Raw genomic sequence first — 61,250 nt, 5'->3', positions numbered from 1 at the left:
AAGCTGTAATTTCAGGCTACATGGAACTAAATGGAATTTTCTACATGAGGCTTTTTATCTACCACTTTACCCAGGCTTCTGCTTCTGAATTCTTTGTGGAATTAAGATCAGATCCTTTACACATGCTTTTTTCTGAGTGTTTTCTTTCTCTGCCTTTCTGTACGTTTCATTACACAGCCACTAGGTGGTGCTGTGGCATAGCAAAATTGCGCAACTATGCTAGGGTTTCATTCCATTATTTCCAGATAATACCAGACTTTCCTCGATAAAAACACCTGCGGAAATAGTTACAAAGAACAGGAGAGGCCCTGGAGGAGGAAGATGTCATGTAAAGCAACCGCAAACTACCATGAGTGAGGAATCACAAGTGCACAACAAATGCCTTGTGGAGAAGGGCTCTAAGAGCCAGTTCATGTTGCTTTTCTAGAGTTTTCCAGGATGTGATTACATAATCCTGCCATATTAAATCTTCCAAAATACTACTTTTCACATTAATGAAGATAAAATCAATCATAATAAGATTACAGATGCATCTGCCTCCGAAATGTTTGTGTGAAACAGCTCTTAATGTATCAATATCTAAAGCAGTTCATTGATCCTAGAATGTCCTTTATTTACACAAACAAGATCCAACAGAGGTACACCCACCAGAATGGAGGTTTTAAATACAAAAACACTGCCAGAAGGACAGCCCTTAAAAACAGTTCATCAGAGTACATTTATCATACCATTACAGTAAAGTGACATGAAGTCCTTCTGATTATTGTGGAAGCCCCAGAGATGGAGGCCTCCACAATAATCAGCACAACTAATTCCCCTCCATTGGAACCAATAGAATGGAGATTAAAACAAACAAACCGTGCAGGATGGGTAAAGAAAGATCACCCCCTTACACCTTCTGCCCTGGTCAGCACAACCTGGCAGCGCTTTGGAGGTCGTAGACAATCTGCCACATCAGTAACTGTCCCAAAGTCACCCAGTGAGCATCATGGCTAAGTGGGGACTAGAACCTGGATCTCCCAAGTCCCAGTCCAACACTCTTAACCACTACATCACACTGGCATGGATGTTCCTCCAGCCTGGCTCCTCCTCGTGCCATTTGGGTAACATCAGAAGGTCTCTCTCACATGTGGAGGACTCCATGAGGTTTCACTCCATCAGTGTTGCCTCCATCTCTGGGAGCATGAAGGAACAGCATCAAGGACTTTGTCTTCCCACATGGTCCAAGGTTTCTGATATTACCCAAATGATGTGGGAACAAGATGCACTGACTTGGATTCCTGCATTGAGCAGGGGTTTGGACTCGATGGCCTTGTAGGCCCCTTCCAACCCTACTATTCTATGATTCTATACCACAGCTCCTGTGCTGCAAAAGAAATGTCAGAAGCAGCGCTAAGAGCAGTGGGGCCAGAATTAGTTTGGCAGGGACAAGAAGTTGGGCAGTACTTGTCCGAGTACAATGGGTGGTGATGGGGAACAGGACTTTCTTTGTGGTGGCACAAAAACCATGGACTCCCCTCTTACAGATGGTCTCCTAGTGGCCTTAAGATGGCAGGCCAGGGTGAGTATGCTGGTGCATCCTCTCTGGGAGCTCATTGTATAGTTTCAGGCAATAACAGAAAAGGTCTTGCACCTTCTTGCAATTGATTGAACCTCCTTAAGGCAGCAAGTCTACACATACTTACCTAGGAGTAAGTCCTCTGAACTTAATGGAACTTCTGATATTATTTACTTGTTTATTTATGTATTTAAAGCATTTTTTACCCCGCTCTTTAGCTGAAAAGTCTCCCAGACTGGCTTACCTAAGATCAACAACAAACAAGACAGTCCCTGCCTAGAGGCTTACAATCTAAAAACATGACACAAAAAGAAAGGGGGAGGAGGCGGGAGAGGAAAACAAGCATACAGGCACTAATTCTTAAAGTTACATGGTAGTTCTTATAATGACCAGCTGGAATAGAAACAGTTAAGGGAGAGGAGAAGCCAAATGGTGCTGGTCTCTCAGCAGAACCGGAGTGGCCCTGCTTCCCTTGACACTGTGCTGGAAGTGTAGGAACTTTGAACAAGTCGCTGCCCATAGATTGTAACATCAGAGGATGATGAAGGGCTTCTTCATATGGGTAGAGGTGATGTCTGACAAGTAATTGCTTAATTATGGCACTACACTGCTATTATTTTAATTTTAATGGCATTTTGAAAGGCTTTATGCAGCGGCCGGGGGGGGGGGGGGATCTTCCTACACATTTTCTTCTACTGAATATGCAAGATTCAGTGAGGTGAGGTGGCAGAGGAACTCCTGATGTTTTGTCATCACCTTGTGGCTAGAAGGAGAAGTGAATAAAATAACCATTATCTTTTCCTCCCTTTGGCACTGCAGTATGCACTTGCCTTTGGGCCGTGTTTTACATTTTTTTTGCAAACTCTACCATCATTGCTGCAGTTGTCTGTTTTCACTTGAACAGATCTTCATTTTTGTTAGACCAATCTTTCCATTTTGTGGCAAGTACAAAATGGGAACCTACTACCACTTTCCCCCCTGCTTTCCCCCTTCATCATCCACTCAGCCGTTTCTTCAGAACCTGCTCCAGAAGATGGAGAGGTTGGGCATTTGCACCATCTAACAACAACACTGTTTTCTCATTTTGCATCAGAGCACCCAAGAAGGTCAGTGGTAGTGTGTGAGAAATCTGTGTTTACACACCCTCTTTCCTGTCCAAGGCCCCAACACCAAATCCTGGAGCCAGCATAGTTTTTGTTTTCAGTTTCAATTACAGAACATTTCCAGTAAACCATGGAAAGAACATTTAAAAGCAATTACCTTCAGAGTTTGGCATTTGACAGCTTATTTAATGCAGAAAGAATGCACACTAACTTTTTGGAGAGGAACCCATGGGCTCATCAACCTGTGCTGAAGTAATTTCATTACTGCCCCCTGCAGCCCTATCCACATTTAGTCAAGGGCCAGACGGCTCAGTGCAAGTTTTGATTTTTCTTCGTCTTTGAACATGCCATATCACAAACTGCTTTTTATAGTTTTAGTTTGCCATGTGGCATGAAGGTCTGCTCTTCAGCAAACACAAGCCCAGTGCTGTCTATTTGCACAGTTCTTTGCATCCCAGCCATTTGTTTACATGTTCCCTTGTAAAGAAAATAAAAATCATTTTCAAAAGATGCACATCAGAGATCCAGAACTGTAGTATTGCATTTCTTTTGGGACTTGTGCATGTAATGTGCAGCCAGGCCCAAGTGCATTTACTCTGTAGCTGTGAAGCCCTTCCTGCTTGGTGGTGTCAGCTTTATCAGATCTTGACCATTTCCGAGAGGATCAGGTTGTATGCAAAAATACATCTCTGGCCTCCAGAACAATGTTCAGAGACAGAGTGGTAACCACCTATGCAGTAGTGTAGTGGCAAATTCAGAAGTGCAGGGTCCCTTTGTGACAGTCACAGCCACGCCCCCTCACAGCCACGCCCCTTCTAAGATTATACAACCTTGTAAGATATACAGCCTTCAGCTAGAATCCTGCAGCTAAGAGTAAGGCAGGGGTATTTCAATTGGATGTCTGAGAAAAAATGCAGGGGTGTTAAAATCTTTTTCGCTCGCTCGCTCAAACACCAACATTTTAGGTTTTCAAAAAATGGAAAGCTTCACCCTCTCAACTCAGCCCTCATGGACAGATCCCTTCTCATTTAAGCAGCCCCCTTGCAAACTCCCTTAGTGCCCCAACATTACCCTAAGCTCCTTCATTATATATTTTCCCCTCCCCCTCCAACAGAAACGCCCACACACCCAGCTGGATTGAACCACACACACACACACACACACACACACACACACACAGTGGTGTAGTGGAAATGCAGGAGCTCACTGTGACAGTCTCCAAGGGCAGTCCAAAAATTTCAGGCAGCTGTGTCAATCCATATTAACAAACCAGTTCTAGGAGCTTTCATTTCTACCAGGAGCACGTCTTTGGTAAAGCGAATAGGTCTTAATTGCCCATTCCAGACTAAGTCATCCCAAATACGTTGCATTCCAACATGGAACAAAATATTGTTGTTTGGAAAATTCATTCCCCCCACAGCTACAGGGAGGATCACAGCCGAGCTCAGAGGGAACAAAGAATTCTGAGGGGGGTGGAAGATGACATCAGAGTCCCTGCTAATGAAAAAGTGCTGGGGCTGTGTCCCTACGAGCCCTTCTTCCACTACACCACTGCACCTATGTGAACTCCACATGGAAGGCCAAACTAGATGTGACATTTGCCATGTAGTTTGTCCTTGCAGCATTGAATTTTCTTTAACAAATAGCTGTTGGGGGGTGGGGGGACTGAGTTGGACTGAGATCATGGCAAGGGGGATGGGGTCTTTAAGTGTTTTCTCCCACTGCAATCTGAATGGGAATCCCCCCCCACCTGTCTACTGTTTTCAACAGGAGTCCTATTGTTACCAATGGGAGCGTATCTCCTACTGTGAGTAGCAGGCATGAGTGTGCATGTCTGTGTAGGAGATTCCCACTGGGACTGTGATGGGGGCAAAGGTTTAAGCATCACCCCTCCATGACATGGTCCTGATCAAGTTCCCACACCAGGCTGGCTCTTTATTTTTTTAGCAAGTCAACTATGCAAGGGCAACCTACCTGACAAAAATCATGTCACGTTTGGTCCTTAGAGAAGCCAGCTTCTGTACCAGAAAAAGCTGAACTCTGCAACCACTATAAATGAATCATATTGTGCAAATATGCATTTCGTTACGTATTTGTACAGTTTCTGCTTCTGCCAGCCATGGGGAAGAGCAAGAAATTCTGCACCCCAAAAAACCTTGAATTCTGCAAACAGCATAAATGATGCACGTGAAGCATAGGTGTATACATTTTTGTATTTGCATAATTTTTTCTGCTTCTGCTAATCATGGGAAAGGGTAAGACATTATGTGGGGCGTACAAGCTCCAAGCCCTGGTTACTGGAAATCCCGCTAAGCCAATCTTTGCTTTTAAATATATCTTTTCACCCATAATGGGTAGAACTGTTATTCTGGGGAGTGGGAATAGAGGTGAGATTCAGCACCCTACACCAAATTCTGTGATTCTCCTCTGCGGTGCCAATTCCAGGTTTTTGATCTTCAATGTGGCCCCTCGCTCAGTGAGTCCACCTTCTCAACGCCATTGTCACCAGCTGCGCTTGCTCCTCATCCTCTTTCTCATCATTGGTACCACTTGTGTGCTTGACAGGCAGAGAGCCAGTGAGCAGGTAGGCTGTGGCATCTACTGCTCCTCCTTCTCTACACTGACGTTGCCTGGGCCAGAGCAAGAGGCAGGTGGCAATACTGAAGAGGAGGAGCAAGTCCAGGGGGCTTCTGTCAGTGGGCCCCTGCTGGGATATGGGTCCTTAGCAGGTGCCCAACCATGCCTACTCTTGACGCCAGCCCTGCTCTTGTGCTAATCTGTACAATGTGCATCCTTTGGGTAAGAAATGGCCCAGAAATGGCTCAGATTAATGCAGCCAGGCTCCCATTAGGACAAATTGCTGGCTGGAGAGGGCAGTTGGTAAATGTGCTAGTTTCTTCCCCATGGAATGTGAAAACTGAAAGTCAATTGAGCAGAGGGTGGTTCTGCCGGAAGTAAATGTATGCTGTTGTGTGTTAGATGCTATGGTAACACCTTTGGCTGTGACACCTCAGTGAGTTTTTTTCCCTAGGGTTATGTAGATATACAGTCTACTAGGCAAAAAATCTATTGCTGCCAGGATTTTATTTTTAACTTCAACACCAGAGAAGTCTGGATTAAAGTAAGGATTTTTGTATAACGATATAGTTATTTTGATGATCTAAATGGCTACACATAGCCTTGCTGAGAAGATGACACAGATAGACAGAGAAACGTGACATCTGCATCTTCTGGTATCTGACACAGCACTGCTTGGTTGTTCAGGCTGAACATGGGAACAGGTGCCTCGATCTGTGTAAGTGGAATGTAACTAGCTCACTGTTTCTAATTTGTGACCTATCCATATCTTGAAAAGCAAAAGAAACTGTTCTTTTATCTCTGAAGATTAAAGCAAGGAGCAGCTGCCACAACTAGAAAGACCCTCCTGAATATTTTACAAAGACTTAGGGTGCAATCCTATGCATGTTTCGACAGAAAGCAGTCCTACAACTTCCAGCATGCTGGCTGGAGAATGCTGGGAGTTGTAGGGCATTTTTCTGTCAAAACATGTGTAGGAGTGCTCCCTTAAGAGCTGTTTTTAACAATGCACTTGTTGCTATCTATTCCGTCAGTGTTCTTGTCTCAGGTTTTTCCTGCCAAAATTTTCTATTTAACAACCTGATTGCGAGCATGTTTACTCAGAAGTAAGTCCCATTGATTTGAGTGTGATTTCCCCCTCAAATAACTATTAAACTATAGTGATTGACATTCACTTTGATATTCACTGTACTACAGTGAAGTTTGCATTTTTTCCCCCTCTCACCCCACCACTTCAAACGGGATGTGGGAGTTGAGCTGGTGCTTGAGATTCAAATGTAACATTATGCTGGTGTTCATAATTAAAATGTAACATTGGCCCTGTACGCATGATCACTGTGGCTGTTGTTGGTTTATTTGAGGGTTGTTTCCTCCTCAAACAAGCCATGCCGCCCAGGTATGGACAACACGAAAAGCCCGCCTGGGCAGGTAATTAGGCAAATGTTGCTTGGCTTGTCCTGGGAGATGCTGCAATTTAAACAAGCCACCATGGCTTGTTTAAACCACTTGTTTAAGCCACAGTTATTATGCAAACCAGGCAATTATGTCATAACTGGATGCACCAAGTTTCATTGTCATTTTTTCAAGGCCCAAGAGAAATATTGCATTGCAGTGTATTACATCTTTCCTGGTTCCCTTGAAAATGGGTGTGTGGTCATGTTTGACCGTGAAACATAGGATTGTATCCTGAACATGCATACCAACTTTTATGCTGCTATCTCAGCCTTCAGGACAGATAACAATGGGTTGGTTCCAAATGTTCCATTCCACACACAAAACAAGTTCTCTTTACAGAAGGATCCACTCCAGAATTGAATGTTTGGGTCCAACGCAATATATCTTGCATTCTCCTTTTCCCCTTGAAAACAGGTATGTGGGCTTGTACCTAAAAATCCCCTTCATGGATCACTGCCTTGTTGTGGCGAAGGGGCTTGGGAAACTCAGTGAAGCCATAAGCTATGCCGTGCAGGGCCACCCAAGATGGACAGGTCATGGCAGAGAGTTCTGACAAAATGTGTCCACTGGAGAAGGAAATGGCAACCCACTCCAGTATTCTTGCCAAGAAAACCCCATGGAACGTATCACGAGGCTAAAAGAGAAGACGCTGGAAGATGAGCCCCTCAGGTCAGAAGGTGTCCAATATACTACTGGGGAAGAGCAGAGGGGATTTCCAAGTAGCGCCAGAAAGAGTGAAGCAGCTGGGCCAAAGCCGAAAGGACACTCAGCTGTGGATGTGTCTGGTGGTGAAAAGAAAATCCGATGCTGTAAAGAACAATATTGGTTAGGAACCTGGAATGTAAGATCAATGAATCAAGGTAAGCTGGAGGTGGTCAAACATGAGATGGCAAGATTGAACATCGACATCTTGGGAATCAGCGAACTAAAATAGACAGGCATGGGCGAATTTAATTCAGGTGACCATCATATCTACTACTGTGGGCAAGAATCCCTTAGAAGAAATGGAGTAGCACTCATAGTCAACAAAAGGGTGGGAAAAGCAGTACTGGGGTACAATCTCAAAAATGATAGAATGATCTCAGTACGAATCCAAGGCAAACCATTCAACATCACAGTAATTCAAGTCTATGCCCCAACCACTGAGGCCGAAGAAGCTGAGGTTGATCGGTTCTATGAAGACCTACAACACCTTCTAGAACTAACACCAAAAAAAGATGTTCTCTTCATCATAGGGGATTGGAATGCTAAAGTAGGAAGTCAAGAAATCACCGGGATAACAGGCAGGCATGGCCTTGGTATACAAAATGAAGCAGGACAAAAGCTAATACAGTTTTGCCAAGAGAACACGCTGATCATAGCAAACACTCTTTTCCAACAGTACAAGAGATGACTCTACACATGGACATCACCAGATGGTCAATATCGAAATCAGATTGATTATATACTTTGCAGCCAAAGATGGAGAAGCTCTATACAGTCAGTAAAAACAAGACCTGGAGCTGACTGTGGCTCAGATCATGAGCTGCTTCTTGCAAAATTTCGGCTTAAATTGAAGAACATAGGGAAAACCACTAAACCATTCAGGTATGACCTAAATCATATCCCTTATGAATATACAGTGGAGGTGAGGAATAGATTTCAGGTATTAGACCTGATAGACAGAGTGCCTGAGGAACTATGGACACAGGTCCGTAACATTGTTCAGGAGGCAGCAACTCAATCCATCCCAAAGAAAAAGAAATGCAAGAAAGCAAAGTGGCTGTCTGATGAGGCTTTACAAGTAGCTGAGGAAAGAAGGGACGCGAAAAGCAAGGGAGAAAGGAGAAGATATATCCAACTGAATGCAGAGTTCCAGAGAATAGCAAGGAGAGACAAGAAGGTCTTCTTAAATGAACCATGCAAAGAAATTGAAGAAAACAACAGAATGGGAAAGACTAGAGATCTCTTCAAGAAAACTGGAGATCTCAAGGGAACGTTTTGTGCAAAGACGGGCATGATAAAGGACAAAGAAGGCAAGGACCTAACAGAAGCGGATGAGATTAAGAAGAGGTGGCAAGAATACACAGAAGAACTATACAGGAAAGATCTGAATGTCCCTGATAGCCATGATAGTGCGGTCACTGAACTTGAGCCGGACATTCTAGAAAGTGAAGTCAAGTGGGCCTTAGGAAGCATTAGTAACAACAAAGCTAGCGGAGATGACAGTATTCCAGATGAGCTATTTAAAATCCTAAAAGACGATGCTGTTAAAGTGCTGCATTCAATATGCCAACAAATTTGGAACACTCAACAATGGCCGCAAGACTGGAAAAGGTCAGTTTACATTCCAATTCCAAAGAAGGGCAATGCCAAAGAGTGTTCAGACTACCGTACAATTGCGCTCATTTCACATGCCAGCAAGGTGATGCTCAAAATCCTACAAGCTAGGCTTCAGCAGTATGCGAACCGAGAACTACCGGAAGTACAAGCTGGGTTTCGAAGAGGCAGAGGAACTAGAGATCAAATCGCCAACGTTCGCTGGATCATGGAGAAAGCAAGAGAATTCCAGAAAAACGTCTATTTCTGCTTCATTGACTACGCTAAAGCCTTTGATTGTGTGGATCACAACAAACTGTGGCAAATTCTTAAAGTGATGGGAGTACCAGACCACCTTACCTGTCTCCTGAGAAACCTGTACGAGGGTCAAGAAGCAACAGTAAGAACCAGACATGAAACAACTGAGTGGTTCAGAATTGGGAAAGGAGTATGACAAGGCTGCATATTGTCACCCTGCTTATTTAACTTATATGCAGAGTACATCATGAGAAACGCCGGGTTGGATGAATCACAGGTCGGAATTAAGATTGCCGGGAGAATTATCAACAAGTTCCGATATGCAGACGATACCACCCTAATGGCAGAAAGCAAAGAGGATCTAAAGAGCCTCTTGTTGAGGGTGAAAGAGGAGAGTGCAAAAGCTGCTTTGAAACTCAACACTAAAAAAACTAAGATCATGGCATCTGGCCCCATCACTTCCTGGCATATAGAAGGGGAAGAAATGGAAGCAGTGACAGATTTTACTTTCTTGGGCTCCAAGATCACTGCAGACGGTGACTGTAGCCATGAAATTAAAAGACGCTTGCTCCTTGGGAGGAAAGCTATGGCAAACCTAGACAGCATAGTAAGAAGCAGAGACAACACCTTGCCGATAAAGATTCGTATAATCAAAGCTATGGTTTTCCCAGTAGCAATGTATGGCTGTGAGAGCTAGACTATAAGGAAGGCTGAGCACCGAAGAATTGATGCTTTCGAACTGTGGTGCTGGAGAAGACTCTTACGAGTCCCCTGGACTGCAAGGAGGTCAAATCAGTCAGTCCTAAAGGAAATCAACCCTGACTGCTCATTGGAAGGACAGATCCTGAAGCTGAAGCTCAAATATTTTGGCCACCTAATGCGAAGAGAAAACTCCCTGGAAAAGACCCTGCTGCTGGGAAAGATTGAAGGCAAAAGGAGAAGGGGATGGCAGAGGATGAGATGGCTAGATAGCATCACCGATGCAATGAATATGAACTTGAGCACACTCCGGGAGACAGCGGAGGACAGGAAGGCCTGGCGTGCTATGGTCCATGGGGTCACGAAGAGTCGGACGCGACTGAATGACTGAACAACAACAAGGGCTTCTTCACATGGACCTTTTATCATGCTGTTGAGACGGCTCTCTCACAGAAGTTTGTGGGCTCTTTACATGATGCTGTGAACCTCCAGGGAGTCTCTTGCACTAAGTGCCCTTTGTTCCATGTTTAAACAGATAGCAGATAATTGGCTATCAAATTACCCTGTTGTGTTCTGCTTGAGTTCCCTCTGTGAAAAGAGGAAAAGCAGCAAGAAGAGGAATGAGATCAATGAAAGATAATGGAAGACTCAGATACAGGGAGAAGGAGGGGGAAGGGGGTGGGGGGAAAGGAAGTGGGTGAAAAAGGGAGTAGTTGTGATCCTGCATTTATAATGGAAGCAGAAAGCCCCGTTTTAAATGCAGGATTTTAGGCTGGTGTAGAGATGCTCTAAGTCACAATGAATCCAGTGGGATTTATTCTCAAGTAAATGTACCCAAGATTGCAGCTTTAAACTTGTCCATATTAGGAATGGCGGAGAATTCTGCCATGGATTTCAGTGAGGCCGAATGCACTGGCATTCGGCCCCCCGAAATCCATGGCGGAACGGCCTGCCCCTCCGCCCCCCGTGGATTCCCCCCGGGACGAAGCTTACCTGGGGCAGATGTTTTGGATGGCGGCAGGTCCGGCGGCAGGTCCGGCAGCGGGTCCGGTGGCGGCTGGTCTTTCGACCGGCTGCTGCAGCTGCCATTTGCATCTGGGTCTTTGCCGTGATAGGCTACATAAGTATTTACATAGCCTATCACGGCAAGCCAAGCAAAAACAACAACAACGGCGTATGCAAATGGCGGCGGCTACGGCGGCCGCCATTTGCGTTTCCTGTTTTTTGCTGTTTTAGTTTACGTAAATATTTATGTAGGCTATTATGGCAAAAAAAAGGGGAACACAAATAGCATAGTGGGCGCTATTTGCGTTCCTTTTTTCCCTGCCGTTTTAGCCTATGTAAATATTTACGTAAGCTATTACGGCGGGAAAAAAAAGAACGCAAATAGCGCCCACTACGCTATTTGCGTTCCCCTTTTTTTCCCGCCGTAATAGCCTACGTAAATATTTACATAAGCTAAAATGGCGAAAAATAGGGAATGCAAATGGCGGCCGCCGTAGCTGCCACCATTTGTGTACGCGGGTTTTTTTTTTCCCAGCCGTGATAGGCTACGTAAATACTTATGTAGCCTATCACGGCTGCCTGGCTGGATGCAAATGGCAGCTGTTATGGTGGCCGCCATTTGCGTCCGTAGCAGCCCGTCCGTGGCCGGAACTCCAGCTGCAGACGGGCCTGGCTGGCTGCGGAGCGGAGCTGGCCAGGCAGGATTCCAGGGGGGAGGACCGGATCGCCTCCCCCCCATCAAGGATACCAGGGGAAGGGACAGAGCACCTCCCCCCCAACCGTGAATCAATTCTGCGAAAAGGTAAGTGACTTTCATACATCCCTAGGGTAGAAATTATTTCTGTGCATATTTTTGTCATGGCAACAGAAGTAAATAACCCAGTATATAGCATATTTTAAATCAGTTATGTTTCTGCAAATGTGTAAGAATTAAGTTTTAAAAAAACTACAAAATGCAAATGATACTAGAGGCTTTTGACCTGAAAGATGATATAATAAAAAGATCCTTTTAACATAGCAACATTATAAATACTAGCTAATAATTGCATGACAATTAAATTCAGTGTGAGGTCTGGCATCAATTCATATTTGATATTTAGATTGTAGAGAGCTTCGGCTATCGGGTGGTATAGAAGTGAATGAATGAATGAATGAATGAATAAATAAATAAATAAATTGCGCTTCAGCCTTTTCTATGCCATAGTTGTTCACTTTCAAGTAACCTGTGTGATGCTTTTATATTGAACCCCTATTTCAGGGGTCCCCAACCCCCGGGCCACAGACTGGTACCGGCCCGTGGCCTGTCAGCAACCGGGCCGCAGGTGTGTGCGAAACCCCCTCACCTTGGGTCCGCGCGGGGGGGGGAGGTGATCTGTCCCTCACCCCCCTGGAATCCTCGCCAGCCCCAGCCAGCTCTGCTCCACAGCGAGTCCGCAGTGCTGCCAGCCAGCTCTGGTTGCTGGCGGACGTCCGGCTGCTGGGACGCAAATGGCATCTGCTATGCGGATGCCATTTGCGTCCCTGTTCTACAAGTAATAGGCTACATAAATCTTTATGTAGCCGATTACTGCAAAGAATAGGGATGGAAATGGTGTCTGCGTAGCGGACGCCATTTGCGTCCCAGCGGCCAGAAGTCCGCCAGCGGGACCCCCCCCCCCGGTCCATGGAAAAATTGGACCAGTCCCTGGCGCCAAAAAGGTTAGGGACCACTGCCCTATGTTATTAGCCTACTCATGGTTACTGACAGACTTACGAATAAGTATGACCTATTTTAGAGAGAAAAAAAAGTCAAAAGGGCAATTTCACTTTCCAAAATGTGAGATCCAACCAGCTCCACAGCAAACAACCCCTCCTTTTATTCAGAAGTTACTGTCTGTGCTAGGAATAGTAGAACCCACACCAAAATGATGACCTCATAAGGAATGGAAAGTTTGACTATATTACATTTATTATTTATAAAATGGTAGAAAAAATTAAAATGCTACAATGGTTCAGCTGTTTTAGGGCACAATCCTATGCATGTTTAGACAGAGAGAAGGCCTACAACTCCCAGCATTCCCCAGCCAGCAAGGCTGGCTACGGAATGCTGGGAGTTGTAGGCCTTCTCTCTGTCTAAACATGCATAGGACTGCACCCTTAAAAATCTTACAAGAGTTGTGGCATCATCCAAACTGTCAGTCTTACAAGGAGCTGTGGTGCACTGAGGAGGTAGCACAGTTTCCTCAGTGTTCCTTATGTGGTAATTATTATGCCTCAGAGATGGTGGGGTGGTGGCGTTGGGGCTGCCACCCCCTGAACACCCCAGCAGCTGCTCATAAGACTGGCAGTTTGGATGATGCCACAATTTTGATAAGATGTTTAAATAGCCAAACTTTTAATGAGGTAATTATCTTGGCATGGGCTTTTGGACTGTATGATAGGCAGATGTAACCAGCTGAATATTCCATTCTGGATTGCTTTGGGGGAGGCTGGAATAAAAACCAGGTCTGGATGTGGAATCTGGACAGACTTGGACTTCACTTCAGGCTCTGATTCAGGCTCTGAATGTTGGTTGTTGTTGAGCCATGGATTGTTCGTTGAACCGTCGGTTAGCATATTGTCTGAACTCAGGACACTTTCCACAGGGTGGCTGGTTAACCATGCAGTGTGGCTTATTTTTCTTGAACAAGCCACCTTGAGAACCCATGGCTTGTTGTTATGTTGTTCAGGGTGTTTAACAAGCCACACTGCATGGCTAACAAGCCACCCTGTGGAACATGCTAACGCACAGTTTAACAAACAACCCATGGTTCAGAACAACCCACACTCAACCACTGATGTGTGAACAACCCAATTCAGAGGTCTCTAATACAGCACAGGATCAACAACCTATTCCATGCTACACTGGAGGCCTCAGAACCCACAATTAAGCCCTAACTCAGCTCACATGGAGCAGAGCAGGAACCCACAGAAATTCACTTTCAGTAAACGTTGATCGCAGTCTGTCCACCTCAACCTGAATCTAAGAATCTGGCCTGAAATCATTGGGTTGGATTCAACACCATCCCTAATCAGAGCAATGCCTTTTAGCATTGCACATATGCAAGGAAACAATGAGGCATGTTCTCCACAACAGCGCAAGCAGGTCAATGCTGTGCAATACACAATGGGGAAAGAGCCTAAATAGGGTCATTGCAGAATCGTCAGAGCAACACTACTACTTCCAGTAGATCTTGTTCTGTGGAACCAAGGTTTGGCTACTTTCAGGCTTTAATCACACTTGTAATCCCATGTTTAAAATGTCTTGTCAGACACATTTTTATATGGAAGAGACGTAAAATACATGATTCTCCTCCCTCCTTCTGTCTAAAGTGGTGCATCCCAGCAGAGTGGCACCATCCCATTCTTGTGGTGATGTAGCATGGCTCTTGATGCTGCTGCTGGAGATCCAGAGAACCGTGCATGAGTTCCATGTGCCCCATGAGGCTCTGAGCATGTTCATTTAGACAAGCAGCCCCTTGGGTTGCTTGAAACACAAGGGAGTCTTAAGACTAATTTGTGATGGGGCATTCTGTGAGTGGGGTGGCGGTGGTGGTGCTCGCTATTCAGTGAAAGACAAAACTGGTCTTACATAAGCACTTCAGTGCGTCCACGGCTGCAATTCTATACAGTGTATGCAGCGACCACTCTTCCCACTGCCGGCAGAGTCTCCACTGCCCACATTGCCGCTGTAATCTCCCCCGTGGCATGCTTGGGAATCCCAGCTGTAATCTCTGATCTGTTATCTACTGCACCTCTGCTATACCCCTGCTAAACACACTTACATGGAAGAAAGTTCCACTGAACCCAATGGGACTAACTATTTATTTATTTACAATATTTATATACCACTCCACATCAAAAGATTTTGGAGCGGTGAACAACAAAGATAAATGAATAACACACCATATTAAAACAATTAAAAGATTTTAAAAGAAACAGATTCTGAACTTAATAAACCATGGCTGGTCACTCAAGGAATGCCTCTCGAAATAACAATGTCTTCAGGAGGTGCAACACAATTTTGGCACCTGCCTGACCTCCAAAGGCAGGGAGTTCCACAGGAAGGGGCCCACCTGTCAGGAGTGGCCTGGCGGCCTCTTTCAGTAGACTTCAATAGCCAACTCAATAGCACTCTTTCAGATGCTAATCACCAGCGACTAAGCAAGGAACAGCAGAGTGGCCTTTGCGCCGAGTAGGCAGTTGATCCCTGTTTGAAGGAGAGTCACTTGAAGACCCTGAACTTATGGGCTAGGGAGAGATCCTCCCTCTTTTCCTTGGGTCCATGGGAGGCAGCCATTGCTTGCGTACCCAGACGGGCACTACGCCTCCTTTCCGCACCCTCCATCGCTCATCGCTCTTTGCATCTGCATTGAGCGTCCAGCAAGCCCCACTCCTGCACTTGCTCACTGCCAGGGTCACTATCTATCTCAGGAATGCTGGCAGGAGGAATCTCTGCCAGCTGCTGTGCCTGTGAGGGATGAGCTGGCTCCTCTCCCACGGATTGCTGATCCTCCTCAGAATCAGAACTGCTCTGGGGTTCTATCGGCTCAGTTTCCACACTGACACCACCACACTGAAGGCACTTTTCCTGGTGGACTCCAGCCAGGCCATGGGTCCATGTGGAACCACCAGGGACATGCCCTCTGATGACCTCAGTGACCGAGCAGGTTGGTAAAGAAGAAGGCGCTCTCTCAGGTATCCTGGCCCCAAGTTGTTTAGGGCTTTGTACACTAGTAGTAATACCTTAAACCTGGCCCGGTAGCGAATAGGCAGCCAGTGCAGTTCCCTCAGCAAAGGAGTTACACACTGAAAAGGGGCAGCTCCCGACAACAGCCGAGCTGCAGCATTCTGCACTAGCTCCAGCTTCTGGACCAACCTTAAGGGCAGCCCCACATAGAGAGCACTGCAGTAATCCAGTCTTGAGGTAAATACGTATAGGATTGCACTATAAAGCACCTCTTAGGATCTCAGCCACTGTTGTAAATATTTAGACTTCAGGGATGAAGAAAACAGCATCACCAGCAGCAGCTTAAGAGTTTAAGGTCCAATGTGGCCTTCCCCAACCTGGAGCCCTCTTTATGTTTTGGGCTTCAACTCCCAGCGTTCCTGATCATTGGCCATGCTGACTGGGGCTGAAGCAAGTTGAGGGCACCAGGCTGGTGAAGCCTGGTCTAATGCATCTCATTTTAAGTGTATGATTGATTACCTATATCTGTGGTACGGTCTTTAACCCTTTCTGTTATCCTCAACAGCAACCTCTGATGTGTATCATGGTGAAATTGTTACGCCTCATGAACTTTGTGCAAACCAAGCCAGAGGTCAAACCATTCAGTACAACAGATAAAATCTTAGCCTGACTGTCTGCATTTCAACACAGTGGTGGTATGCAGCAACAAATAATAACCAATAAATCCAAAAGCCTTTAAAAAGAAGGCAATGTTCCTTCATGCAAATTGAAATCTGGCTGGAGCTTTTAAAAGGCACAGATGGGAGCAATGGAAACCTTTGGTTTTGCTCAACTAGCAGAACCAAATTTTCATTGCCAATCTCTGAGTTTTTTGTAGTCTTCTCCTCCCAGTATTGTGTATTAATATTGCATGCTATGGTTGCTGGGTTTTTTTACACCCCCCCCCCAATGTTTTTCATGGCTCATGAGAGCCACAACACTGTTGTTAAGCATTTTCATTTACTGCTCTTCAGACAATTGCTTTTGCATCAGTGTGGCAAGGATGCCCCGAGGAAGTATTAAGCAACATTCTTTCTGTTTGCTTGCAGCAATCGTTATCTTCCATAAAAATTAAGCATTTTAGAAATAAAGTTGGACCAGAGCACCAGAGAATCTTTGGCATTCCCCTTGACTACTGTACCCAAGACGCAACACATCCTCATGTTCCTTCGGTTGTCAAACACATGGTGGAATATTTAGAAGAGTTTGGTAAGGTCACAGCCTTTAACTACATTTTGTAGATACAAGAATAGTTTTATTCCTTTCAAACCAAAATGCTGAACTCTGGATCAATGTGCTGGATGTCTGTGGGTTCTTGATCTGGTCAGGAAACAGCATCACCATGTGGATGTAAGAAGAGCTCTGCTGGATCAAACCAAGGTCCAGCATTCTGTTCACACAGTGGGCAACCAGCTGCCTGTGAGAAACCCACATGTAGGTCATAAGTGCAGTTTGCACAAGGGTTCCCCAGCAAATCTTGGACACAGGTATACTGGGGATGCCGGTGTACACCAGTGGTGATTTAAGGTGGCCTGTGGCTGTCTCCCGCACAGCATGGAGCTGATGACAACATTGATCCTGTGCTATGCTTGAGGCCTCTGATGGCACATGTGAGCATTCACAGTCTGGCCGAACAAGATCTGGGTTTATCTGGTGCAGTGCCTGTGATGTCATCAACCCTGTGCATGCCCAGAGGCAGTTGAAAGCCAACTCTGTCCAGATTACAGATCCAGCCCTGATTTGGGGGCAGACCAGAATCCATGTGCTCTAGCATCCATTCAAACAATCCAGAATGGAATTCAGGTGGGAGGGTTTTCTTTTTTCTTTTGGTCCAGTCTTCCTCCTGATGCAGGGAGTCATTTTTGGCTGGTTGGATCTTTCCCTTCCATGTTGAGGGTGTGCAATTGCCATTCTGACTACTTACACCAGGGTTGCACAACCTTTACAGCCCCAGGGGCCGAATCCAGTGTTGGCAGGAGCTCAGGGGCTGCACATATGTGCATACATGTGTGGGCATGTGTAAATGCAAACACACATACACAATACATAGGGGTGTGGGAGGCTTTAACCTCATTCCCATCCCTGCGATCCTGCACAAGATTGCTGGGGGGGGGCAGGCTTGGGTTTCTGAAGGAGGTGGAAGCTAAAGCCTCCTCCCTCCCTGCAATCCCAGTGAACATTGCTACTTCCATGAAGCTACTGGTGGTGCAGAATCAGCTTTAGGCTCCACCCCTTCCCAGTGACCAGGACAGGCATGGGGGCTGCATGTGGCCCATGGGCCATGGTTGTGTACCCCTAACCCACATAAACCCACTATTAGGGCCAAACTAAGAGTGGGAGATTTGTCCGTGAATAGGATCCCCATCCCCTTCATGGATCACTGCCTTGTTGTGGCGAAGGGGCTTGCGTAACTCAGTGAAGCCATAAGCTATGCCGTGCAGGGCCACCCAAGACGGACAGGTCATGGCAGAGAGTTCTGACAAAATGTGGTCCACTGGAGAAGGAAATGGCAACCCACTCCAGTATTCTTGCCAAGAAAATCCCATGGAACGTATCACAAGGCTAAAAGAGATGACGCCGGAAGATGAGCCCCTCAGGTCGGAAGGTGTCCAATATGCTACTGGGGAAGAGCAGAGGGTATTTCCAAGTAGCACCAGAAAGAGTGAAGCGGCTGGGCCAAACCCGAAAGGACACTCAGCTGTGGATGTGTCTGGCGGTGAAAAGAAAATCCGATGCTGTAAAGAACAATATTGTTTAGGAACCTGGAATGTCAGATCAATGAATCAAGGTAAGCTGGAGGTGGTCAAACATGAGATGGCAAGATTGAACATCGACATTTTGGGAATCAGCGAACTAAAATGGACAGGCATGGGTGAATTTAATTCAGGTGACCATCATATCTACTATTGTGGGCAAGAATCCCTTAGAAGAAATGGAGTAGCACTCATAGTCAACAAAAGGGTGGGAAAAGCAGTACTGGGGTACAATCTTAAAAATGATAGAATGATCTCAGTACGAATCCAAGGCAAACCATTCAACATCACAGTAATTCAAGTCTATGCCCCAACCACTGAGGCCGAAGAAGCTGAGGTTGATCGGTTCTATGAAGACCTACAACACCTTCTAGAACTAACACCAAAAAAAGATGTCCTCTTCATCATAGGGGATTGGAATGCTAAAGTAGGAAGTCAAGAAATCACCGGGATAACAGGCAGGCATGGCCTTGGTGTACAAAATGAAGCAGGACAAAAGCTAATAGAGTTTTGCCAAGAGAACATGCTGATCATAGCAAACATTCTTTTCCAACAGCACAAGAGGCGACTCTACACATGGACGTCACCAGATGGTCAGTATCGAAATCAGATTGATTATGTCCTTTGCAGCCAAAGATGGAGAAGCTCCATACAGTCAGTAAAAACAAGACCTGGAGCTGACTGTGGCTTAGATCATGAGCTGCTTCTTGCAAAATTTCGGCTTAAATTGAAGAACGTAGGGAAAACCACTAAACCTTTCAGGTATGACCTAAATCATATCCCTGATGAATATACAGTGGAGGTGAGGAATAGATTTCAGGGATTAGACCTGATAGACAGAGTGCCTGAGGAACTATGGACGGAGGTCCGTAACATTGTTCAGGAGGCAGCAACGAAATCCGTCCCAAAGAAAAAGAAATGCAAGAAAGCCAAGTGGCTGTCTGATGAGGCTTTACAAGCAGCTGAGGAAAGAAGGGAAGCGAAAAGCAAAGGAGAAAGGGGAAGATATATCCAACTGAATGCAGAGTTTCAGAGAATAGCAAGGAGAGACAAGAAGGCCTTCTTAAATGAACAATGCAAAGAAATCGAGGAAAACAACAGAATGGGAAAGACTAGAGATCTCTTCAAGAAAATTGGAGATCTCAAGGGAACGTTTTGTGCAAAGACGGGCATGATAAAGGACAAAGAAGGCAGGGACCTAACAGAAGCAGATGAGATTAAGAAGAGGTGGCAAGAATACACAGAAGAACTATACAGGAAAGATCTGAATGTCCCTGATAGCCATGATAGTGCGGTCACTGAACTTGAGCCAGACATCCTAGAGAGTGAAGTCAAGTGGGCCTTAGGAAGCATTAGTAACAACAAAGCTAGCGGAGATGACAGTATTCCAGCCGAGCTATTTAAAATCCTAAAAGATGATGCTGTTAAAGTTCTGCATTCAATATGCCAACAAATCTGGAACACTCAACAGTGGCCACAAGACTGGAAAAGGTCAGTTTACATTCCAATTCCAAAGAAGGGCAACGCCAAAGAGTGTTCAAACTACCGCACCATTGCGCTCATTTCACATGCCAGCAAGGTGATGCTCAAAATCCTACAAGCTAGGCTTCAGCAGTATGCGAACCGAGAACTACCGGAAGTACAAGCTGGGTTTCGAAGAGGCAGAGGAACTAGAGATCAAATCGCCAACGTTCGCTGCATCATGGAGAAAGCAAGAGAATTCCAGAAAAACGACTATTTCTGCTTCATTGACTACGCTAAAGCCTTTGATTGTGTGGATCACAACAAACTGTGGCAAATTCTTAAAGTGATGGGAGTACCAGACCACCTTACCTGTCTCCTGAGAAACCTGTACGAGGGTCAAGAAGCAACAGTAAGAACCAGAGATGGAACAACCGATTGGTTCAAAATTGGGAAAGGAGTACGACAAGGCTGCATATTGTCACCCTGCTTATTTAACTTATATGCAGAGTACATCATGAGAAATGCCGGGTTGGATGAATCAGAGGTCGGAATTAAGATTGCCGGGAGAATTATCAACAACCTCCGATATGCAGACGATACCACCCTAATGGCAGAAAGCGAAGAGGATCTCAAGAGCCTCTTGTTGAGGGTGAAAGAGGAGAGTGCAAAAGCTGGTTTGAAACTCAACATTAAAAAAACTAAGATCATGTCATCTGGCCCTATCACTTCCTGGCATATAGAAGGGGAAGAAATGGAAGCAGTGACAGATTTTACTTTCTTGGGCTCCAAGATCACCGCAGACGGTGACTGTAGCCATGAAATTAAAAGACGCTTGCTCCTTGGGAGGAAAGCTATGGCAAACCTAGACAGCATAGTAAGAAGTAGAGACATCACCTTGCCGACAAAGGTCCGTCTAATCAAAGCTATGGTTTTCCCAGTAGTAATGTATGGCTGTGAGAGCTGGACTATAAGGAAGGCTGAGCGCCGAAGAATTGATGCTTTCGAACTGTGGTGCTGGAGAAGACTCTTACGAGTCCCCTGGACTGCAAGGAGGTCAAATCAGTCCATCCTAAAGGAAATCAACCCTGACTGCTCATTGGAAGGACAGATAATGAAGCTGAAGCTCCAATAATTTTGGTCACCTAATGCGAAGAGAAAACTCCCTGGAAAAGACCCTGATGCTGGGAAAGACTGAAGGCAAAAGGAGAAGGGGACGGCAGAGGATGAGATGGCTAGATAGCATCACGGATGCAATGAATATGAACTTGAGCACGCTCCGGGAGAGAGCGCAGGACAGGAAGGCCTGGCGTGCTATGGTCCATGGGGTCACGAAGAGTCGGACATGACTGAACGACTGAACAACAACAACAACAAGGATCCCCATGTTTATCAGGTGGATGTTGCTGCTAATTTGACTTGGGAAGTGATGTTTTTCTTCTTGTGACATTTTCTGGATCAAAATCAGTTCCTGAAGCTGCTGCGTGGGTGGGTTGGAAGGACAGAATCTGTACTCGATGGTCTTATAGGCCCCTTCCAACTCTACTATTCTATTATTCTATGACCCATCTCCTGCCTCACATGTAGTCATTTCTTTTCCATAACTCTGCAAATAACCACCATTAGGACAATAACACAGGAGTTAGATATAAAAATAAAGTTGATAATTATCACACAGGTCATCTGAAAGGGAATAGTCATGGAATGGAAATGATTTAAGTGTAAATTTAGTTTATGCCAGACCTCTCACTAATTTTGACAGTTCTGGGTTGTGCACTTATTAGCTAGTATTCATAATGTAAATATATTAAAAGGATCTATATATATCATTTTGGGGTGGGGGGATGCTTTAGAACCATGTATTTTTCATATTATTTTTTAGAAAAACTTTCTTGCTTACAGATTTGAAACAAGAGAGATAATTAAAATTATGCTGTCTACTGGGTTGTTTACTTCTGTTGCCATGACAAATATATGCACAGAAATAATTCCTTCTGCATATGGACAAGCTCAAAGCTGCAATTGTAGGTACATTTACTTGAAATGGTAGCTGTATAAAATTTAGTAATTATGACATAATAACTGAGCTAGACCATAATTGCCACAATTTATAGTCAGCTACCATATTAAGTTATGGCTTCGTCCCACTGGCATCTAACATCCAAAAATCAGTGAGATTCAGAGCTTTTCTATATGAGGCTGTTAATCACTGTATCTGTTCTTGGTTTCATAGCAGAATTGAAATCTGAGCTCTACACAAAGAGCTTTTCCTGTTCTGCTTTTCTGCTACATAACCTCTAGGTGGAGCTGTGCTATAGCAGAATAGCACAAATACACGAATAGAAACTGCTTTCAGGAAATAATACCCCATTTTCCCCATTCTAAAAAAAAAACCTGGAAAGTTCTCTGAAAAATAGAAGCGAAAATGGAGGATCACAATGTTGTCTAAAGAACCTGTAAACAACTGTAAGAAATCATGAGCACACAATAAATGCTTTGTGTAGAAAAGTTCTCTATGCTCCACCTTACCCATTTTATAGGTGAATAATTATCTCAACAAGTGGGACCCACAAAAAAATATTGCTCCTGTTCAGGATACTAGTCAGGCAACCATGCCCCTCTCAAGGATACTCCATTCCACCCCTCCCAGTTTTCCATTCCACATCCCCAACAGACAGATAGCATTCTGTGCCCACTGAGCATGTTCAGGCCTCATTGGGGGCTGTTTGTGTCCCCCCTTCCTTTAGGTTCCCCCCTTAAGATTTTCCATATTTCTACAATCCTTGGGGTTCTCCCAAGCCTGCTGTACCTTCATTTTGTGTGTGGATGGGGCTGTCTGCCCAGGGATCCACACATGGAGGATGAGTTCAGTTATTACTGTATAAGATGTTGACTATTTCAATAGGACTGAATCACACAGGCCTATTTCGGATCAGTGGCTCAGCAACCAAAATCAAGGCACTGAAGCAGAAGTACGATCAAGGAGAAGAGGTGGATCTTGTTAATGAAGGAGATATTGATTCTATTGCAAGTCTTCTTAAACTCTTCCTGAATGAGCTTCCGGTTGCCGTTTTCCCTGATAATCTGTGCACCAACATTTTGGACACCTTTGAAGGTAAAGCAAGTACTTAGAGGTGCCTCTTTTCCATATGGTGGATTGTCATATCTTTGAAAGATGCTGACTCACATGTCAAGGTTCTAGAACAGGAAGAGGATTGAAATGGATGATACAATGGGTTGGGTCTAGACTTGGAATACATCCGTTACAAGCAATGGGACAAGTTAGTCGTTACTAACTTGTTAGTGATTTCATTGGATTTACTCTCAGTATGATTAAGACTGGACCCATTCCAATGTAATTTGGTCGATTCTATAATTTGAAGCCAGTTTGTACATGACAAAAACAAAAGTGTTTGACTTTGGCATAAGAAACCAAGTGAGAATGAAAAATACTCTGTAGATGCACTCAAGATTACAGACTTGCTTTGTGGATATTGGTATCAATTTGTGTACAATGGCTGGCTGTTACACTGCACATCAGCATCAACTTAAGCTTTAAAATGTTCCCTGTCTCTTCGCTTAATCAGATGTTTTTACTCCCTCCATTCTTCACAAAGTCATGTATAACTGCCTAATTGTTGTGCTCCTAGGTCTGTGCCTTTAGCCACACCACTTCCTATTTTTAGAACAGCCTCCCCATCTCCCCTCATCAAATCACATTCCTCTCCTCCTATAAACCTCTCCTCAACACACCATTCATTTCATAAAGGTTTTTTTGAACCATCTCAACATCTGCTTGGGGCTGATACATGCAGAATAATCATGTACTGCAACTTCCTGGAACTCTACCACGTCAGTCTGCAGGTGAGGACTGCATATTTGAATGTTTTCCTGGGTTTTAAAAAACAACAACCTTCCTAACTGTAGAAAGGGGGAATGTCAGGGTGAAAGTTTCTAGGCTAGCTTTCTCCCTGATGTGCTAGGTTCCCCAGTACCTGTACCATGTAATATCTCTGCATGTTCAGGCTGGTCCTCATTTGTTCCTCCTCTATCCCCTGACTACCTCTTAGTCTCTTTCTACTACTAATGATCAACCCCCCTTTTGCTGGTTCCTTGTACCTGTCTTCTCTGCATAACATACCTGCATGTTACAAAGAAGCTGCAACAGTAGAAGTGTGAATGATTTGTACATATCCTATTTGCACTTTAATGTGCAAAGGGAAATTTGCACATCTTCCCCTGTGGTGAGATGCATGAATTGCAAGTGTGCATGAAGCTAATGCGCTTCACTGTTGCACTGAGGGTGTCCAGGTTACTCATGCTTCTGCTGTTGCCACCTTTGCGTCACCGATCTGGGCAGTGAGAATCTGTACAACACCTGGCACATGCATCGGTACTGAATGACTATGAAATTCTAGTAGTAATAACTACAACTGATGCTAACCTATACCCATCTCAGTTAATTGTTAACATTTAATCCTTCACAGATAATATAAACCACATGGCAGAAAACACGAGATGTCTAAAAAGGCTATTAAGCAGCCTGCCGAAAACACACTATAGCCTTTTCCATTTCCTTATTAGATTTCTGATCAAGGTGGCATCATATGGTGATGTGAACCACATGACACTGGAGAACTTAGCCATTGTTTTTGGCCCCACTCTTTTCCGGTAAGAGGTTTTTATGATTAATATATAGCATTAAAGCAAAAGATCTCCTATGATGTGGTATAGTTTTCCTGGACTATGCTACTTCATTATGCAGGTGAGGGATCACATGGCTGAATGCTCCCCCCACAAGAAAACCCTCTTTGCATACGTTATGCCTAACATGTGAAGGAGAAATGGTCTACCCTAGCTTTCTTCTTGAGACACTAGTTTTCTATGTGCATGGAGTTTTCTCATGAGACAGCTTTGTAACATAAAACACTCCCTATGTACAGCCTGAAGTGGAATAGTCAAGGAAGTGGTTTACCCATTTGATTTTGCTATTGTGTATACTTGCTTAAAGGCAAGATGATGAAATTACTTCAAAATGTGTATGCCCTATGAGTTTCCATGTGCAGAGGAATTTACCAGTTAATAAGTGATGGCAGAATTACTGTTTTAATTGCAATTTCTTCACCATTTACACTGGCTTGGCCACACTAAAGTCAAAGTTAGCAAACTGCATCTCCTTGCAAGTGGCTTCCTCTCCATTGCTGATGAACGTTTCCCTCTGTGGCTATCCGCTCTCCCAGTCTGTCTGTAGGGGACCTGCGGCATTAAACCATCACTTAATTACAGTGAATGACAATTCAATATTCAGCTTTTGAAATTTATATGGGCCTGGGAGGATGCACAGCATTAGCCTTCGAAGTATAATATCATTTTATGATCCACATTTCATGTACCATGACTTACATATCCTTTAGAATTACGCCAATAATTGCTTTTATGAGTTAGCAGCAGGGCCAAACACCCAAATATTTTTAATGTCAGGATTAAAGGGAAAGTGATTGTTTACAGAATCATTAAAATGTATGAATCTTTTTTTTTCTAATGACATTTGCATTTTCCATTAGAGAAAGTCAGCATCATTTATGTATGATACGTATACTAGTATCAAGTATCAGTCGGTTTATTTCAGTCTACACATCATAATACAGAAATATATAAAATACAGATATATAAAAAGACAGTGCATTGGTTTAATATTCCATTGATTATAACTAAAACAGAGTATAATCTAATTAAAGCTACAAAACTAAGAATTATTTAAAATGATTGTACCCAGATATAATCCACAGTCAAACTAAGAAGCTAAAACTACATAAAGAGTCATACACAAATAAAATCCGTGGTTATCCATCAATAAAACAGAGCTCCCTTAGCTTATCTCTGCTTTAGCAGTTGCAGTCTAGTTTTAATGGCCGCTGCTAGAAATTTGGCTGCATTCATTGTGACCCCAGGTTTAACAATGGCCAACAAAATAGAATAAAAAAACTCATCAGTATTTCCCAGATAAGGGGGAAAGATTGGGGAGATAAAGTGGACTCCCAGGTCTGTATAGAATTCACAGTATAGTAAAACATGGGCTGTTTCTACAAGTCATAGAATCATAGGGTTGGAAGGGGCCTACAAGACCACTGAGTCCAATCCCTTGCTCAATGCAAGAAGCCTGATTCCCAGGCGGTCTCCCATCCAAGTACTAACCAGGGCTGACCCTTCTTAGCTTCCTAGATCAGACGAGATTAGGCACACACAGCCCTTTGCTCATGTCATCAATAAGGCCAGTCTCACAAGGGCAAAATCTCAGATGACAAGGAAGACCTGAAAAATGACCTTCCATCATTGCTGATGGTAAGGCGTTTAAGGCGCAATCCTATGCATGTTTAGATAGAGAAAAGTCCTACAACTCCCAGCATTCCCCAGCCAGGACTTTTTTCTGTGTTGACATGCATAGGGTTGTGTCCTTAGTCTAGCCAGTGTAAATGCTGTCATGTGTCTGGAGATATTTAAAGAGGCGAGGTAGTTGGCAGATTGGTGGATACTTCCCAGCTGTAAACCAAGATGTGCAGCTGAACACACAGACCCCTCAGCTATCATCTGTAGGTTTTGCTGCTTCAGATCCAACAGTCTCTGGTTAATACAGCCAATTGCTTTACCCAACTCAGATGGTAAAAGGTACTGCAAGGAGTATCCACAATAGATTTTACTTTGTTATTAACAAACTTCAACCATGACCCAGCATAATTATCAGTCAAGACTAATGATAAATAGCCCAAGTCTATTCCTGATTAACATAGGCGTAACCAAAAGCCAATTGCAGAGGACTATGGAATTAACTTCAGGGAGCAGATTCCCACTTCCAGTTGTAAAGCTGCGTTAGACACACATCCATAATTGCGCCCCATACAGCATCTTGGTAACTACTTTAGGGTGCAATCCTACGCAGATAGGCGGCTGCCTCTGAACTTGGAGGTGACCACCTATCCAATGCAGGGCAGGAGAAGCACGGAGGGAATAATTCCCTCCATGCTCCTCCTGCCCTGCATTTTTGGCTAGATAGCTGACTTCGGCTGTCTAGCCACAGGAGGGCAGAGCAGGGGACGAGGCTGCTGTACGACACATCGTACACGCATTTCTGCCCTCCCCACCCCGGAACGCCCCATTTCAGATACTCCGCACTCCTCTTGTGAGCATGGAGCATCTCCATGCTGCCTGCGAGGCAGCGCAGAAGAGGGGGCGGGTCGGTTTTCTGGGAACCGACGTTGGAGTGTTGGCTCTGAGGTCAGTTCCTGGAAAACAAGATATCCTATGGCCGTCTAGCTGCTGACTAGCAGCCATAGGATTTCTCCCGTAGCCTTATAAACTTTCACTACTGAAGATATGTGCTGGCCACCTTTTGAGCTTTTATACACTTTTCTACATTTATTGTGCACTTGTCATTCCCTATTCACAGTTGTTTACAGGTTCTTTAGCCGATGTCGTGATCTTCAGTTTTGCTTCTTTTTTCAAACAGCACTTTTGGCGAGTTTTTTTAGAGCAGGAAAAATGGGGTATTATTTCTGAAAGTGCAAGAAAACGCTGTTTCCACTTGTGTATATGTGCCATTCTGCTATACCATAGTGCCATCTAGAGGGTATATAGCAAAAAAGCAGGAAAGGAAACACTCCTTGTGTAATGATCAGATCTTAATTCTGCACTGAAACCGAAAGCAGATGCACCAGATTAACAGCCTCATGTAAAAAAGCCCTGTGTATAGAAAAAAACACTTTAACACCACAACCATATTTGAGGCACTCAAGGTTACATTCTGTATTTGACATGACCATGATAGTGTTGATTGAAAAATTACTCCCAGGTACTTAAAATGATATACTTGTTAAATTTCTTGTTTGTCCAGAATCCATCTATGTTTGTTCCGTTTGTTTGAAAAGATCTTGACTTTGTTTTTTTCAGTTAATTTTCAATCTTTCTTCTTGACAGTATCCAGAGAATACTGTCAAGAGTCTTTTAAGACCCACTTGCATTTGTGAAAGCATCATCTGCATATAGTAAAACCAGCTGGACAGTAGATGATGGTCTCTGGCATGTAGCCTGGGAGCAAGATCATTTATATAAAAATTGAACAATGGAGGGGCTAAACACATCCTTGTCTTATTCCCCACCTCATTGGGATAGGGTTAGTGAGGTCACTAACCTGCATACCTATCATGTAACTGTCTTATTATTTTTTTTTAAAGGAGACCTTTATCAATTGAAGTTGCCTCTATAACTCTTCCCCCATATTCTATCTTTAGGTATTGAGTCAAAGGCTGATTTCAGATCTATAAATGCAGAATATAATTTACCTTTTTGATGTTTAGAATATTTCTCAGCTATCTGAAAAAGGACCAAACTATGATTTATAATAGGGAGGCCTTTCTGGAAGCCAATTTGCTATACACCATAATATTACCATCAGTCGTCTATGTTGTTAGTTTATGATTTAAATGCATGGCATATAATTTCCCTATAACTGATAATAGAGTAATAGTTCTTTAATTTGATGGATCTGACTTAGATCCCTTTTTATAAATTGGGACTACTATGGCTTTAAGCCAACTAGGATCCAGATTTATCCATATGAGTATAAAGAGAAACAAGAGGAATGCCCCACCATTTAATATTTGATTTGAGGAGCTCAGGTGGAACAAAATCTAAACCTGGAGCTTTCCCTAATTTTAATTCTGTTATGAGGCCCCAAATATCTGCTTCTGGTATAGGATCTTTTTCTTGCAGGTTCTCAACGGAATTCCCAGCATGTACCTTCTGCTGATCTTGGGCTGCATCATTAAATATGGGGGGGGGGGATGGTGTTCCCAAGTACTGGCAGAGACGCAGCAATTATTTACACCGTCAGTACTGTCCAGAGCTCCTGTAACAATGCGCCCAAAATGTCTAACGACATTTGCATTCCCCGTTAGAAAAAGTCTGCATCATTTATGTATGATATGTACACTGTGCATGCTGAGATCTCTCACTGTGCTTTAGTTTCTTGCAGTGCTTTGATGACTTGTGATTTTAACATGAAGTTATAAAACTTTGTCCAGGGACTGGCGCAGAGTGGTAGGCGACAGTATTGCAACCGAAACTCTCCCCATGACCTGAATTCGATCCCAGCAGAAGCTGGGTCTCGGGTAGCTGGCTCAGGTCGACTCAGCCCTCCATCCTTCTTTGGTCGGTAAAATGAGTACCCAGCTTGCTGGGGGAAAGGTACTCACGACTGGGGAAGGCAATGGCAAACCACCCCGCTATAGTCTGCCATGAAAACGACAGCGAAAGCAGCGTCCCTCTAGGAGTCAGCAATGACTCGGTGCTTGCACAGGGGGAACCTTTCCTTTATACACGCCACACAAATGACAATTGCCCATATATTCTCCTGATGTGTGGTGGCTTGGGAGTAGGACAGGGAAAAGGTATTGGGTGGTGAATAATTGTGAGTTGATGAAAAACAAGGAGTCCTATGGAAAAAGAACATGCAATATACTCACACATGCATGCACTTTCATAAGCAAGAGCTCACTTCATCAGAGAAGTTGATAAGAATAATTTTAATGTTGTTGTTGTTGTTGTTAACAGTAAAGGTAAAAAGGAATGAATTTACAACTAGGGGTGAGCAAGAAATGATTTTTTTATTTCATAATTCTATTAGTTTTTGTTACTAAAGACTTCCTTCTGTTATTCATTGGTTACAATCACATTTCTTTTGTTATTCATTTGTTAAATTCAAATTCATTTTGCTATTCACATTTGGTTTCTTTTTTGTCTTTGTTTCTTTCTTTTACTGTTGTTTTTCCTGCCAGCTGTGGTGCTGGCAAATTATTTTCCCAGAATGCCCCAGCTGTTGTGTCACTTCCAGGTATTCTACAGGGATAAAAAATGGCTGCTCCTGTTGGCAGCTGTCAATTTTCCTTGGAAAGCTGTGGACTGCAGCATCCTGGGAAAATAAAATGGCAGCTACCAGGAGGCAGCCAATTAGAGAACCTGTTGCTGCCAGAGAAAGGTAAACCCCTCCCATCTTTGAATGAATGATGAATAGTTGAAAATGGGGTAACAGAACGGCACCCAAGTTGTGCCCATTTGTTACCTCATGGCATCTGTCTTCTAAGAAGTGAAAAGTGAAGTGAATCGGAACTATTCATTTCCATTTTTCATTAGTTATGAAATGAATGCACACCCCGACTTATGGTACAGAGACTTGCAGCCCAATCATATGCATGTTTATTCTGAAGCAAGTCCTACTGTGCTGCTCTGAGGTAACTGTGCATACCATTGCAGCCTCTGTGGGCAATTTGCTTATTGTGGGCAGAATGATACTAGCAAAACACTGAGAAAATAAGGAAGGGGTCTGGTGTATCCTGATTTCCTGAAATGCTGTGATCTTACTCATTAAGAGAGCAATTCTATGTCCCCCGGCAATGTCTGGGGGGCCATAGGATTTTTCGGATTCCTGGATCTGAGCTCACTGCCCCCTCTCCCTTGCAGCCAGCATGGAGAGAACTGCACCAGCTGCCTCTCCGAGGTTGCAAAGGTGACCTTGGGGGGAAGGGAAAAAGGGCGGTTCTGGGGGCGGGGAGGGGAGGAGACTGGGGAAGTGGGGATATGAGCTATCTGCGGACTTCCCCAGCCTCTGTCCCTCCCACTCCACAGAGGCCTAGCTAGATGGGCAAATACACCCGTCTAGTGAAAATGCAGAGCAGAGGCAGTATGGAGGTGAAGATTGCGTCTGCACTGCTCCCACTTGCATAGGATTCCCATCATTCCTGAATTTGGAGGCTGATGGGAATCCCAACAGGATTGCGTCCTAACAGTCTTATTAGAACAATGGCAACCACTCACTGGAACGAAGCCAAAACTAATTGAAATGGTGCAGTCACAAGCATAACCTGTGCTATACGGCAGAGGTGTCAACCTCAAAGTGACTGGAGGGCCAAACTCCCCACTCAACAGATGCCTGGGCCACAGCCATAATTCTTCCATGGAAAAATGTCAATGTCAACTGAATTTGAAATAAAGCCATCTGTTTTGCCTCAAATGGACACTACCATTTGAAATTTCTGTGCCGCACCCTGCAGAGTCCCATCTGGCAGCAACATGACAATGGGCCTTCTCTGTGGTGGGACACTCCCTCTGGAATGACCTGCACTCTGAAATACATCAGGCACCGACAATCATGCGCTTTCGACGATTACTAAAAACCTACTTGTTTACCCTGGCTTTTCCCAGCCATTAACTTATCTCACTGCTGTTATGATTTTAAAGATGTATTGTTTTGTAATATGTTTTGAATCGCTTTGGGATTTTAAAAATGGGAAGTGGTATGTAGATGTTCTTAAATAAACACACACACACACACACACACACACACACTTCAAATGGTCCCTTTGAGGCAAACGAGATGCCTTTATTGCATCTTAAATTCAGGTGGCATTGACAGTTTTCCATGGGAATGTGTGTTTGTGTGTGTATACATACATGCATACATACATATGTGCGTGTGTGTATATACCAATGTATCACATTCCCTATAGCACTGGTATGTTAAAATTTCTGTTGCCATCTAAGCCCCTTTCTTACTGTACCCCTTTTTGCCTGCTAAAATCCTCCTGAAAGGTCACCAAACTCTACCAGGCCAACTTTTTACCTTCCTATGGAGGTCAGCTTCTGAGCCCTTAATATGGTTTAATGATTGGTGTGGAGAATGGCAGTGGTGCTGTGGGCTGAACTGAGGATGTACAAATGACCCGGTAATGACCCCTTGGCATTACGTTGACACCTTTACTATAAGATGTTAAATGGAATGAATATTGGAAGAGGTATATTTACAGAGGGCATTTTCTGTTTTTTTAAGATTTGCTTTTAATTTTGGATGTGCAGTGATATGATATTATTATTGTAATGCCATTATAAAAGGAGAAATATTTGGGAGGGAAGAAACATAGCTTTCATTTTCAGACAGGCAGGTAAATTCCCAGGGTGCTTCCCGATGGATAATTTCCCCCCTCCAGGTACCAGTGTGCTCATTCAGAATGTTTGAGACCTCGAAGCTACACAGGACTTGTGTTTCTTCCTTGTTCTGATCCTCAGTAATCCAAAAGGCATACACAGTACTACTTTCACAAAAAAATGAGAGACACTAGGCCCACAAACGCCTGTAACATAGTGGAGGGCCGTGGTGGCTTAGTGGTTGAGACGCTGAACTGCAGACTGGAAGGTCTGCAGGTCAGCAGTTCGAGACCCGAGTGCTGCGTTACGGAGTGAGCTCCCGTCTTCAGTCCCAGCTTCTGCCAACCTAGCAGTTCGAAAGCAAGAAATTGCAAGTAGATAAATAGGTACCGCCTCGGTGGGAAAGGTAACAGCGTTCCGTGCACCTCGGTGTTCAGTCATGCCGGCCACATGACCACGGAAGCGTCTTCGGACAGCGCTGGCTCTTCGGCTTAGAAACGGGGATGAGCACCGCACCCTAGAGTCGGACACGACTGGTTGGGGACACCTTTACCTTTTTTTACAAGGGCTTGCTAAATTGGATGGGAAGAAGCAAGCAGAAAAGGCTCTTCTCCTTCTCTTGCCTCTCAGTTTTAAGGCAGGGTTTCAGAGTCTAGCATGGGAGCTGCTGAACTGGAAATTGATTGACTTCCACACACACATACCCTCTGATACTCTGTTATATACATGAATCTTCTCTGGATCATTGTCTATGATTGTGACCTGTAGCTGGACTCCAGCTACATGTGCATGTACAAATCTCACCTCGCGGGTCATGGAATGAAAGGCCCCATTTGGAAGATGGGAGAAGGGCCAGAGCTCCAATGGTAGAGCACTTGCTCCGCAAGCAAGTGGTCCCATGTTCAATGAGCCCCTCTCCGGCATCTCCAGTATAGCTTGGAAGGATTCCTGCCTGAATACCTCAAGAGCCACTGCCAGGTAGTCTCACATATAATGCACTGCAGTAGTCTAGATGGGAGGTTAGAAGCGTGCTACATCAGGTAAGTACTGACTTGTAAAATGCCAGAATAGAAAGGGTTTCTCTTTCTCCCCCACCCCCTCTGCACTGTCATAGCAAGCTCAGCAAGAATTGTTGCCACCCCCACCCTGCAGCTGCCTGTAATGTGCACATTTGTCTTTTCATTTCCTCCTTTTTCAAAACATAACAGCAAGCATTTACAACATTTATGTTCTGCAAGCTCCTTCCTAATGACCATCGGAGAGCAATTCAAGGGTGGTTGATGATTCATGGGGTAGGAGTCTGAGGACCATTAAATGGATGGCATTCCATATATTTCTTTTTGCTTTTCAGAATTCCTTGCAGCCCTTTGGCTTGTGAAAAACAGAGACTTTGCAATGCCATGCTTCTGCATTTTTTTCAACACCATGAGGAACTATTTGTGGATTGCCCTGACAGCCATTTCTCACAGATGGAAGAAGATGATGAACCCCAGGTAAGGAACTGATGAGGAGGGCAGATTCTGCAAATAAACAAAGACTCTTCATGAACTCCTTCTGTATTTCTCTCACTGCATTGTCTCATCACACACCACAATGAATGGTTACTGTATCAGTGGCACAGTGAGTACAGATGGGAAACTTCCCTGGTTTTTAAAATACCATTTCCCTTCCAAAGAATATAAAAGATCCATTTTAAAGAGAACAAGTAAACAGCAATGCAGCTGTATAAGCAGCTGTGTGCAAAGCTATTTTCTTGTTCCAGGTCAAGGGGATTTTCTTGAGAGAACTTCTCTCTCACTTTTTTGGATCTATTTCCATGCTGGTGCACATAGTAATCTTGGAAGAAGGGACAGGGAAACTTTTTTTTCCCCCGAAAGGGCAGTGATCCCCAAACCCTGCCTGCCCATATTCCTTGATCAATATTTTGAAGGACTATTGTCTAAACTCGAGGCTCTAATAAATTGGTTCAGGGCAACTGAGTTTTAACCTATTATTCATCTAGTTTTGTAGAAGAATACTGGTAACTATAATGCATCTGGTTTAATAGTGGAATTATGTATATTATATTTAATTATATATTTTAAATTATACTTGGTGCAGTGGGGGAAAAGGGAGGATTCTAGCCTAGCCTTTTCTTTGACAAGCTAGTTTCCTTTGTGTACAGGTTTTTTGTTCCCCCAGCTGTAGTCTTGAGGTGGTACAGTGTAGGGACAGTTTTACCATGTGATGAATTGTTTACATACACTGGCCTGCAGTGCAATATAGATTCTGTGAGTTAATGGTGGAGGAAGTATGCTTATCTAATATGGGGAGAATCTTGCATTGGGTCAAGGGATTTGAGGATGATCTTCTGTTCTCTTTGATCCTACAAATATCTCTTTTTAAATGACGGTTTATTAGCAGTTTAATATAACATCACTGTGCACCATCCTACCTCTTCCCTTGTTATTTCTGCCCCATTTCAATCATTTTTCTCCTTTTCTCACAGCATCTCAACCCCACCCAGCCACCCCAAGGGCTTACACAACAGACTGAGGAAATCAATCATCCATAAAAGGATGCAGCAATGGCAAGCAACTGAAATCTGTCTGGCAGCTTCCCTCCACTTGGTGTCAGTATTGTGTTTTTTAATCTCACATCCGTCTGTGGAAACTGGGTTGATTTTAGGTTAGAATGTTCAAGGTCTTCTTTACAGTTTGCCCCTGCTTAGTGGGGCATATTCTTCTGTTTCCACGTCAAGCACTATCTTCACTGATCTATAACAACTGAAAGTTGTTTTTTTCAAACAGCACCATAGTGCAGATATCCCAAGGATTTCAACAGACAGACATTTGGATAATCAGATGTTTGGATACACAGATGTGCAATTTACATAATTTGTGAACTGCCCAAAGAATTTTGTGTTGATGAATGGTACAGAAATGTTGCAAATTAACAAACTGTCAAGACATAGAGAGCATCCAGAAAATGAGGCTTTAGGAATATGGTCCAACTGGGCTTTGAAACTTTGCAAGACTTTTGCTTAATGGACTTTTGCCCATTTCCAACTATATGCAATTATTCCTCGATAGCACCTTATAATGACTATTATCATAAACAATTAAATGGGTATGTGTGTTAGCATGCATGCAAAGGCACAAATCCCTTTGCTTAAAAAAAGGCTGACAGATATATAATTGATAGTATTATATAGTTATATAATTATATGTTGTAGAAAATAATCACAACAAGCCTCCTCCTCCTTCTGTTTTTGCAGTTTAATCTTGAATGGATCCAAGATTAGGCCTTTGTTCAATCTGGCCTATTTCTGCCAAATCTCTTTAGGTATGATGCCCTGATGTATCTATAGTTTTAGGAGGTCTAATGTCATGTTCTGTCAGTAAAGTGCTGTTTGCCTCATGTTTTTGGAAGGTTAATACTGTGGGTTGCAGCACCCTGTTCTCTCACTAGTTGCTGCTAATTCTAGGCTCTCTGTGTCCTAACCAGAAACAATAGGAAGTAAACTTCTACTCTCCACCACAAAATCCTACGAGTTCCTCCCATCCAACAGTGATGCACAAATGAAAATAGTATCCAGTGATACTATCTTCGAAATCCAATCAAATAACATTGCCAAGAGAAGCACATAAAGTATTATGTACATTCACACTGTGAATCTGAGGAAGATGTCTTTCTGTCTCTGTGATCTTTTTATTTCTGGGTATTCTGAAAACACTCACAAATGAAGTATTTTTGAGTATGCGGGAAGGGAATCTGAGTGCAAGTTCTTGCATTTATGCACACTTATCAGGACCTAGAGGCTGTGCTATGCAGAAGGTGGCAACTGCACTTTGCCACCAGTCAACATCATAACAGAAAGAAAACCCTGGAGGGGGCACTGGGCTGGGCCAGAAAGGAAGCAGCATTGGGACAGTGCTCCTGCTGTTTTCTGGCCAATTGGTTGTCAAGTGCTTGTCTGCCACCCATCCACTTTTCATCTTCCAACCATTCCCATTTTCCAAAGATTCCTTTCTTCTTGTGCTTTGCTTCACCTTTTGCTTCCTTTCATAGGACATGAGCTGCCTTCTACAGAGTCAGTGCTTTGATCCATCTTTTCTAGTTCTGCCTGTTGTGACAGGGAAGTTGTTGTTGTTCAGTCGTTCAGTCGTGTCCGACTCTTCGTGACCCCATGGACCATAGCACGCCAGGCCTTCCTGTCCTGCGCTCTCTCCCGGAGCGTGCTCAAGTTCATATTCATTGCATCCGTGATGCTATCTAGCCATCTCATCCTCTGCCGTCCCCTTCTCCTTTTGCCTTCAGTCTTTCCCAGCATCAGGGTCTTTTCCAGGGAGTTTTCTCTTCGCATTAGGTGGCCAAAATATTGGAGCTTCAGCTTCAGTATCTGTCCTTCCAATGAGCAGTCAGGGTTGATTTCCTTTAGGAGTGACAGGGAAGACTCAGACAGAAATCTTTTGTAGCCCTTCTAGCTGTGCATATCAGATCTGATTCCAACAGTGAAAGGATAGCACACAGCCAAACCATGCATGTCCGCATCGCCTTCCCCTTCCATCTTCTACTGTGTTCCTTTTTCGTTCCTCCCATCAGCTGTCATCACTCCAACCCTTTCATTCATTCATTCATTCATTCATTCATTCGTGTTGTTTTAATTTTCTGCTCTGGATGCCAAATTGTCTTCAGGCTCACCCTGGAGACTCTTTTCTTGCCCCAAAGTACAAAGCCAACTTTGGAAGAAAAGACGAAGCCAACTATGAAGGCAGCCCAAATCAATCTTCCTCTCCCTCCATCACCACCCACATCTTCTGGGAAAAAAATGAATTTGCTTGACTTATAGTCTTATTCAGTGGTCAGTTGAATGGGACCTTCTAAAAATAACAAACATGGACTCAAGCTTCTGTCAATATATTCTATTCTGCTGCTACTGTAATTCTACTCCACAAGACTCTTTTATCAATACAGTCAATATTTTCATATTTCTCTGGGAAGTATAACAAGGAATCTGCCAAATCCATCTAGCAGAGTTGGGCAAAGGGAATATGTTCCGCTTGAACTGCTCTCTCTCTCTCTCTCTCTGTGATACAAGCTTGGCCTTCACATCCCTCAGTATGAAATCCATGCCACTAAAGTCCCTGTTACTTAATCTTAAATTCTATGCCTTCACATAGAGCAAAACTAGACGTTACCAAAAAATATAATAAAAAACCCTGAAAGACCCTACAGCACCCCATGTTGAGTTCCCCTCTCGTCCTCTGTAATGTTTGGTTCAACTTGGCTCACTCTTGATTATTTTATTTATTTATTTATTTATTAGATTTGTTAGCTGCCCATCTGTCCGGCCACCCGGCCACTCTAGGTGGCTACAATACAAATAACAACATGAAATACAATAAATTTACCTAATCAACTGAACAAAACAACATTGCTGTAAAAAACTCTAATCTGCCCCAAATGCCCACCTGAACAGCCAGTTTTCAAAGCCCAGTGGAAGCTCATCAAAGAGGGGGCATGGCGAAGATCACTAGGGAGAGAATTCCACAGCGTGGGAGCCACCACAGAAAAGGCCCTCTCCCTAGTCCTCACCAGCCTAGCTGTTCCAGCTGATGGGACAGACAGAAGGCCTTCCGAGGCCCATCTCACTGAGCGGCGTCCCTGGTGTTGTTGGAGGTGCTCCTTAAGACAGACTGGGCCAGAACCATGTAGGGTTTTAAAGATCAATGCCACACCTTGAATGGGGCCCAGAAAACAACTGGTAACCAGTGCAGTTCCTTCAGCACTGGAGTGATGTGGTCTCGTCGATGGGTGCCTTTAATCAGGCAGGCCGCCGTGCTCTGCACCAGCTGCAACTTCCGAACCATCTTCAAGGGTCCACACAGAGCTCATTACAATAGTCTAGGCAAGAGGAGACCTGGGCATGAACTACTGATGGGAGCAGATGGTTAGGAAGGTAGCGGGCCGGCACAGTCGCTGTGTCAGATGGAGCTGGTACAGCGCCGCCTGGCTCATGGCTGACACCTGAGCCTCCATGAACAGCTGGGAGTCTAAAACGGCCCCCAGACTGCGGACCTGGTCCTTCAGGGGCAGCCACACCCCACTGAACACCAAGTCAACATACCACAGCCTCCCCTTGTCTCCCACAAAAAGTACTGTGGTTTTGTCGGGGTTCAGTTCAGTTTCAGCTTAGTCCTTTCCATCCAGCCACTCACCGACTCCAGCCACTCGGACAGGGTTTCTACAGCCAAACTTGGTGAGAATTTAATTGAAAGGTAGAGTTGCGTGTCACCCGCATATTGGTGACACTGCACCCCAAACCTCCTGATGATAGCCCCCAGTTAAATAACATGGGGAGAGAACAGAACCCTGTAGCACCCTGCAAGTGAGCAGCCAAGGGTTGGAAGTCTCCTCCCCCAGAGCTACCCTCTGGTACCTGCCAGAGAGGAAGGAATGGAACCACCATAATATGGTATCCCCTATGCCCAACCACTCCAGGTGGTCCAGGAGGATACCATGGTCAACAGTATTATGTTATAGTTCAGTGGTCATTAGGACACATGGTAAGTTGTACCAGATGTCACAGAGGGGAGGAGCAAGGAGCAAGGAGAGGGAACTTGGCATAGGCTGCTGTTTTGGGCAGCCATCCTGTATTTTTTAACATCTAGTTACACACACACACACAGCTGCATAGCTGCTTCCACATGGCACGACCCCATCAGGCTGCAGTTCATGTGCGAATTCTCCAATCACACAGGCAATGCTAATATCACGACTCTTTCCCAGACGATTGCAATCCCACCCAAAGGCCTCACCCATGGGGTAGCGTGGAAACTGCCTTATGCCGAGTCAGACCACTGGCCCATCTAGCCTAGTATTGTCAACACTGACTGGCAGCGGCTCTCCAGGGCTTCAGGCAGGATTCTTTGTGAGCCCAACCGGGAGATGCCCAGTGAGCTTCACGGCCAAGCAGGGACTAGAACCCAGGTCTCCTGCGTCCAAGACCAACACGTTAACCACTACACCATAATGGCCATGCTGGCTAGGAATGATGGGAGTTGCAGTCCAACACTTCTGGGGGGGGCACTGGCTTGGGGAAGCCTGGGAGCGAGAGTAGCTTTCAAAGAGGCTGCACAATGCAAATGGTTTGCTGTTGTCCTGGTGTCAGAGAAAAAGCCGCTGGAAATGAAAAAGAAAACCCTCTCATTGTGTGACCCACCCAGGAGCTCATTCGGACCCACCTGTGCATCATGACCTTAAAAGAAGCAGTACTTTAACCAGCCTTCCCCAACTGGGGGCCCTCCAGATGTTTTGGACTACAACTCCCAGCATTCCCTGACCACTGGCCATGCCAGCTGGGGCTGATGGCAGTCCAAGTCCAAAACATCTAGTAGGCACCAGGTTGGAGAAGGCTGGCAGACTGGAAATAGGCTGCTTACCACTTTGGATAACATAAGTGGCCAAACAAGCAATGTCTTTCACATAACATGCCCTCATTCCTCTTCTTTGAGGAATCAGTCTCTCTCTCAAGGTTTCCCCAAATGTATACATCTATTTTTTTTTAAAGTTCAGCCATTTAATTTTTAATGACATTGTGAAGGTTTGAGGCCTACAGAGGCAAAGGGACAAAAAGGTCAGGCTTAGAGGCCTGGGGGGGGGGGTGGTGGGAGGGGCTATCCCTGACAGGAGTAGTTTCATTTCCTTGGTTAAGTTTCAATTTCATTTCCCCAATTAGGTTTAATTTCTTCTGGTTTGAAACAGTACTTTCAGTTTTGGGGGAGGAGGATATAAAAAGAGAGAGTCAGAAAAACCAGAGCAGTGAGAGCAAAGTCAGAAGACCAGAGCAGGAAGAAGCAGCCTAGAGAAGTCTAAGTACAGCTAAGGTAAAGGAACTTGCGTTTTGCAACTTTTATTTTCTCTTAATGCCTTTTGTATCACTCAGCTCTATTGTGCTATTTAGTTGTGATTTGCTTGTTTTAAATTTACCAGTAAACTGTTGTGTTAAACCTCAGATGTCTGGAGTGGCAATCACCTCATGTCTACAGCCTAAACCCCACATTATTAGGAAGGGGAAGTTCAAAAGAAGGAAGATGGGACTCTTAAGGTGGCAAGAGATCCTTAAGGAGTTGCTCAAGGGGTCCAGGTCATAAGGGGAACCTTGACAGACATATTTATAACATCTCTGTATTTGTTAATAATCATTTGTCAGCATTTTGGTTATCTATTACAGTTCTCTATTTTCTATTAAACATTTTAATAATATCAGAAAACTACCTTTTCTCCCACAGTTTTCTTATTTTTTATACATTTAATGTGTTACTTGCATTAAAAAAGTTTCTTTTAAGTATACTCATTCCCAATGAATTCAAACTTTTCCACTTCCAAAAACATTATTTGCTATTTCAGGTTATTTTGCACTTTATTTTGGTCGTTGAGAACCACCAGCACGATTTTTATAGTATTTGTTAGTCTCTGTGTTGCTTCCATTTGTTTGCTTATGGACTCAAGTAATGCATGTTCAAATTGGATATTGGGCATGAAGTGTGTTCTGCATCACTCATCCATCCAGCTTCTTTTTCTCCACTGTCTTTAATATGGGTTTCTGATCTCTATTTCTGCTTTCATTCTTTTAGGGATTGCAATATCCACTTCATCCATTTTCTCGGTTCAAAAAAAATATTATTATGAACATCTGATTTGCAATATTATTAATTCATTCTTACCCCAAATTCTTTGCACTCATGCCAGGAAATTATGAGATACATTGCCTGGTGGATGGTGAAAAGGTCTTATTTCAGAGGTCCCCCTTTTTTTCCATTTGCTCCTCTTTCTTTTCTTTATTCTGTCATTGTCTTGCAGACTGATCTGTGGTAATCAAATTGCATTTTTTACATTTCTCAGTATTTTATGTTTATATTCTAAGGCTGCGGTTCTACACACTCTTATTTGAGTGAGCACCATGGAACACAGTGGACTTGGTTTTGAGTAAATATGCATAGGAGTGCATTGCACTTGTATTTGTATTGCGTCTATATCTAATTTTACTTTTTCTTTGTATTGCCTGTTCTGTCCCTTCCCTGTTTTCTTTTTATATTGCCCATGGCTTTTTAACAGCCATTTGAAAAGCTGTATTTTCTTTAAATGTACAAATAAATTAACCTTTTGATTTTATTGTATTTTTGAAAAAGCATTACCTTTCTCAATTTGGGTGCAGGGGGGTTCTTCTACCCTCAGTGAACTGTTATTCCACCTCATCTCCTCTTCATCTTATGTTTAAGCACCTTCCACATGCCTGCTGGCATCAGTTTTGGTAGAAGATGTTTCCCAATCACCAGCTGAAGTAGGATTCAACTGCTGGTCTGGTTAGCTTCTGTACTTGGAATAGAAGGTGACACCATCTTGTCATTCTCCATGTCTTGGGCTGGCCCTGTTCCAGAATGTCTGCTCAGAACGCGCAGGGCACTGGTCAGGGCCACTGGGCCTCACTATGGTCCTGCATGAGCTTACAAGGTGCCTTAGGGCACACCTAACACTCCCCTGCAGAGGATCATTACAGCAGATCAGTACTGGGTAGACAAGCTGTCTTTAAGAGAAACTTCTCTGCCATTATTGATTAGGATGGTGACTTATGAATCACCCCCCAAAGAGGAAACATTACCCCCAAAAGGACAAAAGATGATACTGATTTGTATAATATTTGCATATGCTAATTTATATGTATAGATGCACATTTAGAAATCATTATGACAATTGAAATAGAAATACGGCACACTTCACCCTGGCGGGGAAGACTGTGACCAGGTGACCTGTGTGGCTGCCTGCTTGGTCTGCTGCCCAGGCGCTACCTGCGGATGGGCAAAGGTTCCTATGGTTCATTAACTTTAAACTGGAATTGGAAAAGAAAGCCCTTCAAACAGAGGACTGTCCTATGTAAAAGAGGACACCTGGCCAGCCTACTCTTAACTGAGGAATGCCTGATAAACTTCCATGGAACTACAGAGTTTCTTGCAACACCTGGAACCACCTACATGGGGCTTCTACTCCAGTTCTATGCCACCCCCAAATCGATAATGTCAGATGATGCATGCTGCTGTCCGTAGCTAGCCTGGCGTATCTTGCCATAAATCCATTTTTTAAAAAAACTCATTTTGTGTTGGATTTTCCTGTTGCGGCGGCTTCAGTGCTGTTCAGGAGTCTGTATGACCTCAGCTGGCTTTGGCGTGGCCTGGTAGAAGTGCTGCTGATTGGTGGAAGGGAAAGTAGCGTGGGGTGGGGATATGGGGAGAGCAGAGGAGTAAACACGTCTACCCAGAAGTAACTCATTGCCTTCAGTTCCACTTTGCCAGCCTTGCTGTTTTAAAACTGTGCTGCTACAAAGGAGCACAGCTGAGAAAAACTGGTTCAGTCGCTGCCTCTCACTTTAAATAGTCATTGGGCTTGGGAGTGGGGAGCCAACCCTGCTGTTTTGAAGCTGTGCAGCTACGAAGGAGCACAGCTGAGAAACAGTGGATGCCTACTGATTCGAAGCTGCGCAGCTAAGAAAGGGTGGTTGCCAGGGCAGATGATTTTCATGAACATGTACTCAGAAGCACTTCATTGAGCCCGTGTATGTATGTTGGGTGGGGGGAGCCTATTCACTGGGCAGTTAATATATACATCAACAATGTGCTAGTCGCTAGGGCTGTATGGATTCCCCACCGTCCGTTCCGGTGGGGAATCTGCGGGGGGGATGCAATCCGTTCTGCCCCCTGGAATCCTCGCGGAGCAGCTCCGCTCCACGAGGATTCCGCAGAGCTGAGGGCCGCCCCGTTCCGCCATCCGCATGCCCCGGATTCCCCTGTGTTTTTTCGGCTTACGTAAATAATTCTGTAAGTACCGCCAAAAAATCCTTTTTGCGCGCCTGCCATCAGTCTCCATAAGCCTATTTATTTTCATAAAAAAGGTAAAGCCCTTCGCAGGGAATCCCCATGTAACTTCTGGTCACCTGACCTCACCGGACCTGTCCTGACTTCACCTCACCTGACCTCACCAGACCTGTCCTGACCTCACCGCACCTGACCTCACCTCCACAGACAATAAAGAGAAAAGATGGAGGATTTCCATGGACCTCAGGACTCAGCCCCAGTGAAAGAAAGCCTTGGGTCACAGGGAAAGTGCCTCATAAAAAGAGTAAAGCCGTTCACGTTCTTCTTCCTCCATTTCCAATTTACGGATTTCTTTTCATAATTATTTTCGTAAAATCTGCCATTTGGCAGACAAAAAAAAAAGGGTCTGCATGAGCTCCGGTCCAGGTGCATGAGCTTTGGTCCGGGTTGATCAGGCCACCCATTCCGAGGAGGATTCCGCGGACTGGATTTGTCAGAATTCGATCCCATTTAAAATTCAGGCGGAATTCTCTGACATCCCTACTAGTTGCTCTCCCTCCTTGCTGGATCTGTATTCTCAGTGCTTCTTGTACTCCTGCTCATTCTGCTCAGTCTCCGGGCGGCGGCGGCTGCCTGTTTGCTTGCCTGCCTCATAAATGTGTGTGTGGGGTTTTTTTTTTGTTGTTGTTGCCATGAACGTCTACTCGTAAGCAAGTCCTCCACTGCACCTCATTGAACATGCGTGGGAGGGGGAACATGCCTCTGCTCATTGGCTGCCCCGCACCAATGCAATTGCCGACGTTCATTTCTTCTTGTGGCGGGGCTCACCCACCCCATTCCAACTAATGCGGCTTCAGTTCCCGTATACACCTCAAAAGCGGAGGAATACAGCACCGCATCTACCATGGAAAGAGCTGATTCAAGTCTGTGGAAATGCGGATTTTGCCCAAATCGCTTCACAAAGTGTTCCCATTTAGATTGGCCCCATGTATTTTGAAAAGTACTGCCATAAGTTGTGTATGTCTGTGTGTGCGTGTGTGTGTGTGTGTGTGGGGGGGAGTTACCATGGATTCTGTGATATAGCCATATAATCATTATGTATAACAGATATTGCTAACAGATCTACTTTTTAAGCCAGGGTGGAGAACTGCAGGGTCATATTCCCTTGGGGGTAATGTTTCAGGGGCTGCATGCTGGTGGTGGGCATGGCCTGAGTCACACCTCTCTCTCAGCACTGCCACCCACTCTTTCCCTCTTAAGAAACTTAAGAGAAAGTATGTGGAGTGTAATGATCTCAAGAGAGAAAAAAAGATAGACAGTATTAGGTGGAGATGATCTTAAGGTCATCAATACCGCACGCTATTTCTTTCTCTTTGGGCCTTTCTACATGAGGCATTTATTGTGTGCTCAGGATTCCTTACTCATAGTAGTTTGTGGGTGCTTTACAGAATTTCATCATCATCCAGGGCTTCTCTCAGTCTTTGCAACCATTTTTATGGCTTTTTTTTTTTTTAGATCGAGGAAAGTCTGATATTATCTGGAAATGGCAGAACAAAACCTTAGTGTACTTGAGCAATTCCACTATACCACAGCACTACCAAGTGGTTATGAAATGGCACATATAGAAAGGCAGAGAAAGAAACCCTCCAGAAAAAAAACACATGTAAAGGATCTGATCTTAATCCCATAAAGAATCTGGAAGTAGAAGCCTTGGTAAAGTGGTGAGTTAAAAGCCCATTCACACACCAGCAGATGGGGGGGTGGCAGAACTGAAAAGGAGTGGGCAGGGGTAGAGAAGACTGGCCACAGACTGGACTAGAACCTGCCACAGGCTAGTGGTTTCCCTGGTTTAATTCCTTCTGATGCTACTGAGTCTGACCCTGATCTGAAGCTCTGGAATACAGGCATCCTTCATTCTGTCAGATCTGGGAGAAAGAGCCTAAGCATCTTCTGGTTGCTCAGACAACACAAGGATGCAATCTTCTGTTTTATCTCCGTTAATAAATTTCACTCTCCCAGCTTCAAGGCCAGCCTAGCTAGATCAAAAATAGCTTCTTCATTAAGTACCACTGAGCCAGCTTTTTTTTCTGAGGCACTGTTAACTGTCAAGTGGAAGTTCTCTTGAACCTGAAATACATTTTGGGGGATGAAGGCCACTGACAGTGGAGTGACTTAGTGAAAGAGATAAGACTAAGCCAAATCAGAGAAGTTTCAAAGGATATTGCAAGGTTAATCTCATTTGCAAATTCTTTTAAACAAACAAAAGAATTAAAAATTTCTAAAAACACTACCCCTTCCCAGTACTGAAATGCCTCCTTCCGCCTCCTACACCTGGTTCAGACAACCATCATAGGCTAAACAAGCCATGGTGGCTTGTTTAAGCTGTGGCGTGTACTGAACTTGGGTTATTTGAGGGTTGTTTCCCCCTCAAACAAGCCATGCCACCCAAGTTCAGATGACACAACAAGCCATGGCTGGGTGGGTGATTATGCAAATTGTGCCCGGCATGCACAAGCCACCGTGGCTTTTTTAACCTATGATGAACATGAGAACCGCCCTGGTGCTTGTCTACACTGTTAGGGATACAGGGCATGTCTGTGTGTTTGATTCAGAGTTGTTATACTGCCCTGACTGAGATGGGATTCTCAGGATGTCTCAGTCAAACTCATTTGCTTTCTACTTTGGGTGATTCTCTGAACTAAGCTTTCTTGGCCACGCCCCAGCATATAGAATCATAGAATCATAGAATAGTAGGGTTAGAAGGGGCCTACAAGGCCATCGAGTGGGAATATCTGTGGGAACATCTCCTTTCACATGAACTTCCCCAATCTCTGAATCTGCTGGGGAAGCCTTACTCTGTGTACTAGGATTGCCACCTATCAGGATAAAGATTCTGGTATCTGGGGGGATCCTAGCTTTCTGTTTACATAAAGTGCACAGCTATTGCATGTGTTTACTAGTCTCCTGCCAAGAAGGCCACACACAGAGATCTGGCCACCAAAGATCAGTCTAATCCAGAATTACAGCAGTATTCTACATTGTATATAGAATACAATCTAAGCTATTCCTAGCTATCTAAGCTAGGAATGCTGGTGGGAGGAATCTCCGTCAGCTGTTGGTCCTGGGAAAGAGGAGCGCACTCCTCTCCCAGGAGCGACTGCTCTTCCTCAGAATCAGAACTACTCTGGGATTCTATGGGCTCAGTGTCCATCCTGACAGGGGGAACCCAAAGTGTGTGGGGCCCTATATAAACCTGTGTGTGGTGGGGAGAGGATATTGGCAACCAGGGTGTGGTGTTGGGAGTTGCTTTTGTAGGGGGGTAGTGATATATGAAAAGGGTGAATGAGTACAGAGAGGGTACTAATAAAAACACACACCCATCCATGGATTTTCATGGCTTCTGATTTAGTTGTTAATCAATAGGTATTTCTTGTTTTCAGGTTTTTGATCCTTTTCATATTAAGATACAGAAAAATGGTAGAGGAGAGCTATTTTTAATGTATTTATCTCCCTTCAAGTTAAACTGCCGTTACTAGTCCTGAGCCCTTTGGTTGCCATAGAAACTGCCACAGTCTCCAACTGGGCATTCCTCAGAGACTTAATTGCATTCCAAGTTTCATAAACTTTCTATTAACCTTCGCCTGGCAGACATATGTGCGTTGCCAGATAATGAGCTGAATAAATAGTCTAACATGATGGATGTGGTTTTTCCTCAACATCATATTTTCCCCTCAAATATCTTTTTTCTGTCAACTAAGATTATCTGTAAATAACTGCTGTACCACCATTGCTGATCTGTTCCTTGCTATTTGCAAAATGTCAGACATAAGGACAACAATCCCATATGCATTCAGAAAATGGCCTTGGGTATGACAGCCAGCTCTTTTTTTTTTTTCCTTTTTTTTAAATGGCACTGTGACCAGAATTTCTTACTTATTCTTAAGGCATAGCTAAACATGCTATAGAGGAATGGTTATGGCTCCCATGAAGGAAACCTAGGAATTTTAACTCTGTGAAAGGATTAGAGATCTTTAACAGAATTCTCAATGCCCTTACAAAACTAAGCAACTACAATTCCTCATGGGAAACTACAGTTTTGGTATCTTGTCCAGATAAGTCCTATTGGCTTAGTTCAAAGTTACCTGGCCAATTCTCTTCTTTAAGTGGTGGAGGTGTATGTGCCCATATATTCACTGTGAGAAGTGGACCAACAATGTGGGAAAATGTAGTCGTGAGGTCCTGGAAGCAAAAGTTAGGTTGCTAGGTAGGAGGTTGAAATCCAGGACCACCAAGGTGGCTTTCTCTACCTGTTCCACATGCAGGGCCAGCTAGACAGGCAAAGCTGAGTAGTCTAGCATGGATGACATGGTGGTGCAGGGAGGAGGGGTTCAGATTTGTTAGGCGCTGGGGAACATTTCGGGACAAGCCAGGCCTGTACAGAAGGGACGGACTCCACTTGAACCAAAATGGAACCAGACTGCTGGTGCTAAACATAAAAAGGGTGGCAGAGAAGCTTTTAAACTAAACCTTAGGGGAAACATTTGGTTCAGATTAAATCATCCCAAAGGGATGAAGATGAAAATGTTTCTGATTGCCCAAATGTAGAAGGCAAGGAAATAGGCCAGGAGTACACGGTAGAACATAATAGCCAATCAAAGGGGCAAACGTCCCATAGCAAAAGATGCACTCGCCAGAGGCATCTGGGGAGGGACACCATGCATAGGTGTTTCTATGCAAATACTAGAAGCCTCTGAGACAAAATGGGAGAGCTGGAGCGCTTGGTTTTAAAGGTGAACCCAGACATAGTGGGCATTACAGAAAGCTGGTGGAACAGAGAGAACCAGTGGGATACAGTAATCTCTGGATATAAACTCTACAGGAAGGACATGGAAGGGTGTATTGGGGGAGGTGTTGCCCTGTATATCAAAGAGGGCATAGTGTTGAGTGGACTAGAACACCTAAAAGGGGTAGGCTCTTCCACAGAAGCACTGTGGGTGATAATACCAGGCTTCAAAGCTAATTAAGTGCTAGGAACGTGCTATCGTCCCCCAGACCAGAATGCTCAGAGTGACCTTGAGTTGGAAAATGAAACCAGGGAGCCTTCCAAACAAGGAAGTGTTGTAATAATGGATGACTTCAATTACCCCCACATTGACTGGATAAATGCATGTCCCAGTCATGACAAAGAGGTTAAATTTCTTGATACCCTAAATGATTGTGGCCTAAGACAGTTGGTCATGGAACTGACCAGAAGGGAGGCAACCTTGGATTTAATCCTGTGGTGTCACCCAGGACCTAGTATGAAGTGTAAATGTTGTTGAAGCAACTGGAAACAGTGACCACAGTGCTATCAGATTTAATATATATTTAAGGGGAAAATTTCCTAGGAAGTCCACCACAGTTACATCTGACTTCAAAAAAAGAAACTTCTCTAAAATGAGGGAACTGATGAAAAGGTAGTTAAAAGGGGGAGTCAAGAGGATTAAATCTCTTCAAAATGCTTGGAGATTACTCAAAACCACAATAATAGAAGTTCAGCTAAAATGTATACCACAGGTTAGGAAAGGTAGCACCAAGTCCAAGAGGTCACCAACTTGATTACCGAGCAGTGTTAAGGGAGCCATTAGAGAAAAGAGAGCTTCCTTCAGAAAATTCAAGTCTTGCCCAAGTGAGGAAAACAAAAGGGAGCACCAGCTTGCATAAAGGCGAAGCAAGCAGACAAAAAGGATGCAAAAGAGCATTTTGAAGAGCACATCGCTAACAATATCAAGGCCAACAATAAAGAATTCTTTAAATATATCACAAACAGAAAACCAGCTAGGGAGGCAGTTGGACCATTGAATGACAATGGAGTTAAAGGAGTACTGAAGGAGGACAAGGAGATTGCAGAGAAGCTGAATGAATTCTTTTCATCCATCTTCACTTAAGAAGATAGAGGACAGATAGCTGTGCCTGAACTGATGTTTTCAGGCAGGGAGTCTGAGGAACTGAGGCAAACTGTGGTGACAAAAGATGAAGTTCTCAACCTTATTGATAAAGTGAAAGCAAATAAATCATCAGGCCCAGATGGTATCCATCCTAGAGTTCTCAAAACTCAAATACGAAATTGCTGATCTTCTAAACGAAATATGCAACATGTCCCTAAAATCAGATGCTATACCAGAGGACTGGAAGATGGCCAATGTAACACCAATTTTCAAAAAGGAATCCAGTGTGGATCTGGGAAATTACAGGCTGGTTAGCTGAATGTCTGTTCCGGGTAAATTAGTTGAAGGCATTATTAAAGATAAAATTAGTAAGCATATAGAAGGACAAGCCCTGCTGAAAATGAATCAACACGGCTTCCGCAAAGGTAAGTCCTGTCTCACTAACCTTTTAGAGTTCTTTGAGAGTGTCAATAAACATGTGGACAGGGCTGATCTGGTAGACACTGTTTACTTGGACTTGAAGTCCCACACCAAAGACTCCTAAGCAAACCTAGGAATAAGAGGACAGGTCTTCTTATGGATCAGTCACTGGTTAAATAACAGAAAGCAGAGAGTAGGAATAAATGGCAAATTCTCCCAATAGAGGGAAATACATAGTGGGGTCCCACAGGGATCTGTTGTAAGGCCAATGCTTTTCAACCTGTTCATAAACAATCTGGAGTTAAGAGTGTGCAGTGAAGTAGCCACTTTTTCAAATCACACAAAATTATTTAGGGTGGTTAAAACAAAAAGGGATTGTGAAGAGCTCCAAAAGGATCTCTCCAAACTGCGAGAATGGGCATCTAAATGGCAAATGTGGTTCAATGTAAGCAAATGTAAAGTGATGCATGTTGGGGCAACAGCTTTAGCTGAGCATGCTTTGGGGCAAAAAATCCCAACTTCAAGTATAACCTGATGGGATATGAGCTAGCGGTAACTGACCAAGAAAGAGATCTTGAGGTTATGGTGGACAGCTTAATAAAGATGTCGACCCAGTGTGTGGCCGTTCTAAAAAAGGCAAACTCCATATTAGGCATAATTAGAAAAGGAATTGAGAATAACACAGCCAATATCATACTGCTCCTATACAAATCTATGGTGCGACCACACTTGGAATACTGTGTCACAGTATTCTGATCATCACACCTAAAAAAGATATTGTAGAGCTGGAAAAAGTGCAGGAAAGGGCAACTAAAATCATCAAGGGGTTGGAGCATCTCCCCTATGAGAGGAGCTTACAATAGCTGGGATTGTTTAGCTTGGAAAAAAGGAGGGTAAGGGGAGACATGACAGAGCTCTACAAAATTATGCATGGTGTGGAGAATGTGGATAGGGAGACATTTTTCTCCCTCTCTCAAAATACTTGAACCTGGGGTCATCGCACGAAGCTGATTGGTGGGAGATTCAGGATAGATAAAAGGAAATAATTCTTCACACAGTGCATAGTTAAACTATGGAATTCACTACCACAGGATGTAGTGATGGTCACCAATTTGGATGGCTTTAAAAGGGGGTTAGACAAATTCCTGGAGGAAAAGGCTATCAATGGCTCCCAGTCTTGATGGCTATGTGCTACCTCCAGTACCAGAGGCAGTGAGCCTATGTACACCAGTTGCTGGGGAACATGGGTGGGAAGGTGCTGTTGTGATCATTTCCTTCTTGTGGCTTCCCGGTTGACAGCTGGTTGGCCACTGTGTGAACAGAATGGTAGACTAGATGGACCTTTGGTCTGATCCAGAATGGCTCTTCTAATGTTCTTAAATTGATATTGTATGTTTAGATAATTCAGAGAGTTTGCGAGTTTGCCCAAACAGTGATGAGGGACAGACACAGAAGGGCAAAGTTAGTGAAGATGGAATATAATGGGAAATGAATCATAGCAGATAATGGAGAGCCAGGCCACAAAGGTTTTTAAAAAGTGAAAAACACATTTTTAATTTGTATGTAGAAAGGAACTGGGAGACAATGAAGAGAATGATAAAAAGTTGTCACATATTCAAAATGACAAGTAAAATGGATTACTCAAGCAGCAGAATTCTGAATAGAGATTAAAGTTTTGAGGTGGGAAGCTTAGAAAGTAAAATATTACAGTAATGAAAATGAAAAATTATCTGAGCCTCGGCAAGCACTATAGCAGTCAAAATAGAGAAATATAAATTTTGACAATGCTAAAGGGTTAGAAATTGCAAGATTTAGCAAGATGTGAAGAGAAAATGAAAGAGAAAAATAGAAAACAACCTAAAGTTCAGATGAATATGGGGGGAAGTTATCCACAGTAATAACCAAAGAACCAGAAAGAGAAAGAGTAAGAAAAAATTATCAGGCTTATCCATGATGACACTGAGGTATCCAGCCAGCAAGAGCTGAGAGATGATGATTCCAATCAGCTCTAACTGCTCTGGATTAGGTTCCACATTTCCATCCGTATCAGATGCATCAATCAAGTTACAAAGAATCATAGAATAGTAGGGTTGGAAGGGGTTACAAGACCATCAAGTCCAACCCCCTGCTCAATGCAGGAATCCAAGTCAGAGCATCCCCGACAGATGGCTGTCCAGCCTCCTCTTGAATGCCTCCAGTGTAGGGGAGCCCACTACCTCCCTAGGTAAGGGGAGGAGACATAGAGACTGGCTAAGCAGTATGAGGCATATGCATCATCAGCTGTGTGCAGTTTTCCTATGCTGGAGGTCTGCTTGCAGAGACAGGAGATGGAAGCCTTTAATTTCTTTTAATAGTCATATGGTCTATTTTTCCAGTGAATTCAATTGTTAGGGTGCGATCCTATGTATATTTAGATAAGAAAAAGGCCTACAATTCCCAGCATGCCTCAGCCAGCCATGCTAGCTCAGGCATGCTGGGAGTTGTAGGACTTTTTTCTGTCTAAACGTGCATAGGATTGCACCTTAAAAAAAATATGATCACCTTGGAGTCTTCAGATGACACTTCAGTTATATTCTACATTATGATAATTAACTGCATGGAGTACATAACACCATATTCAGCAACCATTTAATACAATATGCATTTGAATGCCAGAAAACCTACCGTCCAAGTCACATGTATGCATTGAGACAATGTAGATGAGAGCCTGCAGTAATTTTGTTTTACATTTAATAATTTTGGTTTTTGCTCATCCAAATGCAATCAGGTTTTGCTGGAGCACAAGTCACAAATTCCAGTTCATCAGATCCTTAAGGGACTTTGCAGTCATGCTGTTCAGTCATCTAAAGTGTTTGGCACTCTCCAGTAACTTCTCACGTTTGATTAGAATTATCTGAATGTTTTCAGCATAGTTAAAACTTGTAGTGGAAGAGGTTTTCCAGGGCTGCATACATTCCAATAAGGAATGTATGCCCACAAGTCTTCATGACAAGTCAGGAAGAGGTTGAATTGTTAGAGCTACTTCACACATCACTTAATTCTTACCTGGGATTGGTAGTGTACTACGATCAGGGCTTTGTTGATGATGCTATGCTAAAAAACACAAAGCCACTCCAGTGTTTAGTTCTACCCAGGTTCAATAACAAAAATGGAATTCTCCAACCTGTATAAATTATACAAATTAACCACCTTTGCATCCTTTCTCTTATTTTGCATAATTTATTTGGTTCTGCTAGTCATCAGAAGGACCAAGGAGTTATAAAAGTCCCTGAAGTCCTGGGGTTGGATCCAGACCTAGTCATACATACATTAGACCCACTGGCATAAGTTAGCCTTATCTAACGTAAGCCCCATTGATTTAAATTGGTCTGCGCTAAGTGTGACTAAGTCTGGATTCAACTCCTGGTTATGGAAATATTTGATTCAACACGTCCTCTGGCTTCTGAAGCCCAGTTGAAACTAGGTGATCACTGCATGCACCCAACATCTCATTTTAACTAGTTCCTCAACTGCTACATGTATGATGTAGTGTGCTAGTGCAGAACATGACTGGGCTATATATCCCTGGTATGCTAACAGTGCCATTAGCAGGTGAAGTGATCTCATTTAAATGAGACACTAGGTCAGGAGTGGGGAATCTGTGGCCTGCAAGATGTTGTTGGACTCCACCTCCCATCAGCCCCAGCCAGCATGGTCAATGATCAAGGATGATGGGAATTGTAGCCCAACACCATGTGAAGGGCTACAGGTCCCCCACCCCTGCACTAAGATCATGCAGTGCCACATGGGTAAGTGCTCCTTGATTACCTGGTGTTATGATTAAACTGGGCTTCAGATTCACCAGCCAGGCCTACCTCCAGGGCTAGAAAGTTGGTGTTTTTGTTTTTTTAATGAAGCTAAAATTCTCAGGAAGTTGAATTCCACAGTTGTTTGCTTTCCTGCACTCCCTCAGAATCATGGCATAGTTACAGCCCCATGTATGATATTTCCTTTAATTTGATTGGCTGCTTGTTTGAGTAAAGGTGCAATCCTATGCATGTTTAGACAGCAAAAAGTCCTACACCTCCCAATATTTCCCAGCCAGCATGGCTGGCTGGGGAAAGCTGAAAGATACATGACATTTTTCTGTCTAAACATGCATAGGATTGCACCCTAAAAGCATTTATACCCTACCCTTCAGTCAAAATTCTTAAGTCAGCTAAGAGTTCATTGACATGAATTGTGTGCATTCAAGTTCTCTGATATCTGAATCTTTCTCTTCAAGGGAAAATAAATTCCTCTGTGATCTTCTTACTGCTTCACAGACGATAATTCCTATCAGAAAATGCCTGTCATGTTTGATTTGATCACAAAAACTTCCTTGTTGGATCAGACCAAGGTATACCTCAGCCTTCCCCAAACCAGTGCTCACCTGATGTGTTGGACAACAATTTCCATCAGCCCCAGTCAGCATCCCCAGTTACCTCTGGGGATGTCAGTAGTTGTAGTCCAACTTATCTGAAGGGCACCAGCTTCAGAACGGCTGGTCTATGTAGTCCAGCTATTTCCAGCAATGGTCTGGTAGATGCCTTCTGCTGTTGGTTTTCCCCAGCATCAGCAAAATTCAGATGTATGCTGCCTCTGTATATTTAGTGATTATGGCTAATAACCACCACTAGACCTTTCAAGGCCCATCCCTCTTCCCCTGCCCATGGTGAGGATAATATATATTGTGGGAGAATGTGTATATTCAGCCACGTTGTTAAAATTGTGTGGAAACCGTGAAGATGAACTACAGTGTAGGTGTCACTGCTGACATCAGAACCAGGTGCATGGAATATTTCACATTCCAACGGGGACAGCTCGAGTTGAGAGTTTCCCACAGTTTGCAGTGAGGGTATTGCTGCTTTTCAAAAAAACAAAAAAGACACTAACCTTGAATTCCATCTTCTCTATTCTATGGTGCATTAAACAGAACAGATCCTTTAATTATGTGCATTTAATGGAAAACACTAGAATGTCACATTTTCAGGGGAACTAATTTGTGTTCAGCTTTGATGAATTTAATTTCAACTGCCATCAGCAGAATGTTTTGCCTCATACACTAACCAGGCAAATCACACTGAACAGGATACAAAAGAGGTGGGCAGAGACTCTATTCCTATTTATATCTTCCATTAGATAACCAAAATACCTCTTCATTTCTTTGGTCTTAATGGAGAACTGCGGGAACTAGGCTGCTTGCTCTTGAGAATTACTGTATAAGGGGGAAATACAAATGCTCCTTGACATAAGCTGTTTATGCAATAGGTCAGCTTGAGAACAGCCAAAAATCACAAATACCATTCTGTTCACATCACCTGTAAGATTGGGAAGGGATGCAAAATTTTATATGTGGTCTTCTGGGCATGCAGAAATCACCAAGACTGTAAAAAGTCATAGGCCACAGTCCAGCCCTAACCATGGACAACTAGTGGTGTGAAACAGCTGAATGGTCCCAGATGTGAATGCACTTCCCCATCTGCATAAAAAAGACACCGACCAGCCATTTGGGGGAACACTGAAATAACTAATTCAGGAACAAATTCCAATCTATATCACATGTGGAAAGTAGCCTGCTTTGTAGATGGATCCCCCTTCCTGGACTGACTGACTGACATTTCTAGCATTTATAACTTGCTTGGTTATCTCACACCAGATGCCTTCAAAACAGACTGGGATTGCTAATATATATACCAAAATCCTGATAGCTCATTCAGCAAGGGAAAAGCATCTTTAGGTGGAGGTGATTTAGAGTAGAGAAGCAGGATGGGGTGTGTGTGAAGGAAGGGGGTGCTGAACCTTTTCCCTGCCCACTACTTTCCACTGCTCATTCCCACACTTCACAGGGTTCCAGATGAGTGTTTATCCTTGCAAATACTGGCATTCATGAGATGGTGACTAGTAGCTTGGGGAGACTTACAGGAGAAAAGCAGTGAACCAGGATTAAACACCACCACTACCCCATGCTGTTTTTCCACTTCATTTTTCCACTTCATTTTGAACCCTAACTGCTTTCCCTTACAAGTGCTACTGTTGGGGTTTTGATATATGTGTTCTTGTACAAGGTGTAGTTCCAGACTGAAGAATCAAATGTTTGAACTGTCAAAGAACTATGAAAGAGGCCATAGCTAATTAGTAGAGCACAAGTATACAGACGATCCCAGAATCATAGAAAATATTAGAAAATATTTGCAGGTAGGAGAGCTGGGAGATATCACCATATCTAAAAAAAGATATTGTAGAGCTGGAAAAAGTGCAGAAAAGGGCAACTAAAATGATCAAAGGACTGGAGCATCTCCCTTATGAGGGAAGGTTACAACAGCTGGGCATGTTTAACTTGAAAAAAAGGAGGGTAAGGGGAGACATGGTTAGGGATTGGAGGGGCACCCGCTGTTCAGATTCTCTGGGTGCCCACCAAGCCCCTGTCCCCGCTTGCACGCCCCCGGACTCACACTCAACCTCCCCCTCCCCCACTCACTGAGCTGCCTGCACTCACCTGGGAGCCATCTGCGAGCGCCATTTTTCGGAAGAAAATGGCGATCACGAATATGCGCACATAGACTCTTACACAAAATGGCACCGTGAATAGCCCATATATGCAAGATTACAGGTGTAAATGGCCCAAATAGGGGGGTCGAGTGGGGGCAGGGGCTTGCAGGCACTGCTTGGGGGTGTGGGGGAGTGTCCACAGGACTACCGGACCCAATTGGGTGCCTGCACCATCCCTAGACATGGTAGAGGTGTACAAAATTCTCCATGGTGTAGAGAATGTAGATAGGGAGACATTTTTCTCCCTTTCTCAAAATACTAGAACCTGAGGTCATCCCATGAAGCTAATCGGTGGGAAATTCAGGATAGATAAAAGAAAGTACTTCATACAGTGCATAGTTAAACTATGGAATTCACTACTTCAAGATGTAGCGATGGCCACCGATTTGGATGGCTTTAAAAGAGGGTTAGATAAATACCTGGAGAAGGCCATCAATGGCTACTAGTCCTGATGGCTATGTGGTGCGTCCACTACCAGAGGCAGTAAGCTTATGTATACCAGTTGTTGGGGAACATGGGTGGGAGGGTGCTCTTGCACTCATATCCTGCTTGTGGGTTCCTGGTGGATAGCTGGTTGGCCACTGTGTGGACAGAATGCTGGAGTGGATGGACCCTTGGTCCAATCCAGCATGGCTCTTCTTATGTTCTGCTGGAGAAAGACTATCTAGCTGGGATTGATAGTACCAGGCTAAATTTGAGTATAATTCAGCTCCATGTGTTCTTATACAGTGGTGAAAGAGGAACTAGAATCAAAGGTTATCTACAATTGTAAATCATCTACCTTCAAAGTTCTATCATTAATGGTTTCTGGAAAGAGCTTTGAAATGTGTGGGCAGTGTTGCATGAAGTCTCAAATCTGAAAGGGGAGAGATTTTTAGTGGCCAAAAGACATTCCCTTCCCTGCATGACTGCCCAACCGTTTCCACACATCCATTAATCCGCCAAAATTATTTTACCAGTCTATTTCCTTTTCCTTGCCTTCCCCAAACCATTCCTTGCAACAAAAAAGCTTCAGATACTTTATAAACTAGCATCTTGGACTAAGGTTGTGCAGTATAAGCTATTTTATACTGCAGGAGTCTTTGGGGCTGTTCACACAACATGCTAACCCACACTCAGTGGTTAAGTGTGGGTTGTTTTCCCCCGTAGGTTATCATGTTGTCTGAAGCTTGTTAACCATGCACTGTGGCTTATTTTTTTCAACAAGCCACCTTGAGAACCCATGTTTTGTTGTTGGGTTGTTCAGTGTGGTTAACAAGCCACACTGCATGGTTAACAAGCCATGCTGGCTGCATTCAGACAACACGATAACCCATGTCTCATTTTTCAGTGAGTAGGCGACTACAGTGACACTAGAGGTAAAACGGCCAAACACAAATATTTGGTATTTGCCACAATTTCCAATTTCAGCTTTCTGCTCCCCAGCCTCACCCCTTGACATTTGAACTGGCTCTTAAATATTTTAGACAAGAGTGACCAAAGGGCCTGTGGCCAAGTAACAGTTTAATAAAACCAAGGAAGCTTTTGGGGGTGGTGGTGAGGGGGGGATACCCAGGGTCAACTGAGCCAATTTGACCTATGGGAATAATTTTCTCAGCTAAATCATCAGCATAAATTAAAGCCTGAGCCTTGGTGAAGCTCAGTTTATAAATTAAACTGAGCTTCACCAAGATACATTGTTCTGCGTCAGCTTGCAATGAAGATTGCAACAATTAATAATCTGATGTAGGCACTCTATTCTAAAGAAACACCGTGACCCAGCCAATTTAGCTTCCAATATTATAAGAGCTGGGTTTGTTTTTCTTGGATTGGTCTTTCCACGACTCCATTCATAACGCCTGATTATGCTCACTGCCATACTACCTATGGTGAAACAAGGAACTCTGGCAAACGTGCTGACCAGTCAAATTTAAGAGTGGAAAAATCCTCTCAGCATTGAGTTGTCTTTCACAACCAGTATACTTCTAGAAATACTTCTAGTGTTTACCAAGGTCATTCTGTGATGTATTTGCATGTAACTGCAACAATGAAAGAAATATCAATCTTCACTAACAGGAAGTCAAAGACAGAAGGAAATGACTACCACATGTGCAATGTTAGTGCAGGTTCCCCTGCTTAAAAAACAAACCTTGTGTTGTGAGCTGGCTTTGACTGAGTCCAATAATAATTAAATATATTTCATGTTTTGTTAACACCACAATAGTGTACCTGGCCACCTGAGGAACATTCTGAACGGGTTTGGTGCACAATGTAAGGAAACCTAACAAACACCCACAAAAGATGAAAGAAAGTGGGCACATAAATGAAAAAAAAGAAAACCAGGCTCAAGGCTTACGAGGAAAATAACAGAATGGGAAAACTTGGGTCTTTTGATTTCCTGGTTCTGCTTGTCAGTCTAGTTGACATCGTTAATTATCCTAAAGTAGGGTTAGGCAACAGGAGGTCCAAGAGTCAAATCCAGTCCCAAAGGCTTCCCATTCAGTCCCCAGCATAGCCCCTAATCTCAAAGACAAACACACATACAATTATATAGCTCATGTATTTTCATTCAAGCTGAGATATATGTCAGTTTTAAAGGATTAATAGCAGTTATCAGCCTGCTTGCCATTTAGACTGGAACCATGGCATTGAGGAAAGAGGTTTAACCCTTTCCCCCTGCACTGTTTCCCCCATGGAAATTTGTCACCCTGAAGCAGTGCTGCTGCTAGAGCCAGACCTTGGGTTTCAAGTCCAAGACCCGGGGCCTAGGGTGACCATGGGTCCTCTTTTACAGAGGGCAGTCCTCTATTTGAAGGGTTGCTACAGGACTGTCCTTTGTTTGAAGACGGCCTCTATTTAAAGAACTGTCCCGTTCAAATCCAGTTGAAAGATGAAGAACCATAAGAACAGTTTCCCATCAACAGTTAGCATCTGAGCAGCAGATTGAGGCACACAGGTCACCTGGTCACAGTCTTCCACACTATGGTGAGATGCAGTGTATTTCTATTTAAATTGTAATAATGATTTCTAAATTTGCATCTATACGTATAAATTAGCAAAGGCACCTTTTATGCAAATTAGTGTCCCCTTTTGTCCTCTTTTTTGGCGATACATTTCCTCTTTTTTGGCAATTCATAAGTTGCCACTCTATTGGCCCTGCAGCCCAGGGTCCCCCCCACCAAATGCCCACCCAGAGAGAGGCAGGTCATGGGGGCAGTGGCAAACAGGTTCAGCATCGGCACCTGGGAATGCATGAACATGCGGGGCCCATCGGGGTTGATGTGGCTTGCTGAAGCATCCTTTCTTTTTATTTAAAAAAACATTTTATAGTCAGGAGTTGACCAGCTGGGAATGTACATAGTTACAGATGCTAATTTTATTAGTGTTACTTAAAAATGTATTATTCTTTTCTACAATAAAATAGTGCTTATTTCCAAGTAAATGTGTTTAGTTAGCATCAGGAGCAAACTCCATTTTATTCCTATAGACATGGTTCATACAACATGACAACCATGAGTATGGGTTGTTGTTGAATCGTGGTTGTTGTTGAATCATGGGTTATTGTGTCATGTGAACCATAGTTTGTTTACCACAAACAACCACAAAACCCCAAACAAACCATGGGTTCTGTCATGACTGTAATGGACATTCAGCATTGGCCAAAGAGACTCCATTTTGAGTTAGCAGTTATAAGAATATAAAGAGCCATTCAGCAAAGCTGAATATTTAGGAAAGGCTTTGCTTGGTGTAGAGGGGAAGAGAAACAGGATGTAGTTTGTGGGTTTCTGTAGCTTCCTATAGAGCTTGCAGTTAAGCTGGTATTTTCCTGTCAGCTGTTGTAACCTTTACGAAGCTACATTTGATTTTAAGCAAGAGATGTAATGCATTAGCTTTCTTGTATGAGAAACCGCAATGATGAATAGCAAATATGGAAGGGGGAAGCACGGAGGAATGTGGCTTGGCATAAGTTGTTTATTACCATCTATATCAGAGGGCTGGAAATTCCGTTCTGCATCACTCAGGTGTCTGAGATGAACCATCGTGGTGATTCAATACTCTGTCCTGAATAAAGCTTTTTGCAAGTGCAGACTGTGTTAGTGTGGTCCTTGAAAGTCCAGCGAAGCCACTGACCACAACAACAGTTCTCTTTGTGGGTTGTTCGTGGTTAGTGCAGCTGGATTCACACAACAACCCACAAATCTACAACCCATACTCTGGGCTGTCATACTGTGTGAACAACCTCATAGTCATGATAGTGATATGATTTAAGTGAGTTTAAAATGTGGAACAGCACATGCTCAGAGTATTCCTTTTTTATCCAGGTTGGAAAACAGCACTTTGGTTGTTTTACTCTAACATAACAGAAATGTAGAAGTCGTTGTAACGCAAGGAATGGAAGTGGGGGCGGGGTGAAGGAAGAGAAATGTTAGTTGTGTGCTTCGCCACTGAAGTAATATACATGGCCATTTAAGGGGGACCCCTGTAAGATCATTAAGTCCAGGACTCCCACTGCCCTGAAGCTGCTATTTACCCCCCAGTGGGGAAACACTCAGGTATAACACAGTACCTATTAACGGCTCTCCCACATACCTAGTTTGGCTCTAAGACACTGGCAAAGGGCAATTAAAGTCTGCAGTGCAAACAGCAGAAGAGGCCTTCGCAGAGCCCGCCCTGTATGGTGTGCTTCAGTGGCTCCCTCCAGACAGTCCATGAGCTAAAGCACCCTGAGCAACTGAGATGCCTGAAGGAAAATCTCTGACAAAGCCTTATAGGTCACAAGACATGGAAGGGAGTTAAAGCCCTTCACCCCAGCATTATAGTTTCAGTCAGAGTGAGATGATGAAACCAATGTCTGTGGGCTTTCATTTGAAAATATGTTAGGGTGGCCTACTTTACAGAGGACAGTGTTTGAAGGGCTATTTGAAAACATTTTTTTTTAAAGTCCAGAGCGCAGTCCGCTTCTGACACCAGGTAATGTCCCTTTGGTGCGGTTAATGTGGGGGTGAGCTTACCTGCTCAACCTGCAATTCACCCCTGGGCCTTGCTCTCCAGGTGACACACTTGTGACTCTGAAGCTTCCACAACAGCATTCTTTATTGATCCACACATAACAGAAGGCTAGCTCCTGAGGATCAGACTGCCACACACCACACTGCTTGGCTCCAAAGCCTACACAAAGAGAATAGAAAAGGCCCCCTGCCCAGGCCTCCAGAAAGGAAAGAGAAACTAATAGGTGCAGGCTTCTTAAAGATATATACACATATCACTTCCAAGCCAGGTTTAAAGAGCAAGAACCATAAGCGGCCTTGAAGCTGCCCATCAACACTTCGTACTTGGACAGCAGATTGACCAAGCAGACTGATCTTCCCCACTATGGTGCAAAGTATTTCTTTTTAAATGATTGTAATTAATTCTAAATTTGCATCTGTACCAATAATCAGCACATGCAAATTGTATGCAGATCAGTGCCCCCTTATGTCTTCTTTTCTGGTGATGTATTGCCTCGTTTTGGCAATGTGTCAGGGGCTACCCTAATCCTTGTTCCTAGTCACAAATGAGTTGCTGACCAGTGGGGTCCTAGAGGCAGAACACCCAGGGAAAGGCAATAAATGAATTG

General features: G+C 43.8%; 1 protein-coding gene across 1 annotated transcript; it reads left to right on the top strand.

Annotated features, from left to right (window-relative positions):
* The first annotated feature begins 780 nt into the window (after nt 1-780).
* LOC146350651 (protein FAM13A-like) lies at nt 781-36,711 on the top strand. Its single transcript, XM_084845635.1, has 6 exons — nt 781-957; nt 16,750-16,909; nt 22,820-23,029; nt 24,402-24,585; nt 33,239-33,380; nt 36,565-36,711. The coding sequence occupies exons 1-6, from the start codon at nt 781-783 to the stop codon at nt 36,709-36,711; spliced, it is 1,020 nt and encodes a 339-aa protein (XP_084701761.1).
* Nucleotides 36,712-61,250: the final 24,539 nt, after the last annotated feature.

This window comes from Heloderma suspectum, chromosome 3 (assembly GCF_057233095.1).
Source record: "Heloderma suspectum isolate Gila_16-S chromosome 3, 16-S_ref, whole genome shotgun sequence".
NCBI lineage: Eukaryota > Metazoa > Chordata > Lepidosauria > Squamata > Helodermatidae > Heloderma > Heloderma suspectum.
Note: the sequence above shows the minus strand (reverse complement) of the source record. Positions and strands in the feature narration are given on the sequence as shown.

Coding starts and splice junctions, on each gene's coding strand:
- LOC146350651 (XM_084845635.1), top strand. CDS start 781: ATGGAGGCCTCCACAATAATCAGCACAACTAATTCCCCTCCATTGGAA. Junction 23,030..24,401: donor CATTTTGGACACCTTTGAAG/GTAAAGCAAGTA, acceptor AATCCTTCACAG/ATAATATAAACCACATGGCA. Junction 33,381..36,564: donor AAGAAGATGATGAACCCCAG/GTAAGGAACTGA, acceptor AATTGTCTTCAG/GCTCACCCTGGAGACTCTTT.